The sequence below is a fragment of the Artibeus jamaicensis genome, unplaced genomic scaffold (genome assembly GCF_021234435.1).
Source record: "Artibeus jamaicensis isolate MK-2021 breed Jamaican fruit bat unplaced genomic scaffold, CSHL_Jam_final contig_354, whole genome shotgun sequence".
Lineage (NCBI taxonomy): Eukaryota > Metazoa > Chordata > Mammalia > Chiroptera > Phyllostomidae > Artibeus > Artibeus jamaicensis.
Genome location: NW_026521803.1, coordinates 28,081,201 through 28,153,141, shown reverse-complemented (window position 1 = coordinate 28,153,141; position 71,941 = coordinate 28,081,201). Strand labels below are relative to the sequence as shown.

Below are 71,941 nucleotides of genomic sequence, written 5' to 3'. Positions count from 1 at the left end.
ATTTGAAAGAATTCTTCCATGTCATATAGATGTATATACATGTATGGTTGTAAGATAAGGAGAACATTTCTTAGAACAAATGTTCCTCAATATAAGATGCATATTCATCATCCAGGATGTCCCTTTGACAGTTGAGACCAGGGATTCACAATGGGATTTGAGAAAGGGGATGGTCAGAGCCTTTGCAACTTAAGCCCACCCCTCCCTCCACCAAATCCTGATCCCTGCTGCCCCATACTAATCTTTGTGTCTGTTGATGCTACTGTTACACTGAGCATTTGGGGGCTTCCTTTCTTGGTAACCTCTGGCTTCCAGCTGGCCACACAGCAAAATCAGTCACATTATCTTCTCTTTAGCCAAACATGCCCATGTCCAGCTTAATCACTCATTTATCCACCAGATTGGGTTCCAGGCAAGTTTTAACTGTTTCTGACCGAGTTCCTCCACTTTGAGAATATGCCAAAGAAGGCCCTACCAGCCCTGAATATACTTACTAAGAAAAATAGACACTTCACTTTATAGTAAAATTCACGTGTGACTTCTTTAACATTTTAACAGCCGGAGTTCTCAGGACCGAAGTGTGCCCCTTCCCTGATTCATATGTGGAAACTCTAATCCGCATTGTGACAGAGGTGGGGCCTTTGGAAAGCGATTAGGGCTAAATGAGACCGTGAGGGCAGGGCCCTCGTTGTGGGATTGATGCCCTTATAAAAAGAGGAAAAGACAGGACCCCTTTCTCCCCACCCCCATCTGAGGTACAGGCACCAAGAAAGGCCATGTGAGATCAGGACAAGTAGACAGCTATCTGCAAACCAGGGACAGAGTCCTCGCCAGACACTGAATTTGCCAATGCCTTGATCTTGGACTTCTCAGCCTCCATAATTATGTAAAATAAATGTCTACCGTTTAAGTCATCAAGTCCATTGTATTTTGTTATAGGAGCCTGAACTAAGACATAGTTTTCAGTGACTAAATCTGTCCAATAGATAAGAAGTAACTGACCTGATGGGAAGGCTAGGTTTGATTCGTGTGTTCTCTGGATCAGAGTTGCGGGCTCCTGCAGAGATGGTTTAAGTTTATTAATTAACAGCTGTCCTCCTTTTTCCTCTTACATATGGGTGGCAGGTTTCTAAGAGCATTTGAGAGATTTATTTTTATCCTTCACATGGATAAAAGACATTAATGAAACCATTTGAGACTTCAGGGACTGGGCTCCACCCACAGAAACCAAAAGGAGGCAGGCATGAGTGACCGTTGATTATTAAATGCCCTCTTAGCAAAGGAGCATCACCAGACTGGGCTGTTGGGCATTAAAGTGTTTGAAAAGTAGGAGGAGTGCCATACGCGCATTACATATAAAAAAGGCACCCCAGCTTTCTTACACAAGACAATTAATGAAATCACTCTGCGAAAATGTAGACCTCTCCCTCCCCCGCTCAACTACCAGCTGGTCCAGCCCCCGAACATATATCGCTACATTATGACGGCTCTGACAATGTGGGTCAACACAATGTTTAAACTCCTAAGTGGAACCGCTAATCTCCAGTAATCTGACTGTAAAGATGAGACATAATGCTTAATACAAAAGCGCAAGAGTTGGTAATGCGTGTTCCTCTGAAAGGCTGCCTTAATACATACCAACTCCTGGCCAAAGGGCAGGGTCTTTGGGATGGCATCTGACAGTTCAAAATCCATTCCCGAACCTTCCTGGAAACCTCTCGTGCAGGAGGACATGTCCTCCCCAAGGGAAGTGTCCACTGTGAGGCCCACAGAGGCAACCATTCTGTGGGACCTCTGGCACCCCAGGCCTCTACCCACTGCCATCCCCTCTTTCAAATGGTCAGCACAACAGTGAATGGGTGCCGAGTCTGGGGCTTGACAGAGCTGTGACCCTGTCACTGGCCAAGTAGATGCTTCACACTTGGGTGACAGCTTGGTGGGCACACGGGGGAAACACGCTGGAGTTCTCTTCCTGCCAAGGGCACGTCACAACTTTGGGAAATCCCAGCTACAGAGTAACGGCTGCCGGCGTTCTCGTCCCTGCCTTTCTGGCTCAGTGTTTCTCAAACCATAGTCTGTGAGACCACCCGCAGGAGGGTCACTGAAGATGTGGTTTTTAGAGTGGGCGGTCCAGGGCCTCTCGCCCAGACCTATGTGCCACAGCCTCTCAGGAGGAGACTGAGGAGGACTATTGGGAATAGAACCTGTATTTCTTACATCCTAATCCAAGTGTTTTCAGTGAGCCATGCTGGACCCGACTACATTGGGCTGATTAAACAAGCAGCAAAAAAAAAAAAGTTATAAAATAAGAGATTTTTGTAGAAGAGGCATAATGTCATAATCCAAAGTTGTGTTCTATGAAATAAATGTTGCAATGTCCAACATCTGGTGTCAGTTTGATGACTTAACAGGACATATACAACCCTTCCTTGTACTTCCTGTAACCAACAACCAGCTTTTCACCAGGAAACCACGTCCAGCCCAGCTGGGGTTTGAAATATCATCTGTGTTTTGCCTTTGTACCTGATGCTGTAGTTATTATCAGTAACAACTGTCAAAATGCATTTATTCTAACTGTGAAAGGAAATTATTTCTCAAATTAGTTGCTTTACCAACAGCATCTACCAGCTATATATCCAGATGAAAGAGACAAGTGGAGTTTTGTTTTATTTTGTTTTTTAAAATCAATAGATTGGCTCTTATGGAAGTCATTCATGCAAACTGTTTAGCAAGAGAGGCTAACTTTTCATTCCTGGTTGGCATTCCATAAATAAGCACATTGCACTGATTCTCTGAGCCAATCTGTGATTGAGAATCATACCCACGCTGCCTGTAGAAGGTCCCCTAGCCCTCTGCCTAGAAAGGCAGGCATGTGCGTGGCTCTCAGGAGCAGCTAAACCTGGCTGTGCAGAGGCGCGTCCATCTGGGCTAGAACCAGGTAGAGTAGAAGCCGCCTCCGATGACTGAGCCAGGGCATAAGGTGATGAGTGGTATTTGCAAAAAGCTCAGCCTGGCCCTGCATTCAGTCTTTTGACATGGCCCCAAAGTTTAATTGCCACCTAGAGGAAGAATATCTCAGGGACAGGGATACTTGTCGTCCATCTTTGTGTCAACGCTCCCTGCCCAGCCCCTAATTGGGTGGCTTATGCACAGGAAGGACTTCACAGAAACATGTGAAATGCAGGCAGCAAGAGGTGGGGTCTGGGAAGGGTTTTATGAGAGATGCTGAAGATTCTTTGCCCTGATCTACCATTATAGTGGCACAGTGGGGGTTTTCTAGATTGTAAAAAAGAACAGATTTTTTATAGATTTCTGATGTTATGCATAAGAGGTAGGTAACCTTGGACTCATTTCTAAATGGAACATGTCAACCAAAAATCCCAGCTGGCATTTACGGGGAGGAAGCAGTTTTGAATTTCTGAATCAGTCTCGGATACTGAGACTGGGGTTCCCCACCAGACACCGTGCAGGGTTCTCCGAGCTCTACCTGGTTCTGGTAGCACAGGTCCTGCCACACTTAAGACGAACTGGCCTGGGGGCTCTTGTGAAGTGGCCAGTGGGATGTTCTCTGACTCTCCCCGCGCAGATCTCATCACGCAGCAGTGGGACTGGGCTAGGAGTCAGGGTCCCCGGGGTCCAGTCCTGACCCCGCCACTTCCTCAGTCTGTGGTCCTGGACAAGTTGTTTCGCCTCTCCGTCCCTCAGTTCGTTTACCTCACAGGAGCAGGGAACAGGCAGGAGGCAGTCTCCAAGGGCCATTCGAGAAGTTTAACAGTGCAGGCCATTTACCAGTTAAAGAGCACTCTTCCCGCATATTTTCAATGGGGATTCTATATCGGATGTTACAGAGAGAAGTGAACGAAAGATGCCGCTCCAGGAATTAAAACGCACATGCAGAAAGGGGAGTCGGGGGGAGGGGCAACTCCCAGAAGCCCCTGAGCCACAGACCACCTGCTTTGTCTGCATTTACCCCAGGCCTGAAGGCAGTGAGCTCAGGTACAGAAGAGGAAACTGGGAGGGTCCCCCCAGGGAGCTCCTGTGAGGAGGAGAGTCCGGGTGCTTCCCTCATGGCCCTGCCAAGGCTGAGTTAAGAATTCTCCAGGTAGGGAGTGCTCTGGAGATTCCCTGTTTAAGTTTTTAGAAAGTTTCCCCTGTGGGAAATAAATTGCCAGATCTGTGGAGAGCGATGGGGTGGAGTCGGGGTTGTTCAGTTAACTATATCTGAAAAGACATAATTTGCCCTATGCCTGACAGCCCTCCAGCCTCCATTACCACCCCCCGAGTCCCACTATCATCCCTATGTGGACACTCCCCTTAGAACAGGGGTCCCTGAAGAAGAGGGGCCCCATTTTTTAAAAAAAGAAAAGAAAAAAAACCCCATTCCCTTGGCCATTAATCATGCCTGTAAGAGCGTTTATTAATGTCCTGTCAATTGTGCAGAGTGAAGGCAGCCTGTCAGCTGTCCTCTCTCCCGTTAGCTGTGTGCAAACACTGGTGATTAAGCGCCAGATTTAACATCCTCATGAATATTTAAGAGGCTGTTTTTGAAAGTTTCCTGTCCTTTTACACTAATAGCCCCATTAAAACCTGTTTACAAGCCAGTCAAGAGAGTAACTGCATGCACTTAAAACATGAGAGTGCTCCCCCAAGAGGGGCACATGACCATGTGAGGATCAATAGGCTGCTTAAAGTAAGACTGTCTGCCTGCCCCCAGTGGAGCCCAGCCCCAGGAGAGCCAAGAGCCGAGGGCCAGGTCAAGGAGCTGGAAAGGACCCAACTTGTTAATTAGGCCGGTGGGTGGGGGTGGAGGAGGGAGCAAGCCCTGGCTGCTGGGCTCCTTGTTGCCCATTGCCAAGGTGGGGTGACCCCAGCTCCAGAGACTCAGTACAAGCTGCCCAAGTGATGTCAACAGTAGCCAAGGTGGGGCCAGCACAGGAAAGGAAGTTTGAACAGGCTCATCGCCCTTGCCTTACATAGGCCACCCTCAGCCCTGGATCCTGCTTCTGTTTCAGGGCCCCTCAAATAAGTCTCCTGCAAGAAGTTAGTAAGGGCTTACGGAAAGGAAGTATAATGAAGGAGAGGCCCTTGAGAATTCCCAAAGGCTTTCTGGGCCCAAAGTGAGGAGAGGGGACTCTGTGAGGGAGATGGCGGGAAGGGGGCGGGTGCCCCGCTCCTGCACCTCAGAGGCTGATTGCTCTATCAGCACCTGAGGCTGCCTTTCCTGTAGTTACGGAAGCAGGTCAAAGTGTGGATGACCACTTCCTCTTTGAAACCAGGGGGATGGCTATCTAATGTGTCTTTCTCACATATCAGCAGATGAGTGGGTACACTGGTGAAAGGGGCAGGGGGCTCTGCTGAAGGGCAGTGCCAGCTAGCTGGGTACAGTCTGCTTCCCTTCCCAGCCCCAGCATGCACCACTGCCAGGGATGGGCGGGTGTGTGCAGGGACCTCCCCTACTCCAGGCAGGGAAACTCAAACGCTAGATCCGCTTCCCCATCATAGCCTGAGCCTGTGCTGGAAGAGGCCAAGAGTCCCCTTTAGAGCAAGAAGACGTGCCCCAAACTTCACCATTTGAAGTCTTACTCTTTGTAGCACAGTTCAGCCTCCTATTTCAATAGCATTGTGGGGTCTCTCAAGCTACAGGCCAGGGCTGCCCTACTTTGTAGCTGACATATGGCCTGGCCCAGAGATGTTCCTTTCTTCTACAATGGAGCCCATGCATGGTGATACAGTACACACCTATGTATAGTAATGATGTAACTGCAGCAACAGTCCCAGATCTGGAACAGAGTAATCTGGGAATACCACCCCACCAGAGATTCTACAAAAACCAAAAGTTAAGCCAAAAGGCTTCTCAACAGCCAAAATAAATATTGCAAGATGCACGCACTAAAATTTATGTGTTTTACACATCAGGCCTGTATTCCAACTGCTTAATGACATTTTTAATACGACACTGATCAGTTTGGCTCTCTGTATCTCTAGTCAGTTGAAAACAGGAGAGAGAAGCTAGAGACACACACTGACAAGAGGAAGAAAACACTGAGAAATAAATACTCAGAAAGTGAGCACCAACAACACAGCAGTCCGGGGCTGCATATTCCAGGGGCAAAATATCTTTCCCCATCTCCACATGCCCCGCTGTCAATACAAAGCATGCTACACTGTATCACTATAAGGCTTCACGTGCAAAGAAGTGGGGAAGGGGCCAGCATGGCCCTGTTAGAAGCGTGGCGTCTGTCAGGGTTAAAACTTTCATAGTTAGGGAGCTTAAAAAGCCAAGCCTTCAGCTATCCAGAACATTTATCTCCAGAATAAATGTTCATTTATCCTCTGCCTTTTTTTCTTTCACTATATTCATGTCATGTTTCCACCAAAGAGTATTCAAAGGAGCCAGACAAATTTGTAAACTAGGAAGAGAGGTTGCCACCGCGAGCGGCTGCTTCCTTAGTTTGAAGCCGAAAGTCTGCTGGTGTTGGGTCACGTGGGCTCAGGTGGGCTCAGTGTTCCGCTTTTAGGAATTTTGTAGGAATTTAGTGTCAGCAACAGCCATTGTTAGACGTTAAATTACATAAACTTACAATCGAATAAACTACACTAAAAACAAAGGTAATAAATACTCCAAGCACATCACTTTTTCATCATTTTTACCAGATTTTACTATTACCTCCACTCTTGTCGTTGTTCGCGTCTGTCGTGACCACCTGGCGAAAAGGCCTCGCTATGGTCTGCGGTGGCCCTTGTCGCCCAGCTCCACACTCAGCGGCATCATTTGGCAGCTTGACAAGCCCGTGGTGGGAATGTTTATGCTACAGAAATTGGCAAACCTGACAAATAGGGTTTGTTTTGTTTCCCCCAAAAAAGATGGTTGTTAAACCACCATTTGCCACTGTTCGTCACACACACCTCACAGGTCATTGAGACTGACAGTGTGGATTCCTGAACAGGAAGGGGAAAGTTGTGTGCAGGCAAATGGAAAGGAAGGCGGGCTGGTTTTCAGGTGGCCTCTAGCTCTGTGACCTCTGGCCCATGGTTTCCTCTCCCCAGGCCTCCCTTTCCCTTTCTTTAAAATGATGATCACTATCTAATACTATGATTTCTCATTTATTTTTAAGCCACACAAGCCAGCAGGCACACCATTCTGGGGCTTGGCAGGTAGGTGAGAGGGCAGGAGTTTAGATATACAGCACTTTCTCTTGCTTTTCAAATAATGCCTGAAAAAATGTAGTAGCATGTAGTAAGGTGGCCTAAACAACCCAGACCAGGTTGAATCAGGTAACAGGACATGAGGTATCCATCTACTTTCACCATCTCTTCTGCCTGTACCTTGCCATGAACACCAGCAGAACCATGTCTGAAATTCAATAATGACTCAAATTCAAGTCTTCTCTAAATAATAAAAGCTTCAAGAAATCTTGTAAGTGTTCAATATTATGATCCAGAGACTTACACAGTGATGCCCTGGAAAATGAAAAGGCTCTGGAATCAGAAGACCTGGCTTTGGGTTCTTAAAATCCCCACTCACTTTTTTAAAGTATATATTTATTGATTATGCTATTGCAGTTTTCCCAATTTTTCCCCTTTTATCCCCCCTCTGCCCTACACCCCCAATCCTCCACCGATCCTCCCCTTAGTTCATGTCCATGGGTTGTTCATATAAGTTCTTTGAGTTCTCTGTTTCCTACACCCTATTTGACCTCTCCCTGTCTATTTTGCGCCTACCAATTATGCTTCTTCCCTGTACTTTTTCACCCCTCTTCCCCCCTTCCCACTGAAATCCCTCCATGTGATGTCCATTTCTCTGATTCTGTTCCTGTTCTAGTTGTTTGCTTAGATTTTGTTTTTGTTGTTTTTCTTTCTTTTTTTAGGTTCATTTGTTGATAGTTGTGAGTGTGTTGTCATTTTACTGTTCATATTTTTTATCTTCTTTTTCTTAGATAAGTTCCTTTACCATTTCATATAATAAGGGCTGGGTGATGATGAAACTCCTTTAATTTGACTTTATCTGGGAAGCACTTTATCTGCCCTTCGATTCTAAATGATAGCTTTGCTGGATAGAGTCATCTTGAATGTAGGTCCTTGCCTATCATGACTTTAAATACTTCTTTCCAGCCCCTTCTTGCCTGTAAGATTTCTTTTGAGCAATCAGCTGATAGTCTTATAGGAACTCCTTTGTAGGCAACTCTCTCCTCTTGCTGCTTTTGAGATTCTCTCTTTGTCTTTTATCTTGGGTAATTTAATGATGATGTACCTTGATGTGTTCCTCCTTGGGTCCAACCTCTTTGGGACTCTCTAGCCTTCCTGGACTTCCTAGAAGTCTATTTTCCTCAGCAGATTGGAGAAGTTTTTCTTCATTATTTGTTCAAATAAGTTTTCAATTTCTTGCTGCTGTTTTTCTCCTTCTGGCACCCCTATAATTTATATATTGGAATGTTTCAAGTTGTCCCAAAGGTTCCTAAGTCTCTCTTCATTTTTTTGAATTCTTGTTTCTTCACTCTGTTCCAGTTGGATGTTTATTTCTTCCTTTGGTTCCAAATTGTTGATTTGAGTCCTGGTTTCCTTCCTGTCACTGTTGGTTCCCTGAATATTTTGCTTTATTTCATTGGGTGTCTTTCATTTGTTCTTTCATTTTTAGACCAAGCTCAGTCAGTTCTGTGAGCATGTTGGTTACCAGGGCTTTAAATCCTTCATCACACAGGTTGGCTATCTCTTCAATGCTTAGCTCTCTTTCTGAAGTTTTGCTCTGTTCTTTCATTTTGACCCTATTTCTTTGCTGGGGCCCCTTATAAGTTGTAAGAGGGTGGGCCTTAGGTATTCACCAGGGCAGGGCAACCCTGCTTGCTGTGCTGCCCCGCTGTCCATGGAAGGGGGGGGGGCAGAGAGGGAACAGTGCAGCTCACCTGCCTGCTCTTCTCTGGCGCACTTTCCAATGACCCCTCTTGTGAGACTGGGAGCTTCTCCCACCGTAGTCCACAGCCAGCTCTGTCTCAGTTTCCCGTTCTATCAGCCCCACCCACACAATCCACCACCTTGCCAGGGGTTCTCTCCATCTGCCACCCTACCAGTCTGGTTGTTCTGGTTGATTCTTTAATTCTGTGATTGTCGGAATTCCATGCAATTTGATTTTCTGGCACTTCTGGTTGTTTATTGATTTTAGATTGGTTGTTATCCTGCTTTTGGTTGTGTGAGGAAGGGAAGGGTTTCTGCCTATGCCTTCTCATTTCCCAACTCACTTTTATTCCTTGTGCAAGCTTGAACAAGTTAAGCATCCTCAAGAGCCGGTTTCCAGTTGAATGTGAACAATTCCTGGCAGTATAAACTAGTGCACCCTTTCGGGAGAGACTTTTTGATGGTACTTATTCAAAGTGTCTATCTGATGACTTAGCAACCTTTCTCTTGAGTTTGTGCCCTAGAGAAATTCCCACCCTCACCCTTCAGCAGTGGTGAAAATGTCTGTGTGTGCAGTTGGAGACCCTCAAGTTTTCCACTAGGGGGCAAAGATGAGTGGTAAAGCAGGATGGACCCACCCATGGAATATTATGCAGCTTTTAGAGGCAAGGAAGTAGCTACACAGAGCAACATGGATCGCTCTTGAGAAGATCGTGTGAAAAAAAAAAGGAAAAATTCTTGTTCTTAAAAATTCTTGTAATATTCTATGGAATATTACCAGTTACATAAATCAAAATTGCATATACATTAAACAAAATATGTATTTTACATGTACACATATACATATCAAGGTAAACATCACCGAATTAAATGAGTTGCCTTTGACATTATCCAAGTTGACCCCTCAGTTCTTGAGACTCAGAGTGGGAAAATGATTTTGCCTGTGATCCTGCTTCACATTAGTGACAGCCAAGACCAGAACCATCAGAGTTTCAAGAACTGGCCCCTCCGCTCACAGGTAGATTGGTGGAAGTATTATTTAGCATTGCTAAAGAACTTCATATTTGCAAAGTGCTTTATGCTTATCTATTATTCATGCACTAATGAGAATACTTAGATTGTGCCTTTTCTCCAAGGAGCTCAAAGCACTTTGTAAATGTTAACTCGTTCACCCCCTACGTCCCAATGGGGCAGACAGAAATCCTCACCCCTTGGCTCTGCACTTGGTAAAGAGTAAGCCCAGCAGAGGCAGCAGGCATGATGGGAAGTAAGCTCAGAACCAGGGACTTCCAAGTTCCTGTCCTGTACTTTCTTCTAAGTGGTGTTCCTGGCACTGAAATAAAAGCCCTAGAGTCCAATGAGCTATTTCTCTGAGGCTGAACGGCATGTGTGATAGCTAAAGAAAGGGGCTTAAGTTCTGGGGAGGTGGGGAAGAAGGGAAGCAAAATTAGAAAGAGGATTTCCTAGCCATATTATGACAGCCAGCATTTACTGAGCATTTGTCAAGCACGAGACTGTCATCTCCTGAGTCATCTTATTGAATCCCCCTCTTACTCCTAGGATTGGATAACAATTACCCCCCTTTCATCATCATGAGGTACTGTTTGCCCTCCTGGAATTTACATTCCACTTGGAGGCATGCTGATAACACAGAAGAGGCCATTGGTGAATGGCACAAGATAAATTTGCAGGCAAACAGGTTTAGACTAGAGAGCTTTGGGGTGTTGGGAACTGGAGAAGGCTTCGTGGAGAAACTGCTATCTGAGCAAGACCTAAGAAAGTGGTCAAGCGTGGCTAGGAAGAAAAAAAGGCATTCCCACTGAAAAAACATCTGGAGCCAGGACAGGGCAGTGAGTGTGGGTTGGAGGCAGGAAAGGAGGGAGACCAGCCTGCTGGGAGCAGCTGGGGTGTATTACATCAGTATTTCTTTGCCAATCCAAAAAGTCCCCTCAACTAGCCCTTGAAAACTAGCCCTTGGCATGGAATGTGCCGCCAGCCATTCAACAGTAACTCCAGCTCCGAGGAATCATTTCTCTGCCCCTGTGTTTACTAACAAAGGAGAAGGGGTTTAAACTTGGGTGTCCTCTTGTAATGAATACTAACTCACTGAGATTCACCACTTGAGTTGGAAAACCTGGGAATCAATAAAGAAATAATGCATTCTAAACAATATTAAAACTTCCTGGTACTGCAGTAATTAGAACTTCAAACACTAATAAAATACTGTACGGTTAATTAGCAATAGTCATAAAAGTCTAAGAACAAATATCCTACGTATTAAATACAACAGCTAATGTAATTGCCACAAAGAGATGGAAAACTAAACAGGGAGATGGTTAGAAAAGGAAAGTCTTGCCACAGTAATGTCAGCTGAAACACTGTTTTCTGGGTCTGTGTGGACACAATTGCTTTTTATAATAATATTACTATCACACAGTCTTTACTGTCCATATAAGAATGGTTTATTTCTCACCAGGAGGTTCCATTTCCTTGAGAAGCCAGAAAACGGAGGATACCCTGGTTAAGTTACAATCTAAACTCCACATCTCTCTCTCATCCTGGAAAGCAAACTCATACAACATGTTGACACAGACGCACACACCCACTGGCCGCTGGTTTTAGGCATAGGTAAACTCAATAGCCACCTATCAAGCAAGAGTGTAAGACCTTCAGAGCATCCCCCCTCCCCATATCACTGAAAAGGATTGCCCACACTAACTTTACAATGCTTCATCTTCAAGACTCCTTGATGAAAAGGATTCTGGAGGAGCACAAAACCCCCCTGAAGTCTTCTTTCAAAAAAAAAAAAAGGAATCAGTTTGATCTGATCACACCTCTAGATTTCAAGACCAAATTATAGGAAATGTATCAGACAGAGGAAACACATCAAGTAACACCACAGGGCTCCAGTTCAAAAATCCCAAACTGAAAGTTCTATAGGACTAACAACCTGGTTTCTTCAGCAAATTTTAAGAATACAAAGAGAGAGAAGGGGAATCTGTAGATGAAAAGGTAAAAAATAACCAGCAATCACATTTCTTCATATTTACCCAAAGGGGTTGAAAATGTAATGTTCACACAAAAACCTGCACACCATGTTTATAGCAGCTCTGTTTATAATTGTCAAAACCTGGAAACAGCCAAGATGCCCTTCGGTATGGGAACAAGTGAATAAACAGTGGGACAGCTGAACAATGGAATATTATTCAGCACTGAAAAATGTGTTGCTGAGCAATGTATAGACATGGAGGAAACTTAAATGAATATCACTGAGTAAAGAAGCCAGTCTTAAAAGGCTGCATATTATGATTCTAACTACATGACATCTGCAAAAGGCAAAACTATGGAGACAATAACAAGATATTGATTGTCAGTGGGTAGGAGGAGAAAAGAACGAAGAAGTAAAGGACAGAATTTTAGGACAGTGGAACTACTTTGTACCATATTGTAAGGAGGGATACACGTCATTATACACTTGTCCAAACCCACAGAATGTACACGACCAAGAGTACACCCAACTATAAACTGCGGTCTTTGAGTGATTATGATGCATCAATGCAACTTCATCAGTTGTAACAAACGTACCACTCTGTTGGGGAGAAGTTGACAATGGGGGTGGCTCTGCATGTGTGGGGTCAGGGGATTTGTGGGAAATTACTGTATCTTCCCGTCAACTTTGCTGTGAACCTAAAACTGCTCTAAAATATAAAATCTATTTTATAAAAAAAAGTTAAAAGACAAACAAATCCAATACAGCATATGGATATTGATTTTGACCAAATATATGTGTTTACAAATATGTAAAAATACCTACATACCAAGGAAAGTTGAACACTGGCTGAATATTTGATGATATTAAAGAATTGTTATTCAGTTTTTTTAGGTATAGTAATGCTTTCTCTTAAAAGTTCTTATATTTTGGAGATAGTTCCTGAAATAATTTTAGACAAAATGTTACAATGTCTGTATTGCTTCAAAAAGCCAGGGCGGGGGGCACTAGAGGCACAGATAAAAATAAGACTGGCCTTGAGCCGGTAAATCTTGGAGCTAGGCAAGAAATACGCAGATCCATTACACTGCTTTCTCTACTTCTGTAAACATATGAATTTCACATAATAGAACACATACGTACTCTCTCTTCTCTGTTCGTCTATGCTTTGGTGTCTTGAATCTTAGTGCTTATTTTTTCCTAACTTTTGTGTTTCCTGTGTTAATTCTAGACTAGACTAGACTGACAGGCAGTGGACTTCCTTTTCTTACTTCTTCTGGATCTCCACGGACCATAGCTTCACAGTAGCCACAAAACTGACACATCAACAGTACCACTGTCCACCCAACTGCTCGAGCCAGAGATGGGCTTGATCTCTAAAGCCAGTCTCCCCAATATCTTCTTATGTCTTCCTGAGTCTCACTCACAGTCACTCTCCCATGGTCTCCCTACCCTCATGCCACTACCTTAACTCAGGCCACGGTCAATATTGCCTAAGTAGTCTCCCCACCCCTGACTTGCCCCCCTCCAATCTACCCTGCACAGAGCACCAGGGCGGTTTTTCTAAGATGTAACTAGGGTCATGTCACTCCTCTGCTTAAAGTACCTGGGTGACTCTTTACTGTCCTCCAGATAATATCCAGTTTCTTTATATGCCTTATAAAGGCCCCTGGTGATGTGGGCCCCGCCTGCCTCTCCAGCCTCATCCGTTCAACCTCATTCTAAGCTTCAGCTGGACTGAACCTCTTTCAGTCCCTTTCAGTGGTCCATGCTCTCTCTCCTGCCAGCCTTCCAATAAGCCCTTCTTTTTGCCTGGAACCCTTGCCCTACCCACCTCTCCTAATTTAACTTTGGGTCTCAGCTTACAAGTCACTTGTAACCAGAACCCCAGGCTGAGTTCCATACCCCTCCTCTGCATTTTCAGAGCACTCAGCATTGCCCCCTTTGGTCTACATTGTACTTTCCTGCTCCTCTGTTTGCTCTTCTTCACAGACCGTATGCTCTGTGAGGGCAGGAACTATGATACCCTGAGATATCTCCTATACCTAGCACAATGCCTGCTGCACAACTCAGTACTCAGTAAGTGTTTGCAAATGAATAGAAGAAAAATGGAATCACATGATGATCTGCCAACCTAAGAAAATGTGACTCAAGGTAATTTGAAAAAAAAACAAACAACTGAAAAACAGGAACGTTGACTTCATGTCCTGCCTGGTAGAAAAAAGGGAAGTCGGTGACTTCTCAAGCTGCAACCCTGACACAAAGGATGCTTGGTCAAACATGGGACTTACAGGGTGCCCGGGATGGTATGCTGCGGGACCTGGGGGAGCTCCAGCTTGCAGACCAGGACTGCTGACTTCTAGTCTAGTTTCTGTGAGCATTAGGCTGCATGACCTGAGCCTCCATTTTCTCTTCCAAGAAATACACCCCTGGAGCAGGACCAGTCTACACCCCCGCTTTAACACGCTTTGAATCTATGGCCAAATCAGTAGGACAAACAACACTATGTCACAAAGAATTCTCAGTTAACAGAAGCATTTACCCTGGATCTTGGTTAGATTTCCCTAGAAATGACTCCAGGATAAGGATTTGAGCACAAATGCTTTATTTGGGAGATGGTCCCAGGGAACCCCAGAGGGAAATAGGAAAGCAAGACTGGGGAGAGAAGGAAGGAGACAAAGGGTGTGTCATCGATGAACCAGGTGATTACTGTGAGCCAGCTCAGTCACGCTGACCCAGAGTGTAGAACATGCTACCTGAGGGGCAGGTAGAGCAGGATAGACACCTATTTCCATCAGTCTTTCTCTGGGGAGCAACTCCCAAAGACAGGAAATCCCAACGCTTCCAACCTGCAAGGAGAGTCACAGATGCCTGCAGTTGGGAGCTGAGGGCACATACTAGAAAACCAAATGCCAAAGAGAGACAGGCAGGGCATCTACTGCATGAATGGCAACCTGGGGACATCACTGGGTACATCTCTACCTCTTGCTTTTTGTCCTATATTATTAACAAGGGAGTCAAGTGCAAACAAAATCAGGTCTCGAGATTTGGCAAGAGCTGAAATTATTCATTGTGATTTTCATTGCTGCACCTTCATCCATTCGTGCCTTTCTTCTGTCTATCCGACAGAAGAGAGTGCTGACTCGGCACTGCCTGGGTGGTGTGGCCTTGAACGCTGCTGCTGGAATCTCCTTCGAGTGCTCAGAGCAGCAGTTTCAAATTCTCGCCGCCTGCAGAGCACTTCATCATGTTTCCAGCCCAGCTTTTTCTTTTACAGCTTCAGGGAAGAACTCGAATTCCATCCAATTAGATGTGTACAACTTCAGCTATTTGAATCTACCTACATGCAGACCAAATGAGACCCTAAGGAGAAGGTCTTTAAGATAAAGAAAGGGATGGGGATACTGTCTTGGATTTTTTAAACCTATGCAAACATCCTTTTTAATAGCAAATAATCAAATTTTCCCTGCAAGTATTCTTTAAAAAAATCATCATCATCATCATCAATAAAACAAAATTCTCCCATTTCTTTTTTTCCCTCTTTTTTAACTATTGGATTTGGTCCAGCAGCTGGTGTTTTGTGTTGTGCTTCCTCCTGCGGTTGCGATTGTTTGTCTCCATGACTCGGATGACCGTCCTGGCCGGGTTTTGCTCCTCTTCAGCACAGCGTTTGGCACTGTGCAGACGCAGCTCAAGGCGATTTGGAGGCAGTAGCTGGTAACTGCACCGGGCACCAATCTGAAGATTCTGTCTGGGGCTTGTCCCAATTTCAAATGCAGGTGACTAAATGACACCTACCTGCCTCTTCCTCTTCCATCACTAACACACACACACACACACACCGTGTGCTTCAGCCAACTCCATACAGTGCAGGGCTCCAGAGAAACTCATCAGAACGCTTGGAAATGGCAGCACAAACACCAGGAGCTGGTTACTAATGGTATTTTCAATCACTGAGGACTTCCCTCTAAGCCATGCTTGTCTGTTTATTTTTTTTCAAATTGCTGGAAAGGACATTAATAACATTATCCTTCCCCCAAAATCAGGCAAGAAATTCACTGTGGAGGGGTTGATAAACTGGATTGACACTCTGGGCTCCTCCTTCCCTCTCCTCCAGTTAAAGGGTTGAACCAGCCAGCCAGCTCTAACCTGCTGAGAAGCCAGAAATTTCCCTTCAAAATGATTCATATTGTTTAAAAACAGAAGCATTGAGCAGTCGTTTTTCATTCATTTGTTTGTTTTTCTCAGCTGCTACTCTCACATAAGAAGGGGCAATGGAGACTGAGAAATCAAAGATAAAGAAAATTCACACTGTCTCTGAAAACTTTACCTCTAGTCAATGAATGCACCAATGCAACACTTCCCATTCCATTTTCCTTCGTTACCAACAAGGGGCAGAGTGGGTGGTGGCATGGGTGCTGTCCCAGAGGGTCTGTGGGTCTGGCTCAAGTTCAACCTTCAGGGAAATTGGGCAAGGCACCTCACCTCTCCAGGCCTCAGTTTCTCTAATTTCTGACATTCCCACTCCGATTTTCAGTATGATGAATAGTAAGCAGGTCCAAGACCTTGGAAATTCTCATGCATTTTGAGAAATGACTGCTTTTACTGACTCCCCACACCGCAAAAGGGCAAAGGGGTAGCCAAGGTATATACGGGGAAGTCATATGAAGGTGTGACTGAAGACTACTGCTGAAAGTAATGGACCCACAAATGAAACTCCCTGTGACACTCCAGAGGGAAGTGAGGACAGAGAGGAAACAGCAGGCAGGGATTGGGGTGGCCTTCTGCTCCGAATGTCAACAGCTCCCCCTCACCACCCACCTATCTAAGACCCAAACAGCTGAGCAAGTGATCTCTTTCTGGCAGTGTGGCAGATGAAATATTCCAAAGGTCCCTTTCCACGAAAACATCTAAAATACGAGATAACATATAAAAATTACATTTTTAAACTCACTGCTGAACTGGCACCACTGTAAGAAACACAAAGCTATCCAAGATAAAATGACGGCGAGAATCCCAGGGGCTCAGTGAGCACTGCAGCTGGCCTTGCCCTGGGTCTCTCCTGCAACCCGAAGACACTGAGTGTCCTCTTTGATGTCTGCGTGGATATAAGGAAGGCAGTCTAGATAGGGACCCTGACATAAACGTGAGATCACATTCTGTGAAAGGACAAAGGATAAATAAATCTGCTGCTCAAAAACACTCAAGAAAACTCGTCTAGTTCAGCCGTAGCATCAGATGGGGGGAACGATTCTTATCAGAATCTAAATCTCTAAGTTGGCCCTCATAATGGGGTCTTGCTCTGAACTCATGCTACTTATGTTGTCCAATAAATTTCAAGATTAAATGTTTCTTTTCAATGATCCTAGGAACATGGATGAATCTCAAAAATGTGAATGCACAGTGAGAAAGGCCAGCTACAAAATACCGTATATTATGTGATCCCATCTATAAGAAACATCCAGAAAAGGCAAACTTACAGAAGAAGAAAGCAGACTAGCGAAGGCCTGGGGCTGGGAAAGCTGAATAACTAACTACAAATTAGCAAAAGGGTCCTTGGGGAGTTATGGGGAAGTTTTAAAACCAGAACACGGTGATGGTTGCGCAATACTATAAACGTATGAAAACTCATTAAATTTTATGCTTAAAATGGGTGAATGTTGTAGGATGTACGTGAAACCTCAACAAAGTTTTCTCAGTCATGAAACATACACATTGTAGAGCCTTCCATGTTTCTAACCCAGGCTGGTTCCAAAATATTTTCAGTGTCATGGCAAAGGGGAGCAAGACCATGGTGGACAGCATAGGCTCTCAGACAGCAGCGATCCTTACTCATGTTTCCAAATATGTGATTGGCCAAAGCAAATCACATGGCCTTGCCCATGTTCAAGTTCCCTGGCACTCTGAGGGTGCTTTAAAAGGGACCATTATTAGAAATGCTATTGAAGTGTGAACCAGTTGGGAGGGAATCTGTTGAGTTCCAGTTTTGCCAGTGCCCATGTGCAAATGCCAAATCTTACTATAATATAGTTATAAAAGATAAAGCAATGACCACCCACCCTCTTCCTCTAGCTAATGTGGTCCGATCAGCTTCTTAAAGTCTGACCAATGAGATTAGCATTCCTCTTCCTTAAGAAGAAGGTAGGAGTGTAAGGCTAAACAGCTGAGTGGTAACTCGCAGCTGGGCCACACGGCGCTAAGTACAATCACAGTCATAAGAGGTTTCCACTGAGAGATGAGAGCCAGGGCTGGCAGCAGAAGGTCTCTGCCTCTGTTGGTTCTGGAGGGCAGGTGCAGTAAAGGCTAATGCTGACGGTCTGCTTGTATGCTGCTCTTCTCCACTTTCTTTGTCGTTTCTTTCTATCCCACTGTGGGAAGACTCATTTATTTCTTCAGAGATTTCTGTGACAAGAAATGAGAATTCAGAAAATGTTTGCTTGGTTTGGGGTTTTGGTGCTTTGTTGGCACCCCAAACGTCTCCCAAGTCTATGACCCAGACTCACACCACGAAGAAGAGGACTTGTCTTTTCCATGCCCCTGGCTTGTTTCTATTCTGAATCACCCTAGTGAGCCCTGCTTGTATGCTGCCCCGCCTGGTCCTCTGTAACAGTGATGTTAATCTTATCTCCCCAAGTGGAATATGGGGCTTGCACGGCACGGTACTTGGAGGCTCACAGAACCTCACCCAGTTCTGGGCAGTACTGACCCTTGGAGAAACTGTGAAGTGAGCGGCTCTTCTTCCAGGGCCTCTTCTCTTGCTCTTTTTTCCAGGTGGATTGTTCCTTTTCCTTTCTAGTCCCAGGTACCTGGCACCTTCACACTTTTACACCTTCAGGCTAATCAAAATATATAATCTTGGGGGAAACGTGATAAACAAAGTCTTCCTAATTTATGAATGGTTGCTTGAGTTTAAAGAAATGTCTGAAGAACCAAATCACCATTGGTAGAATTTCAAGGATTAGTAAGGCGGCAGGGGAATTATTCGGAGGCACAGAGGGCCTTGCTGGAGCCTCTGATTCCAGAGCTTCCACTGGGTCCTGCCCCCGACATGGTGGGCTGACAGAAAGTCCTATGAACTCTTCCACTTCCTCCTTCCTCCTTCTAGCCAGCTTTCAAAAATGATCTGGGGTATTTATTGTCTTTTGGGGCAAGAAAAAAAGAGACAGAAACTATATCAGCTCCCCCACCTCCTTCAAATGCCTTATTGCCATGGAATAGCTCAGCTCTCAAATAAGTTCATCCTGTATGATATAACAATGGGAGAGTGCTGGAAAAGTGGCATTTTCATCACATTAAATACATTTCTGTGGCTGGGCAGATGCAGAATGTGTGCCTGCCATAGGGCAGGGCAGACAAGGACTCCATGTAGAGTTTAAAATGTGCTGTTAAAATTACATGTGTCAAATTCTTTCCTGTATAATGCTAACATATGGATATCACAGTTATCACAGTGCTCTGCTCTAAATGTTTATTTCCACCCAAAATTTATAGGTTGAAATCCTAACCCCCATCAGTGATGTATTAGTAGGTGGGGCCTCTGGGAGGTAGAATCCTCATGAATGGTGTTTGCACTTTATAAAAGAGGCTCCAGTGAGATCCCTAGCCCCTTCTACCACAGGAGGACACAGCAAAAAAGAGCCAGCTATGAACTAGGAAGAGGACGCTCACCTGACCATGCTGGCGGCCTGATCTTGGACTTCCCAGCTGCAGAACCATGAGAGAGAAATTTCTGTTGTTTATAAGCTACCCGGTCTGTGGCGCTTTGTTATAGCAGCCTGAACAGACAAAGACAGTCCTGAAATGCCAAAGGGCCAAGCCAGATTATGGGTCTAAAATGTTTTGGTTTCTGCCATAATCTCACAGGAATGAATTGGCAGGTAGAAATCTCCCACTGTCTGACTTGACATTTTTCAAAGGTTAAGAGAGTCATTTGGTTTCATCTTGGTGACAAACATTTGCATGAGCCTAAAAACAGAAATTAAGCAGGGGAATTGCTCCTGAAGACTTCTGTTAAAATGTTCACAGAATTCAGTGTGACAGAAGAAGACAAGGGCCACCAACCAACAGAATTATTGGTGCCCAGTGGAGCCAGAGCCTGTCTGACTGCATGCATGTAGCTCTGGGTGTGTTTCAGGCCTCACACACACCGAGGGGGAAATTCAACACCTTTCAGGATGGCCCAGGTCAGATGTGTATTTCTATAGCCCATGATATGGAGTTTCTCTTAAATCGTATGTGTCGGTTCCATCCAGATGTTTGTCCTTGTTGACTGTTTTCCACCCTCATCCAAGCCACACCCTTGTGGATGGAGAAAGACAAGTTCTGTGGTTTGTTTCTCTCTGAGTCCCAGTAATAGGGCAGTGTGGCTCCTTGAAGTGCCTGAGTCTGCCTGTCTTGGAGGGCTGGATGTGTATGATCTCAAGGAATTTCAGGACACCGACTTCCATGAGTCCTAGGCTGGTAGCTTCTGGGAGGTCAAGAAGAGGTGCAACCTGCTGCCATAGCTACAGCCTTCCTTCCCCACCCCACCCCAGCCTGTGGGTCCTAACTGTGGATTTTAATAAAGAAGCCATCACCTTCCACTGAGACTTTGATGGAAAAGAAAGGAGAACAGGGGTCTGCTACTAGTTAGGCCCACTCCGAATGACCTTGAGCAAGTTACCAACCACTATGGCAGTGTTTCTCAAAACATACCCCCAGAGCATCAGATTCAGAATTACCTGCTGCAGAGCTGGGCGCCGTTCCAGACTGGCTGACAGTGCAGCCGCTAGGAGTGGGCCACACTCACACCTGAGGACCATGGTCCAAGGATTCCGGGCTTGTTATCCGTCAAATGGGACTAATGCACACATAATGAGATTCTTAAAAGGATCAAAGTGGGGTGGCATATGAAAAAAAAGAGCACATCTGGGATTCAAAGAGATCTGGTTTGGCACTTACTGCCTGTGGGCCTTGAGAAAAGGTATCCTCTCTGAGCCTCAGTTTTCATCATCTGTAAAATGTGGATAATAATACCTAGTGCATGAGAATCACATGAGGGCTAAATAGAAACATGTATGTACAATTCTTCACATGTGCCTGACACATGGAAAGTATTTTAACCAGGGACACATTTTTCCTTCCCCTCAACAAATATCTCAAACATGAGCCAGAGTGCCCTTCCTGTGTTACTGCCACAGTGAGTATTGTGATGCTTTCCGGAAGAAATTTCCAGCTCGGTCTCAAGTGTTGCCTTTTGTAAGCAAGTGTCCAGACTCTCTTAATAGGTCCAGTTAAGATGGACTTGTAAACCGTCAGTAGCCTGCTTAGTTGAGACTAATAAATGGGTATCTTTGCTTTCCGTGCAGTTCCAAGAATGGAACTCTTCTGTTTCCTCCCGCTCCACATCTCTCGACTGGCTGTATCAGACAGAGCCAATTGAGAAGAGATGGGGGAGCAGTCCTGCCACCGTAGTCACTTTGTCCACATACTCAAGAAAGCTAAAAATATCTTTAGCATACTAACAGTATGTAAGGGTAAATCTTCCCTGGTGATATGGAAGTTTGCAAAAGAAGTAAAAGGGCCCTGGCTGGTGTGGCTCAGTGGACTGAGCACCAGCCTGCAAACCAAAAGGTGGCTGGTTCAATTCCCCAGTCAGGGCACATGCCTGGGTTACTGGCCAGGTCCCCAGCAGGGGGCGCCTGCGTGGCAAACACACATTGATATTTCTCTCCCTTTCCTTCTCTTAAAATAAATCAGATAAAAACCCCACATTCCTTTATTTAAAAATAATAAATAAATTTTAAAAGAAGTAGAAGGAAGGCAAATTGCATGAAACTAAAAGGTGGAGGTAAGCTGACCAGGCAAATCCCTAGCTGTGCCCCCTAAAATGGCCTCCCCCAGTCTTTTTCTCGGTATCTGGGGTCAGGATGAAAAAGAGAGGCGGAGCTTAGATGAAAGCACTTGACAACCAAGGTCACCTTGTCCCAGAGCCAGTTCCAAAGTCTCCATCTGACGCTGTAGAGAAGCGATCTCCGCCCCCCAGCAGTCAATTCTTAGTAATCCAAAAATGTACTTATTTATCCCTCTGTCAACAGGAATAAATTATATCCTACTTCCCCGTCCTTGAGTCGGGGAAAGAAAAACTGAAGGGAGGTAATCTATTTCAGCTGTGATCAACATGGGGCACAAGGGACCTCTCCGAAACGTTTGCCCCGGCAACTTTTTTCCCCAGAGCGGACGAAAACGCCCCCATCTTGGAGCGCTCGGACCGCGCTCCGCACGGGAAAGCCCGAGAAAGGGCCGGTGTCCCGCGTCTGGCAGCGAGCACGCATTTCTGATCCCTGTCGACGCCCTCCTTCATTTTAGGCGCCCAGGTTTCCTGCGGTAGCGATTAGATTTTAATATTTTCACTGGGCTGGAGAGAGACCCTTCTCCAGGCAGGTTCCACGCGGCGAGTCCTCGGGGCTCGAGAGCCGCTGTTGCCCCAGAGACCAGCTGGGGAGAAGGGTGAGACCAGCGTGGCGCCGTGAAAATCAACCACAAGCAACACCCACGAAACTCTCGTGGGAGCCTTGGATCCAGGAGCCGGCTCCGCACAACTTGCGTCGTACCCGCCAGGAAGCTACCACCCCGCCCCCGCCCCCCTCGGACAGACCCACTGCCAATTACTAAAGGAGGGAGGGCCGGGCTGGGCCGCGGTGCCTCCCCAGCCGATTCTGGGGAGCGCAGGTAGTCTGGTGTGACCCACGTCCTCGGTGTACCCAATCTGACACCGCGGCATTTCCAGCCTCCAGGCTGGGGGAGGGGGGACGGGGCAGGGGGGAGAGATGGGGACAGACTGAAATGTAAGGACATCCCCCTCACCCCTCCTAAGCGCTCAAAGACAAATTAGAGAAGCCCCGCAGCATGCTCTGCGCGCCTTGGGGCAACCGGGTTGGGCTGCGCGGGATCCAATACCCTCAGCAGAGAGGAAATCCTGTCCATTCACTGGCTTCCAGGAGGAGTTGCTGCTTGCAAGAGGGAAGGGAGAGGCTTGGATCTGCAGAGGCGACTGACTACTCTGAGAAGGCGCTTCAGGAGGAAGTGCCGGCAAACGCCCTCCGGCATTTCCCCGAGGTCCAGGGGGTGGGGTCGCAGGGTCCACACTACAGGGCCGGGCAGTCCCCAACCGTCTTTCGGAGGCGGAGCCCGGCCAGCCACTGCCCAGCGCAAGATGTTTTGTACCTAGGGGGCGCAGTGCGCCGTGGTGCGGGGCCCAAGGCTTCCTCTTAGCAAAAGAATGAGCCCAGAGCTGGAGGAGCTCGAAGGGAGTGAAAGGTCCTTTCCTTAACCAAAGCCTCACCCGTGAACACTGGTCCTTCCCTTCTCTTTGGAAACTCGGCGCTGAAGCCTGGGGACCCACGAGTTTCCTCCCATTTAAGCTGTGGGACGCTCAGAACACACGCAAGGGCGTTCTTCCCAGAACCCGCCGAATAGGGACTGAAAGAAAGGAAACAACTCGGGCTGAACGGCTTGCACTCTCTTCCCCGATTATTAAAGGGAAAGACCGTCACAGTTCTCGTTGCCTGTGCGTGATTCAATCTGCAACTCTGTCTCCATTCCTTTTCCATAAAGACGGTTGGTGTCAACTGACAGAGTTACAAATGTGCCCACGTAGTGGAGTAGAGATCCAAAGAGGAAAAAGACGAGGTCTGATTCCCGTTCAAATCACCACTTCTCTAGCCAACAGTCTTTTTCTCCCGCCCACTCCCAAACTCCCAACTCCCCACCCCGAAAAAAAATCACGGTCTGATTTATATCGAAGCTTCTCCAGAGCAGAAGTCCCCGAAGCGTGCAGCGGGTAGTCGGAGCTGGGCGCTAAGTCTGGACCTAGATTTGTCTCCAGAAACTAGTCCAAAGGGACACGTGGAGGGAGAAAGCGCCGAACCGGGGAACTAGAATTGGCCCTGAGGGTGAAAGGCGAGTTAAATTCGGGAACTTTCTCCCCAACTGTGGCCCAGACCCGCAACGTCATCACCGCACAACAGGTTTTGCAAATGCTGTTTCAAGCCCGAGGAACTCCAGCCAGGAAAAGTCGCTGCCCGGGCCGGACTGGCCAAGCCCCGCGCATCTTGGCAGAAGGGACTCTAGTATTCTTAGGTGCTGAGGGCACTGGGCGGCAAACCTGCCTCACTCACAGGCAACGCTTAGGGCTGGCGGCGGCTTGCCAGTGTGGGGACTCCGCAGATTCCAGTCGGTCTGCTTTGCCTTCCACCCGCCAGCACGGGGCTGTTCTCTTAATGAATTACTAATGAGTTAAAATTGGGCAGCAGGCTTAATTAAAGCGTAGAGGCAATGTGTTTACCACATTGTAATTGAACTCATTAGGGCTATGGCTTTTTGTTTTTTAAGCAGCCGCCGTCCTTCTCTGCGACGAATAATCTATGAGAAGCATTTATTAGAGAAGGAGGGGGTAGGAGAGGGACAGTCCATCAATTCCTTCAATGAAAAAGACAGGGTGGGAGTGGAGAGGGGATACAACCTCCACTCCGCTGATGTCTTGGTGGAGCAGGGGCTAGAACCAGGCTTCCCAAGAAGTTCCGAGGGTACAGTGATCAGTGAGCGCTGCCGGTACTTGAGAAGAGGCTGAGAGAGGGACCAGGCCGGAGCCCGAAAGGCTGCCTTTTGTAACACCACGCAGACTCCCAGACTCCGCTAGTATCCCCTTCCATGCCCGCCCAGAGCGCTGCACTCCCACTGGAACCCCTGGCCGCGCTTGCCCCTCCGTGCGTCCGACACTTCTTAATGAGATGGATTAGGCTAACTTTTCTTTTAAGCAGCATTTGAGTTTAACCCTAAAGCTTTCCTCTCTGGTGGTGTTGAGAGCAAACCTCTCACCCCGGACCCGGTTTTGGAGACGCACAATGGGTGCTCAGGACCAACGCTGCCCTAAGGACTTCTTCCTCCGGACCCGACCTGACCTCCAATAGTCTATCCCTAGGGGACTGAAGTAAGGGTGCTGGTTCTCAGTCTAGTGCCCGAGGGCTGCACCTGAGAGGTGCACCTGCGCGCCCTGGGATAACCCTACTATTGGCAGGGAGCCCGACCTGCCACGTAGGGCTGCACGCCCCCAGGGCAAACTGCTCCCTCTTGTCCTGGCCCCATTCTAATTATTAGGTCTCACACCCTGGCCTCCATTCTCTCCCGTTTGGACCGCTGGGTGTGGAAGGGTGAACGGTGAGGGGCTGAAGCTGGCGCTGCGCTCCTCGCCCTGCCCTGCCCTGCCTGACCAACAGGCGGCGTCAGAGACCTAGGTCCGGGCTTGGGTTGGGGGGGGGCGGGGTGCGGATCCGAGCGAGCTAAGCCTGGAAGCTAGTCGCGAGGAGAGCGACCCTCGCCCCAAACTTGAGAACTTGCCCGGGAGGGCAGTGGGACGAGCTGGGAGGCTGCGGGGGACGGCCGAGAAGGGAAGAGGCGAGGCGGGACAGAGTCTTGGCCGCAGACCCGACCGTGCGCAGGAGTGCGGAGGACCGCGGGCGGCGGCGCTGGCGGGCGCCGCGGGAGGCGGAGAAAGGCGGCGAAGCCGCCCGGCGCGAGGCCGGCGGGGAGCGCTGGGCGCGGAGGGTCAGAGACCGCCAGGGCGGCGCAGGCAGGTAAGTGGCCTTGTCCTCCGCCCTCGGCCTCCCCTTCCGCGGAGAGAACTGGGTGGAAAGGGGCTGCAGCAACTTCCGGCTGCCGGCGCGGCCCCGCCGCTGACCTTCACCTCCGCCTCCCCCTCCCCGACGCCCTCCACCCACCCCCACCCATTCTCGAGTCCCCACCCCGCACCGTTTGTGTGTTTTGTCAAAGTCTCCAACCCTGCTCATCCCCCGCCCCATCCCACCTCCTCCGACCCGAGAGGTTGAGGTAAATTGTCTAATTTGTTGCTAAAAGATTAATTGCAGAGGGTGGGTCTATTTGATTAAGGCAATTAATCTTTGGTTACAGCGTTCTAGTGTCACTTGTGTGTGGTGGTTGGAGGGGGGCGGTATAAAAAGAGAGAGCGAGAGAAGCAAATGAGACTTTTCGGAGAAGCTGCGGGAAGAGGCTACCCTGGCTGGGACTGCGAGCCCACACCCCCGCAGCCCGCGGCCGCAGAGCCCACGCGGCGGCTTCAGCACCTCCAGGCGCGGACAGCGACTCCGGCGCGCGCACCTGGTAACTTCAGGGTCCCAGAAGTTTACACCGGGCTTGCAGAAGCAAGATGGGACTAGGACGCGGGGTGCACACACACGCGCAGCCCCGACCCCTCACCGCGCTCTGACCCCAGCCTGGCCAACCTGTGGGCCCCCTTTCTCCACTTCAAATCAGTATCCAGCCAAACAGAGTCTCAGAAAGTCGCCAATACTCAAACCCACCTGGAGGCGGGAAAGAAACCCACAAACACTCCTAGAAAAGTTCCCAAAGCTGGAGTTTTCTCTGTTCGTGAATAATTAACGCTGGTCATAAATAACTGATGGAGGCAGTGGAGAAAGGAAGAGGGAGGAGGCTGGCAAGAGCCAGAGCGGCCAAAGAGAGATCGAAGAGTTTGTTAAAGGACCATTAAGGAAGCCTTGCTGGGAACGGCATCCCTCCATAGACCATGAGCGGTTCCACCTAGGTGCGGGGTAACAACGGGGAAGCTGGGCGCCCAGTGGAGTGGGAGTCGTGCTGGCCTACACCAGAGCACTCACTCCGGACCCAGTCTCAGCACTTTTCCCCTCCCCTCCACCCAGAATTCATCTTCCCAGAGCCCTCCCAACTCCCAGTCATCTTCTAGTTGTCCATCATCCCCTCACCTGCGCCCAAAGTGCTGATGTTCTAGGCTTAATAGCAGAGGCCCAGGATGACCCTGCACTTTGAGCTCAGTCAGTGGTGCCCAGGCCTGTGGCAAGTCCTGTTCAACCTCAACTAATTTGCAAAACCCTCCCCAAGCCATCCCCCCATTCCAGGCCATACCATTGCATTCTTTTCGAACTAGTCCAAAGTTTCGAGACTCCAGCTTTCACTTGGTTCTTCCCTAACTTACCAAAACCTTAAAAGAACAGGGTGTTTACACACACACACACACACACACACTGCTCCATGCTCTTCCACTGCCTCTCCATCATCTCCAATTCTTAAGAATCTCCACCATGCTAACCCCTGGCATCTTGTGTCCATCCCAGCTCTGAACTGAGACTCTAAATCAGGGGATCTCAGAACCTGGAAGAAATCCCAAGAGGAAAGCCTTGCTTCTAGGTTGGAAGCCTAGGCCAGGGCCTTTTTCCCTCTAAGAAACATTGGCCTCTTACAAGATAACCAGCCTCACATGGCCAGTGCATATTTTTGTATTGAAACTTCTGAGGGCCCCTCAGCCAAACAGCAAGCACAATCCTTCACAAGGGCAAACAAACCCATACCTTTTCCTTGTGCAACTTGGTGTGGGCCCCGAGAAGAAGGGCCCTCACCAACAATGATTGGCAGTGAGACTGGGTTCTGTTTAGACAGCAGCCTCTTTCTGAGCCTTTCCAAGCTGTTAACCAACAGCTTCCACCACAACCACTTCCCTAATGACCACCTCCCAACCTCTGGATATGCCAAGGTTAGCCTGGCTTTGCTGGGCTGGGAGCTGAGAGTTGCTCCCAAAGAGGAAAGTTGGTGACCGAGCCTCAAGGAGCCTGGATTTTTATGAAAACTCGTCGTGTGATGTAAAGGGAAACACTAAAACCAGATTTATTCTCTTGCCCACCTTGTCCCCACCCCAACACTCTCCAAACCCCAAGCTCTTGTCTTTTTAAGAACTGGAAAGTTCTGAATGGGAGAAAGAAATGGAAAGAGAGTATGGTTCTAGGGAATTGTCTTTCTGCCTCAGTAGGGACATAACAACCAAGGGGAACTGTGAAACTAGACAAAGGGGTGGGAGGAAATCAGATCTAGGGGGTTGGAGAAGGCAAGCCCTGGAGCCATGGGTTGTTTACTTCTCATATAAAATATAACTCCCCAAGCAGGAAGTTACTGCAAACAAGTATCAATAATGAATGAATGTCCTGTAATAAAATACTTGCATAATTAGCACAAGTCAAGTGGTTGCATTATGTTAACCTTTTGCAACTCTGAGCTGGAAAATTTTGTTCCAGATTTCCCCAGAATGCCATTTTCGTTCTCAAGAGAGGGTGAGAACCACCCGCTCAACTAGCCTTCCACTCTGTTATAATTTGGTTTCCCATTTCTGAACCAGAATGTAAGTAGTTCTGAAATATAACAGAAAACTCTCTTTGGTGAATTCAGAACAGTCATTAACATTCAGTTTTAAGTGAATGTTAACAGTAAATAAAGAAATCTCTTGATTGTAATAGTAGTAACAAAGCAATAATTACCCAGTAGGTGGTCATCAGTAATGATAAATGTATCATTATTACTGTGTGAGTCTGGGAACTCGGTTTTGGAAACTACTTCAGACTTTTTAGTAGCATGGCTGGTTACAAAGCATTTCTTAGCCTGCAAAAGCCATATAATTTTATACACAATTTAGGTGAAAATAAATTTAAATCTGTATATTACATTTTTAATTTCAAGTTAGTAATTAAAGTTGGTTCATTATATCTCCTCTGAAACCCTCAGTGCTCATCTCTGCGGTTTGTTTGTACAATTTGTTTCTAAGACACCCAAGGTTACCCAGTTCTAAAAGATGGAAAATTTAATTATTTGCCAACATTAAGAGTTTGTCAATGATATCATAATGCATCTTGGAAAAGTTTGGGACTGGTATTGCCTTTGGTCTGGTTATGTTTTCACTTTGAATCCCTAATACCATGGGGAAAAGTCTTTTTTTATTTAAAAAAATACTATTAAATACACCAAAAAGAAAAAAAAAGAAAAATTCCTCTGAATATTCAGTGGTTGCTATTTTTTCAGGGAAAAAAAAAATCAGCGACTCAGATTTTTATTCCCCTCTTCCCTGAGATTTATTTTGCTAATATCTAATTTCACCTTTTGCTACCACTGAGTTAATGACTGTAGTTGGGAGGAAAGCTGAAGGCATGATGTTCATTGGGTAGCCAGAGAGCACATGATAGTTTAACAGTGTATTACCTGATAGGATCAAGCTTGATGGCAAAGTAGAAAATTTTCACATGGGGAAAGGGTGGGAGAGAAGAGAACAGGAAAGGAAAAAAATGACTTTATTTCCCCAGGAAATAAAACCAATGTTTCTTCCTCCAGTGTTAACTAGGGAGATGTTAAACATATATCTATGTCATTTTCTCTCGAGACATGTCAAATGACAAATCTACACCCTCATCCCCTTACTCCCATTCCTTTGCCTCCCCTTCCCAAGCTTTAAGTCCTGCTCCACACCCTTTCTGAATCCAGCCTCAGTTGCTTCTTAAATTGGTTCCTGGAAACAAAAGACCCAGGGTTTTTTTAAGCCTCCAAATCACATTTCTTACTCTTGGTGGTAGTTGGAGTCTTCATGCAAGTAAAAGCTCTTTTGCATAAACCCACAGAAATACTTGCTTTGGCTTTCTCTTTCACAATCGTATTTCTTGCTTTACTTTCTCCCTCTCCTTTTCTCCCTTCTCCTCTTCTTCCTTCTTTAGGAGTGGCAATCAAAAGGCAAGCATCTTGCCTCATTATTCATTATTATAGCAGCAGCATCTTTGAGATGCATCTTTGCCAATGAAAACTCCATGTAGATGCCTATCCTTTTGTTGTAGCAGCCTAGGTTATTCAGGAGCAGAGACAAAAGCCTGAAGTGATGTGATCTAAATGAGCTCTGGGGTTTTCCAGCTGGGACCACCTCCATTTCAAAGGACCCCTCCTTCCCAATATGGGGAGGAGGGAAATAGAGGGCACATATGTGTGTGCAAGCACAGAAAGAGAGAAAGGAGACAAGAGCGAAGGGAGAGAGCCTGTTCCTTGTGCCAGTGTCCCTTTCCAATGTACATTCGTGTGTTCAGGGAGCCTGCATCCATGGGTTTAGGTGCATCCTCCAGAATTTTGTGTGCTTTTGAATTTTACCACCAGGCATACCAAGTTCATGTTCCATTCTGGATTTTATTATTTCATGCAAGCTATGTACACATGTATGTGCCTTGTTGTGTTTACAAGTTTGTGAGGACATATGAGGAAGTGTGAATTTTTGTGTGTATATATACACACACACACACACACACACACACACACACACACATTTAAGAGCAAGTGTTTCCCTTAGTCCTGGCCTCTGTGAACTGGTGGGGTAACAGTCTACTCTGCCACTCACCCAAGGGCACGTTTTCTCATAAGAGTGGCTTCCTCTGACTAAGGGTAATTAAGTCTTGGTTCTTTCTTCCACCATCATTATTTTTTACAAAGGTGGTGTTCGTTTCAAGGGTAAGAAGGATTCTCACTGATTCCCACAGTCATTGGTGAATGAGGACCTCAAGGAATCACCGGGGCAAGGCTATAGATCCTGCAAAATGTGTTCATTTTCCTGGTTCAGATTTTTTAGTTTTCTGTTCTCATTGTACTGTTCTGGCCCAGGGGAAAAAGTTCCTTGTTTATAGACAATATTTTTGAGAAGGCTCAAAGACTATGAACCACCCTCGGAAGACTCGGAGGCCTTTCTCATTTGTTCTGTGACTTCTTCCATCATAAGTAAGTCTTTGGTTTGTGCCTGATCCTTGGTTTGCTTTATGTGACTCCAGCTAGAGCACCAGAGAAAAACCTAGGGAGTCTGAGGTGGCCACACCAGGCTTCAGAAAACTCTCTGGGGTTGAAAGGAAGACCTGAGGGCTATCAGCCATCATTATCTTAATGACCATTACATTTGCTATTTTCATTATTAACATATTTAAAATGGATTAAGCAAACACTAGCTGAGGTTCTAGCCACCTATATACACCACTCTGCTCACTACTAAGCTAAAATGCCTTTGATGTCATTTATTCTAGAGCTATTGAAGACATCTAAAGTACCTTCCTTACAAGAGTGCAGGTCTCACACTTCTCCCCATTCTCAGAGGAAGATGCTTTTGGAGCTGCCATGTATTAAATGACTACTGTGTGCCAAGCACTTGACATATGCTATCTTATTTAATATTTAATAAAACCCCTTATTAAATAAGGAGTCTTCTTACAAGACCCCTGATGACTATGAATCAGTTGCCTCCTTTTTGGAGATGAAGAAACACAGTGTGGGGGCTAGTTATCAAAGCAAGCTTCTACACCCAGTAAGTGATTGAGGAGAAATGGGCACCCAGATTCATCTGGCTGAATCTCCTGTACTTTCTAACATACCCAACTTCTCTTGTCCCTGCTAGTTCTGCCAATCATCCAGTTTCTCTCTGGGCCATGCAGGTCTCCTTTGTCAGAACTGGAACTAACATGGAAACCATTTCCTTGCCCTGCCTGATACACAAATACCAATGTCAGGGCCACCTCTGGCAGGGGTGCAGAAGCAGTAATCAATACTTCTGCCTAAGGCTGAGACTAGGGTAAGAGGGGATGAGTGAGAGGGACAGAGGCTGTTTCTTTGACCCGTAACCGTCATGGATTCTCCAATACCCAGGCTAGGAGTGGGAGGAGAGAGAATATCTGGTGTTTCTGATTGTAAAGACTTGATGTTAAAGCCTTTAGGGTCCATGACAGACAGATGTGGGAGTGGGGAGGGGCTCGGTACTTGCAAATAGGGCAGGCAAGGGAGGTGTATTTGTGTCGCCCCCCGCCTGCCTCTGCAAGGCCACGGTGGAGCCAGGAGTCGACTCCAGGGCTCCCCCGGTTACAGGCTGGGAAGGAAGACTTTCCGGGAGTCCCTGAACGCAGTGGGAGCAAAGGATTCGCTGCGGCACCACGGACAGCTCCTGCCTCTGCTTAGGCGTCGGGCAGGAACCCGCTGGGTCGGTCCGCCGCCGTTGCTCCGAAACGGATTGCTTCCCAAGTGCTTGGACGCCCAGGCTAGGTGTGGGTTCGCTTCAACCAGTTGTTAAAAGCTACAGCTGGAAACCTCCACCCAAGCTGCCACGTCGGCCGCGTGCGCCTGCATCCAGGCGTCGCCTCTCCAGTTCCAAGGGGGCCAGTTCGGTTTGTGGTTTTCCTTTGGGTCCCGTGTCTGGGCTCCTTTACCTGTCCCTGGCCTGGGTGAACCGCAGCCGCCCGGAATGGAGATGAGTGGAAATGCTCTCCTCTGTGCGGTGATAGATCATGCAAACGGGTGACACCAGTTTAACCAATAAAACAATTTGAATCAATTAGCCGGCTGAGGAGAGTCCCGACGTGTAAAATGCATGTCAGCTCGAATAGGAAAGCATTGATTAACTCTGCCCGGACGCGCCGCCTCCACCTCCGCCACCGCCACCGCCGGCTCCTCCCTGAGCTTGCCAGGGTAAGTGGGCGCCAGGACAGAGACTGACAAGGACCAGGAGCCCCTGGTCCCAGAGAGGAAAATGGAAGGGCCATAGAGGACCATCAGGAGACTTGTTCAAAGTGAAGAGAAAGTGAAGGGTCAAAGAGCTAGTGAGTGACAGGAAGTTGCTCACGGACTCAGAACACATAAGAAGGCTGTAATTCTGCAGTCTGGCTCCAGAAGTCAAGGTGAGCATTCTCTGGAGCACAGAGTCTGGCTTTGAGCAATTGTTCTCCACCTGCATCTTCCAAAAATAGAACTGCTCTGTTGGCTCAGGCACCTGTGTGTGTGTGGGGGGGGGGGGTAGTTCTGTGCTACTTTTACAGTTATTTGTGTGAAAGTACTTCACCTAACATCACACATTTCTCTTTCCAGTGAAACTTTTTGCATTAAAGTCACAGGTTTGTGTGGCAGTAAGACCCCGAAGTAGTGTATAAATGTTAATGTTGAAAGACCAGGTGAGCAGGTAGCTACAGGTACAGCCAGGTGCAGGTTCACGGATTCACTCCTCAAGTAACCTGGGTTGGGAGGAAAGGCAAAGACTGGTTCTGTTTCTCTCTTCACAGAAAGATGTGGTTGAAGACCGTTTAAAAAGAAAAACAAAAAGGTACAGATCTCTAAGGGGAAGAGGAGACTTTGGAGGGCAAAGATGAGATGAGAACACACAGATAAAAAGTGAAGACACCCTGGCATTTCCTCCACAGCAGCAAACAGGCACTTCCCTGTGGCACATTATACTACAGGGCTGGGACTTCCATTCCTTCCCCCTTCAGTCTTAAAATCAGCCCCATCTCCAGGCTTTCTTTCCTGGAGGACCAGGCTTTCGTTCTAGCAGCCTGGACTCCATTAACAGTGAGCAAGTGAGGACCTGGCTCTGTGCGAGCCCCAAGCCAAAGAGGAGGCGGGGCAGGTGGGAAAAACAGGCCTGGCCCCGGAAGCTTCCAAAGAGTGTGAGGCCTTCCCGGGAAAGGATTTGTGAATGACAGTGATACTCTGCTGGGAAATGGGCTGGGCAGGCAAAAAGCTTAAGTTTTCTTTCTTTTTTTGGATGGGAAGCTTGGAGGACACTGGGAGGGAGCACTGGGTTGCTTTCAGCCCCTCAGAACAGAGTCTATTTTGTGCTGCTAATGCCTTTAGGAACTAGGAGATGAATGAAAAATCATTTCTCTGCCATTTGAAAACTTATGTCCAAACAAATGCTACAATTTACATGGCTCTGAAACTGTTTTGGGCATATTAATGTAAAACAGCCACAAATCCTGTATTCCTCACTTTTCTGTTTGATTGACTCTCCTTGGTCTTGCTGACCTTTGATGAAGTGTTAAGATTTTGTACTTTGCCTCTCTGCTCAGTTAGTGATGGTTTGTTGTTAATGCTGCTGCAGTGGTGGCTGGTTGGGTTTCCAGGTTACAGGAGGTCGTTTGATTGGTTCAGTGGCGCGGCTGCCCAGCCTCAAGCCTGTGTGTTTCAACAGGCAGCAACGGAAAATTCAGCTTTGATTGTAGAGGGAAAAATTAAAGGATCCCCAAATCTCACCCCCTGTATGTATCTATCTTAGAATGTCTTCCGAATAGACAGCTTATTCCCTTTCTGATTACCCAGGAATGGTCATTCTGACTCCCAACAGCTGATCAATTAGGAGGCAATATACCGACACTCCCCATTACATCCTGGGGAGCGCCTCGCCTTGGGAAAGCCATTGCGGGGTGGTTCTTGCTCATCCTAGTTTTCCCTTTTGGGGAGGGGGAGGCTGCTCCTACATAGTTCCTTGAGAAATTTACTTTTCTGGGGAAACCAGCGACTTGCTGAAGGGCTGGTCGGGACTCGAGGCTTTGGTGCTTTCCAGTCTCACCTTTCCCTGGTGCTGAGGCGGCTTGCATGGGTCTCATACCATGAGTTGGGGAACTGCTCAGAATGCAGTTAACGGACCTGCGCACACACGCGCTCCTGTGAGGTCCTCGCTTGGTCGTACGCTTTCTAAAATGGCGAGCGCTGCACTGATTCTCGGCGTCCTGACCTAAAAAGGAACTCTGTTCCAAAGTAAGGACACTCTCCATGCTTCCTTCCAAGTTTGCAGACTGGGCGCCCTGCGCAGAACTTCTCCCTCTTTCTCATTTTACAGTGTTGCAAAACGAGGCGCTGAAGCTCTTCTATTCTCCGCCTGACTGTAGTTTCTATGTCTCCGAAACACAAGTGAGGCTACTGGCGTGCACCGTGTACCAGAGGGATCACTCCTGGAGCAGGGCGACGCCCGGGATTGAGGGAAGGGAACAAAAAAAACGGGCAGGGAGAGCCACATTTAGAGGCGCTTTCTGGAATCTGGGCCCTCCAGGATCCGGGTCCCCCGGATGCACGCAGACTATTCGGCTTTCCATTCCCAGATCAGACACGCCGCTCTGGCACCTGGCTGCGTTTTGCTCCGGGGCCGGGGAGGTTGTTGTCAATTGAGGGTTGTCTAGGTGTTAGCTTTCGTGCCTGCTCAGAATGTATCTAGATACTACGCTCTCTCTCTCTCTCTCTTTCGCTTTCCCCCTCCTTCCCCGTAACATGCCAGCCCTTTAATGTGGAGTGTCAGGGAGACGGTGACGTCACCTTGCCCGCTGGGTGGCGTCCCCTCCGTCCGACACGAGTTCAGAGACAGAGAAAGGCGCTGTCAGACTGCGCTCCATCTGGGGCTCGCCTGCCGCGGGTTTCCGCGCGCCCACACTTTCTGCGGTCCAGGGGACGCCCCGCCGCAAATCGGGCTGTCATTCTCCCCTGGCCGGGGCTCGAGCGCCATTAAGCGCCAACAAGCATCGGGATCTTCACGCAGAGTCCTGCCATCTGGATTCGAGGACCCGCTTGGATGCTTCGCTTCCGAGAGCCCTCGAAAGATGGGCCGGCAGCCACGCGCGTAAAGACACCGAGGGGTCACCAGGTACTGCCGGAACGGGCCGACCCTAGCTCGCCACACAGCTCGCGCGGTTCACTATTTGAGATCCCCACCGGTGGGATTCTCTGGGTTAGGAAAGGCGCAGCGGCAGGTTTTCCTGGCGATCGGTTTTGGAGACGGGGGAGTTAAGTTGGGGTCATTGGCTGGTGAGTAGGATAAGGAACTTCTCCAGCTTCCTTTTCCAGTTGAACTAACTTTTAATTGTCTCTTCTCCCCTCGCTCTCTTTAAACGCCCCCCCCCCATCCTAAACCCTCTTATTTGTGTCTCTGCTATGACAGGAGTTTCTGGGAGGGCTTGGGGTGAGAGTGCAGGCACTTCCGCTCAGTCTGTAGCCGCTAAGGGTGCGGCTTTGTAACGCAAAACCAGCCCTCCGCCAGGGCCCGGCCGCAGCGCTCCATTGCCCCAAAGCGAGTGTTCCCGTTATCTCGAGGTCTTATTAAGGTAACAAGAATCTTGTTTGGGAGGAAAACGAGCATCGAAGGACCATTTGGAGAAGTTAGAGCTGGTTGTGTGGGGCCCAGCATCACTGTGCCTTGACCTGCCATTTATCGCCCTGTCCCCTAGAAATACTGTCTCTGGTCCATCCTAAGTGACAAAGCAGGCTCTCCTTTGGGTTGATCGCGTCGAGGTTTGGTCAGCCTTCCTGGAGGCCGCGCGAGGTAATGAGAGCTGAGAATCCAGAGGGCAGAAGGGCAAAGACAACGGGATAGATGTCACAGGGGCCCAGAGGTCACCAGCATGTGACGATTTGGGTGAACGAGTAAGATAATGTGTCCTCTGGAATCGCTGTAACGACAGACCCCAGTGCACTGGTCCACGAGTGCCTGCTACCGCGTCAGTGACTTTCCAGGGTGAAGGACAGTCGCGCCCGCCCCACACCGTAGTGGGGCTGCGGGGAGAAAGGTCACTGTCTGCTCTCCAGGGAATAAGCCACTTTGTTTGTTGTGACTTTGCACGGTTGACAAAAAGGTTTCTTTCCATTGATGCTTCTGTATTTTCAATTTACTGGATATTTTTTCTCATTACGTGTCTCAGCGATGTTAGGAATTTTACGGCAGGCCCAAGCCAGGGCTTCCACTTTCAGTGTGTCCACAGAGTACCCAGTGCCCAGGTTATCTACACCTCGGGGCACATCTGCCCTGAAGTTACAGAGATACCTACACAGCCACATCTCAGAAAGTGGTTCACCTCACACCTAAATGTGCCATTTAAGCCCACCAATAATGATTCCCACAAAATTATTAGTTTCTTTGCGCTGTTCTAAACTTAACACACTCGCCAATATTTATTTGTTCCTTGTCATGGAAATGACAAAAAAAACCACAGTTTTTAAAGGTATTAGTCAATAACTTCATCTGTTTAAGCTACTTCTCTGGAACCAGACCTTCAGTTCAGCAAGCAAGCTTTTTGGAAAATTGAAAGCGCGACACCCTATTTTGGTGATATCGTGCATCTGGCTTTGCGAATTTCCCCCACCTTCCCCCCAAATATCGAATTACAGTGTGAAAGTATCTAATGACAAAGACGAGGAGGGAGGGGCTTCGCTTTGCTTTTAACAGTATGTGTCTCAGCCAGTAGCGAATTTCCCACAAGGAAACCTCAGGCACCACAAAAATCACTTTTTAAAAGGTTTGGATTTATTTTTTTAATCAAAATCAATTCCCACACAAATGGTCTCTTTTTAAATTGGGGTTTCAATGGCCAAGCCCCAGTTTTTCACAACTTTGGTAATCTGCACTAGTTACAGCTGTTGTCATTACTTTCTAATTTCTATCGGGCATGCCGTTTATTCTAACAGCTTCTATAAATCAGGGATAGCTAATTTACTTCGGATGTTTAGAACAGGGGAAAAAGAAGTTCCTCCAAGTCCCTGCATTTCGGAAGGGTGACCTGGAAGAAAATTAAGAGAGATGACTTCCTTGTGTCTGAAATTTGGTCAACTGTGCCAGGTGACTATCACATATCCGTCAAAGCAAGGAAGTTATTATAATTCTTCAGTTAGGGACTCAAACCACTCTCTGTTTTATGTTGAAAAGGCTCTTGACAGCGCTTTCTCCTTTCCCTTCCAGTCTCCAAGGCAGACCCCGAGGGCTTGGCCCGGGCTTCCCGCCGGAGGAGATGGCTTCCAGCCCGCTGCCGGGGCCCAACGACATCCTGCTGGCATCGCCCTCGAGCGCCTTCCAGCCCGACGCGCTGAGCCAGCAGCGCACGAGCCACGCCAACCTCAAACCCAACCAGGTGGGCCAGGTGATCCTCTACGGCATTCCCATCGTGTCCTTGGTGATCGACGGGCAGGAGCGTCTGTGCCTGGCGCAGATCTCCAACACCCTCCTCAAGAACTTCAGCTACAACGAGATCCACAACCGCCGCGTAGCACTTGGCATCACGTGCGTGCAGTGCACGCCCGTGCAGCTGGAGATCTTGCGGCGTGCAGGGGCCATGCCCATCTCATCGCGCCGCTGCGGCATGATCACTAAACGTGAGGCCGAGCGCTTGTGCAAGTCGTTCCTAGGCGAAAACAGGCCGCCCAAGCTGCCGGACAACTTCGCCTTCGACGTGTCTCACGAATGCGCCTGGGGCTGCCGCGGTAGCTTCATCCCCGCGCGCTACAATAGCTCGCGCGCCAAGTGCATCAAATGCAGCTACTGCAACATGTACTTCTCGCCCAACAAGTTCATCTTCCACTCCCACCGTACGCCCGACGCCAAGTACACACAGCCTGACGCAGCCAACTTCAACTCGTGGCGTCGTCATCTGAAGCTCACAGACAAGAGCCCCCAGGACGAGCTAGTCTTCGCCTGGGAGGACGTCAAGGCCATGTTCAACGGCGGTAGCCGCAAGCGCGCGCTGCCTCAGCCAGGCGCGCACCCCGCCTGCCATCCGCTCAGCTCGGTCAAGGCAGCGGCGGTGGCGGCGGCTGCTGCGGTGGCTGGAGGCGGGGGATTGCTGGGCCCACACCTGCTGGGGGCGCCACCGCCGCCGCCTCCACCACCCCCCCTGGCGGAGCTGGCAGGTGCGCCGCACCCCCACCACAAGCGGCCGCGCTTCGACGACGAGGACGACTCGCTGCAGGAGGCGGCTGTCGTGGCTGCAGCCAGTCTTTCCGCCGCTGCCGCCAGCCTCTCGGTGGCTGCGGCCTCTGGCGGCGCTGGAGCGGGAGGGGGCGGCGCCGGGGGTGCCTGCGTTACCGGCGTAGGCGCTGGAGCGGGCGCGGCAGCTGGCTCCAAAGGCCCACGCAGCTATCCCGTCATACCGGTTCCCAGCAAGGGCTCATTTGGGGGCGTGCTGCAGAAGTTCCCGGGCTGCGGGGGGCTCTTTCCGCACCCTTACACCTTCCCGGCCGCAGCCGCTGCCTTTGGCTTGTGCCACAAGAAGGAGGACACGGGGGCTGCAGCCGAGGCCCTGGGGGGCGCGGGCAGCGCCGGCACGGGGCCGAAGGCGGGCCTGTCGGGCCTCTTCTGGCCCGCGGGCCGCAAGGACGCCTTCTACCCGCCCTTTTGCATGTTCTGGCCTCCGCGGACCCCAGGTGGGCTTCCTGTGCCCACCTACCTACAGCCCCCGCCGCAGCCGCCTTCAGCACTCGGCTGCGCGCTTGGGGAAAGTCCGGCCCTGCTGCGCCAGGCCTTCCTGGACCTGTCGGAGCCCGGCGGCGCCGGTGGGAACGCTGATGCTGCGCCCCCGCCGGGTCAGCCCCCTCCAGTCGTGGCCAATGGCCCTCAGCCTCCGGCGGGGACTGCGGCCGTTCGCGAAGCGCTCTTTGAGTCGCCCCCGGGCGGCAGCGGTGGGGACTGCAGCGCGGGCTCCACGCCACCCGCAGACCCCGGCGGTGTGTCCGGCGCAGGGGCCGCGCCGGCTGGAGCAGGACCTGCGGGCTCCCGAGTGCCCGCGCCCCACCATCCTCACCTCCTGGAGGGGCGCAAGGCGGGCGGAGGCAGCTACCATCATTCCAGCGCCTTCCGGCCGGTGGGTGGCAAGGACGACGCAGAGAGCCTGGCCAAGCTGCACGGGGCTTCGGCGGGCGCGCCACACTCGGCCCAAGCGCATCACCACCATCACCATCACCATCCGCACCATCACCACCATCATCATACCCCGCAGCCTCCGTCACCTCTGCTGCTGCTGCCTCCGCAGCCCGACGAGCAAGGTTCTGAGCGCCACCACCCAGCCCCGCCGCCGCCTCCACCCCCGCCACCCCCTCTGGCCCCGCAGCCGCACCACCGAGGCCTTCTGTCCCCCGGGGGCACCAGCTGCAGCTATCCCAGCGAGGACAGCTCCGAGGACGAGGAGGACGAGGAAGAAGAGCAGGAGGTGGACGTGGAGAGCCACAAACCCCCGGAAGGCGAGGAGGAGGAGGAGGAAAGTCGAGACCCCGATGACGAGGAGGAGGAAGACGAGGAGACAGGGGTCCTGCTAGGGGACCCCTTAGTCGGAGGCGCCCGGTTTCTCCAGGGCCGAGGGCTGTCTGAGAAGGGGAGCAACCGGGACCGCGCGCCGGCCGCCGCAGGCGCTTTCCCACTGGCCCTGAACTCGTCCAGGCTGCTGCCGGAGGACGGGAAACTGGGTGACCCGGGTGGCTCGGACTTGCCCCCGCCCCCGCCCCCGCCCCTGGCCTCGCAGAAAGCGAGCGGTGGCGGCGGCAGCAGTCCAGGCAGCCCGGTCCGCCATCCATCACTGGAGGAGCAGCCCTCCTGCAAAGATGTAAATATCCCCTTTAGGCTCCTTCAAGCTAATTATTATTATTTAAATGTACCTTTAGGCTGAATTGGTTACATATGCGCAGGCAAGATGAATCACCAGATTTCCCCACAGAAATGAAATATTCAATGTGTTTGCGAGGGCTTCTTTTCTGCCAGTGGTTCCCCATAAAAATGCAGTTTCTGGTTTCTTTCTTACAAAGTCTTCCCAGCGCTTTGAGGCCTCCATGCCCTCCTCTAGTCAAGTTAGCTGGTGCAGAAGGTGAAAAAGACCAAGTCCTCCCTCTAACCCACCAATCTCTATCGCCTCCCCACCCCAGGGAAACACAAGGGGTCACACAACTGGAGCAGCCCGAATAATTCTGTCTCTACTCTGCTCCAGAGGTCACGCCCCCCACCATGACTCAAAAGTAAAAATAAAAATAAAAATACATTGACTTTGAAAGTTGAATTCGGTTTTATTTGACTGCTTTTATCAGCCCCAGAGCTCTCTAACCAGAATGGACACATCTGTAAAATACTGTGTCCAGTAAAACAGAAGATAGACTTCTCAGCAAGACTGGCTTTTCCCAAACCAACCTCCACCCACGGGAACATGATGCCTGGAACCCCTAAAGACAAAAGTTAAGTTTAAATGGCTCAGCATCCACTCAAGTGTGCATAGAAAACACTCCTGAGGACTTCAGAGTGGCATGTCTTTGTCCCTCGTGTAGTGTGGATTTGGTAAATAACATAGCATGTTTACTTACAGAGCATGTAGTAGGTGTGTATTTAATTAGCACTCTACTTTTTAAAGGACAACATAGGTACGTGTAGTTCTATACATGTATTTAAGCACAACAACCATTCAAGAAGATAATCATCCAAAATGAAGCCTCTGGAGGCCTCATGGAGTCGCTTTTACTGATGCTTCTCCCTGCTGACTGTTGACATTGGTGTATGGTTTGATCCAGGCATTGATTTGTGTGTCTAATTCTTCTCCACACAGAATCAGAAGACTAAGGAAAACAACCAAGTTATTTTATCGACAAAAGATGACAACTTTTCAGGTAAAAGAAAAATAAACCACCAGTTATCTTTCCTGCATTTGACCATTGCTGTGGGACTTACACACAGCTTCTTCTGCCCCCACCACCATTCTGTGGGTTTTCATCCATTGAATTTAATGGGTTTGGGGGAGGGGGAGGAATATTCCAGTTTGTATTGTAAAGGGTAGCATTTTTATAGTTTCCAAGCACTGGCAGTTTTCCAAATAACAGTGCCGTTGCCCTAATATCCACATACTTCTGTGCATCTAAGTGATGCCAACACTCTAAACACACGCAAATACATAAACACGTGTTAAAACTATCGCATGTCTTTGTTGCCCACTTATCAGTATGATCACTTGTAGATTTTCTGTTTTGTTTGATTCTAGATAAGAGCAAGGAACATAGCTTTTTCATCACAGACTCTGACGCTCCTGGAGGAGATTTTTGGAGAGAAAGATCAGGTAGGCCGGGACGAACAGGAGGAAGGAGGGTCAGATGACAGAAAGAGGGGCTGAAATTCATAATCAAAAGAGTGAATATTTAGTACAAGGGTAAAGATGAGAAACAATTCCTAGTAGATATAACTAAGAAAAGCACAAATGGGAAAGCAGTGACATTAATAGCAATAAGATTATTAATTGCTGGGCATATTTCAGAAGAAAATTCAGAAATATATCAGGTTACACAATGAAACAGGCTGGAAAAAGCATAAAATGACAATAATTGAAATGTTCTCTTAGAAACCTTCCATTAAAAAGGATCACAGCTTATTGCTTTTAATATCTGTCAGAAAGACATTAAAGGTGTTTTATGACATCTATGCCAACATTTATATTATCTCCATGATAATGATCTCTACACAAAATGTATAATACATTTACAAAAATTACATTATACAAATTAAATGAAACCACCTTTTACTGATTGCTAAATGTCTCCAAGGGGTTTGGGAAAGACGTGATTAGAAGTTTTGATACTAAGTTGTCTATTGCAGTGTCTTAAGGAGAGGGTTTTGTTTCTTGGGAAAAAGGAATCTAATTTTCCATTTATGTAATGCAAACTGCCTTGGCTTTGACTATTCACGGTTAATTGACTGTCAAACGAGGTTGTTATCCTGCGGCAATGTCTGCAAATTTGCCTGTCAAATGAGACAGAGAGAGCAGGCTAGGAAGTGAGGGAGAGGGGGAAGGAGTGGTGTGGGGAGCAGAAAGAAAGAAAATAGGATCTGAAAGGGATCTTATATAACAGCAAAGTACAATGGAAAAGATCTCCGAACCTTCGTTTTTATTTGCCCATGGAGGAGACATCTCAGCATCTTAAATGGCAAAAGGCAAACATCTGTTCTGATAGGGAAAAATAGCTTCATGTCATGGGAAGGAAGCTTTGTACGTTGTCACATATTTTCAAATTATTCCATGGATGTATTCAATAAATACTGATCAACATCCAGTTTAAGTGGACAACGCTGAGTTGCCAAGAATAAGAGTAACGTGGGGCACTGGGCAGTGGCCACGCCGAGTCTACGTAAAATGCACGCGTTGACTTTCTGTGCATTCTGGCTTCACCTGTGTGTTAGGACGTTTTAAATGTTATTATCATCACTTCCACACATTAAAGCTTTATGCCCCTTTGACAATGCATGAAATTACCTTTCACGAATTTGGTCTAAGTGTCTAACATGGTAAGATTGTTAAATGCGATTTTTCTGTTACAATCTAAAGTGTACAATGTGAAGTGGCAAAGGCAGTGATATTTGCCCCAAACTTCCACCTCCCTACTGTGATAGTTCACAAAATTGAGGCCTGAGATGGAAAGGATCACCACCAAGGAATTTCTAATTCCTGGAGTGTGAAGGGCTTGCACACATTCACAGGCACACAAGGTTTCTGATTCTGTTTGATTGGTTCCATAATATCTAGCTATTTCCCAGACATTTCTAGATTGTCAGTTGCTTTTGTTTGTTTGATATGTGTAGAAAGTAAGAGCACATTCATGAATATGAAAACATAATCTTAGGAATATTCCCCAGCCCTGGATCCAATGCTGTTTGGTGGCTCTTGTAGCTAAAAGTACGTACAAAAGTAGCCCACTTTCTCCCATGCGTAGAAACCACAGATGGGGGTTCCTGTGCGCTCCGATAAATGCAAAGCAACACTGGCTGTTTCACCAGCTGAAGAGGATGGGGACTCTGCTAGGGCTGTGTCGTACAGCCAATGAGCGTGGAGCACATCCTCACCCCTCTCCACCGGTACAAACAAAGCTCAGAGAGCTCGAAAGCAAAGCAACGTCTCTTCCCAGCGTCACTGTCAGTAACGTGCTGTCGGGGAAATTTCTGTTTGGTGGTTCCCTTTTCAGGAGGCCCCATGAAGCTCCAAGTCCAACAGCGTAAGAAAACCTGCATGTGGCAGTGGCCATGTATTTCTGACACAGTGCAACCCACATAGAGGCAGGAGGTGGGCCCCGCTTTTCATCCACCAATCTTACGACTGGTTTTAATTTAATGTTGCTTGTTCAAATGAGTACTTTGTAATGCATATGCACTAATTTTAGGTTCTTTCTGACTGCCTAAATTCAGAGGTTTTTATTTGGAAGTTGGCCGTTGGTGATATTGAAGTTCACGTTATAGCGTACATGTATTTAATATAAAATACACATTTAGAGAATAATTGGCACCAGACCTTACACTTCATTTTAGCTAAATCAGAAATCACCATAACTCTTATGCTATTTGGTGCCAATTTTGAAAGAAATAAAGATAAAAATTTGTAACGTAGTCTATAAAACATGTAAAATATACATAGCTTTTCAAGAACAAGCAATGATTCATACAAAACTGGGATAATTTGATGTTTAAATTGTTAAAAGTTTTCATAGAGTTCATGAGAAAATCCAAATTCCACAGTCTGAAATCATCTCTTTTTAGGAACTTTAATTTTCTACATTGCAGTAACAGCTAACATTTACAATTCTTATAAAATGTTTAAGTTAACATTTCAACAACTGTGCCTATCCATTAGAAATCTAAATGTATTAGAATATACTGATTCCTTCACAGAGTTACGGTCTTTTCAAGTTGTGTTTATTAATAGTCTCTGTAGATTTGTTAGAAAGGGAATTTCCATTCTTCCTTGGCTTCCCATTTGGATGGCTTGGCTGGTTTCACTTGAAAACCAGTTTCTTCTGGCCTTGGAAGGACGTGGTTTCCCCACACATAGTGACTGCAGTAAACCCTGAAAAGCCATCAGAACCCCGAGGAAGATAGCCAGCGGGGAGAAAAACCATCGGGGATAAAAACCATCCTTGTCTGATATTCAGACCAAAATACAAATGCCAAAAAGAAGGAAGTAAAAGTATAGTCAGACGTGCTCTTCGCATAAAATTCCCACAGTGCCTGAAGCTCAGGGCGAAGCAGTCAATAGTGACGTTGGCCATGACACCCAGTCGTGCTATTGATGTGTTATGAGTCCCTTCCTCATAATAATTTATCTCATACAAATTCCCAGTGACACGTGTTCCATATTGATTTTCCACATTACAAGTTCATTCTCACATTGTTCAGAGAGATATGTAGGTAGTGGGTTATATTGTATTATTATCCTGTATTAAATGGGAAATAGGTGGGGTGTGGAAGAGCTGAAAACATCATAGAAATGAATAAATGCTCAAGTGGAAGATATATTTTGTTAAATTTGTCTTGAAATCTTGAGTCACAAGAACTTCATCCCATGGTTTCTTTGCTGAGCATGCAGAAATGATGTTGTAAATGTCCAAACTGTTAAGGAGTCCTGGCTGCTGTGGCTCAGTTGGCTGGAGCATCACTACATAGCTGAAGGGTTGCGGGCTCTATTCCTGGTCAGGGCATGTTCCTAGGCTGTGGGTTCGATCCCCCGTCCAGACACATGCAGGAGGCAGGGGTTGGTGTTTCATGCACATTGATGTTTCTCTCTTTCCCTCCTCCCCAACCTTCCTCTCTTTCTAAAAACAATGGAAAAATGTTCTTGAGAAGATTTTTAAAAAGCGTTAAGGAGTTTGGGTTGCAGTGTGACTTGTGTGCCTTCAGCTGCCCTTGCTGGTAGGAAATATTAGCCGATGGCCTTCAGTTGGATGCACACTGGAGAAAACCCCAGAGTGGGCACCCAGCTGGCCTGTGTTTGGATGTGAATGAATTTACTTGTGGTCAGACTCCAAAAATCCATTTGTTTAGCAAAGCGTCAAAAATCCAGATGAGCCAAAGATATTATGAAAGCTGTGGTTAGCTGCTTCACTGGGTGGTAGCAGTGGAATGCATTACCCAGAACAGCCTGCTTATGAATGGAGTTATTTCTCCCCGTGTAGCCACTGTCAGCTTCTGCAGGTATGTGACAGCATTCATGTGCTTATTTACTCAGTTACTCCCCAAATACTACAGAGTGCTTACCGTGTGTGAGGGACTCTGCTGGGCTCCGGGGTTCAGAGATGGAATCAACACCAGTCCCTGCTCTCAAGTTGCTTTCAGTCAAAAGGAGAGGACAGATCAGCTGGGATGCAGCATCTATACTGTAATCCTGGTCCAAACAGAATATCCAATAAGGTGTATATGGCCAAGGGTCCTGTAGCCAATGTTTAACTCAACCACTGTTATTGGAAAATATCAGTATTTTACCTTGGCACATATGCAGTATAACATAAAAGAATGAAATGTCTTTTCAAACTACCTAATAAGTCAGCATGCAGTTTTTGATTTTTCTATAAATTTTCCCTCCCTTGACAATCATAAATGTGGTTTATGAAGAAATTCCTACAACCTTTCTCTAAACGAGTGAGGTTATAGACAGATCTTTAAATGATAGGTACTTGCTTTTATCAATCCCTACTATAAAGTTGGTTTAGCAACCACACTTAGTTCCAGCTGACGTTTTTTTTAGTTCATCATCTTAATTAAGTTTAGCCTCCCTTCACCCTTTCAGCCTTATTGGTAACTGTTACTTTTCAGCAATTTTGAAGAGATTACACTTAAATGATTTTTTAAAAACCTCCCTGTTAATGGTTATTAACCTTACGTACAGCAAATATTGTGCTTCTGCATAATTAAAGGGATCAACCAGGAAGTTTTTTCTGCATCCCAGAGTCCCCAGAAGCCAGTTGAACTTTTATCTGTAGGTCTTCTTAAAATTAGACCCATTGCTTACAGCCCAGTAATATGGATTAGGCAGATGGTAATGTGGTCAAAATATCACCTCCTCAAACATATAAATGGCAGCGTTTTCTTGCAATCCCAGGGTAGGTTTGCCTATCTGTTTTGAATCGCTTTAGTAAAGTTAAGTGATTTGGAATTGAATGCAGGCAGGTAGGCTGGCGAGACAGCTCAAAGCTATTGCAGGTCAAGGAAAACAGGAAAATGCAGTCATCCCCCATTTGAATCCCCTTTATTGTAGAAACGCCAGCACCGTTAGACTCTGGGCATTGCCGCATCTTGTTCTATGTATAGAAGTTTTAAAATCAATTTGATTTTCACTGGTATGATTCTCTAGTGTACTTAATATGCTATGGATGGATTTCTGAGAAGAGTAAGAAGCAGTTACATTTCTCATGAATATATAGCGGATGAGGCACTCTGATTTATTATTCCATTCTATTTTATAACATGCTTATGATTTTTTAAAAAAATAAAGGTAAAGAACAAGAAAAATCCTAAAAAGCACAGACTAGTGGATCTCTAAGTTTTAATCCTCTCACGAGATGACTTTGGGTAAGCCATTTAACTGTGTTGTGCCTGAGTTTATTCACCTATAAAACTCGATAATACCATTAAATTACTATTGATATTTTTATGAACGATGAAATTCGAAGTCTTGCAATATATGTATTTGGAATTAAATTATCTCTACATTTCAAATATCGGTTTCTTTTATTTATGAAAAATGTCCCTTCTTACTTTTGATTTTAAAATTTCTATATGAAACTCAAGGAAATGAAAGAGGATGAAAAACTCTCCAAAAAATAAAAATTAGATAGCGTGGATTGACATCAGAAGTTCTAAAACTCAAGAAAATTCTAAATGAACTCAAGATTCACTAATCAAAGGTATTTGTATACTTAGTCAGGAAGCAATGCATACGCAACTAACATTAAATTTTGGTCATGAACTACAAAGTTGGCTGTAATTTTTAGTTTACTGTAACCCCACCAGTACTAATTTGGCTTTCATTCCATTTTTGTTTTTGGCCAACAGAGTTAATATTTAGTTACTTCATTCTCCAGCACACCCTCTCCAGTGGTATTGATTTTTTTTCTCTTCTGTTCTGTGACCTCACTAAAGTGCCAGATGTCACAGGGGAAGAGTTTAATGTACAACTTAACACCAAGGAATTAGCAGAAGTCCAAGTCCCACTGATAGAGGAGAAAATGGTTTAACCTGGTTTTCTGTGTAATTGATTTTTTTAATGTCTTAATGCAAAGTGTTCTTAAAAATCTCTCAACCATGGGCTGTGCCGACTTTTGGTCGTTGTGAAATGTCCTAGTTATACTAACCGTAGATTAACTTTGACCCCATCCAAATTTAAGATAGACTATTAGGGAAAGAGAAAGTAAAAATTCCAGAAAGTCTAAATGAAGGCCAGATCATACAACAAGGTTTCATTATTAAAATTCAGAGTTTATTTAGGAATTCAATGTTATAAAGTGAATCTCGGTTCAACAGAGGCCAGGCCCTGGGCAGAAGCTGTTGGGAGGGGAGAAGGCAGGACAGCGCGTTGGGAATTATGGGTAGAGACTGTAGAACGACTGGCAGGTCATACATGTCCTTTCAGTGTCTGCTCATCTCCACCGGCTATATTAGGTAGCATGTGAGTGCCCCCCACCATTCTATGGAAACATCTGGACCTTTGACTGAAAGTTGTTGTTCTTTGTCTCAATGTTAGAGTACATGTGTATCTATCTCATATACAGACACAGCTCCAAACCAAAGCCGTTCCAATGACTAAATTTATCCTTGAGTGTGCACTTAAATAGCATGCTTTCTTTCTGTAAATGGAAATGTTTCCATCAAGTGTTGTGAACAGCAGTGCTGGGGGGACACAGAGGACCTTCCCGTGATAAGCAGTTTGCTAGCCCCTGGGACTGCTGTGTGGGCAGGGCCTCTGAGTGCTGGTTGCAAGCTCAAGGGGGAGCTTAATGGGACAACAGCAAAGACAAGGAGCAGGAGACCAAGTGGAGATGAAAGGAGGAGGAGAGAGAATGTATTTCCATAGAAAGGGTGGATGGATGCCAAAGTTTTTATTCTTCATCCATATTTCATACTGTATGGTATATACATAGTATATCCTATACACATCCAGGTACAATATTTAAATGATCTTATGTATTGAATTCACATTTAGCTTGAGAACAGTAATATCCATTTCATCAGCTTTTCCTCCTGCCCCATGACCACCAACAGAACAGGTCATCTGGCCTACTCGTTTGGCTCTTAAAGTTAAATGAGCTCTGAAAATGTCAGGCATTTTTTCTGTCGGAGACGATAGCAGGCATATTCATTAATATGTCTTGGTTAAAACTCAGTTCTATGGTTTTGTCTATCTCTGAAGAAATTTAAGAATGTCAGAGAAGAATAAAAATGGAAACATCACACACTTCCCCAGTAAACCGAAAATATAGAGTAAGCCTTAGAATACTCAAATGGGTGAAAGTGTGCCTTTTCATTCATTGGAATGACTTAATGGTTAAAGCCCCCTTATAACAATGGAGGATTTACAGTAGCATTAGTGTGCATTTCTTTCACAAAGCAGATTGAATTAAGTGCAAGTGCTCATATTTGTGGAAAGTATCTGTGCTCCTCCTGGGGTAGAGGTGCCAGGGGTTTCCTGCAGGTCAGGACTAGACTGGCATTTGTCAAGACCCCAGGCTCTCAGGCACAGCACAAAGTGGCAGAGTAGAGACAATCAGCACCTAGAACTTCAGCTCAGGAAAAAGTGAATTTGCAGAAGTTGGGAAAGGCTTTACAGAAGTGAAAAGACTGGAGTGGCGTTCTGATTTTGGATGGAGGGAGAGCAGAGGGCACCTTAGGCAAGAGAAACAACGTAAGCTAGAGCAAGCAGATATGAGAAATAAAGTCCCAGGTAGAGTAAAGGGCTTGCGTTTGGTGATAGACAGAGAAAGTTTGTTTCGGCCAATGGGAAAAGATTCTAAGAGAAGCTGGAGGCCCGGGCGGGGGGTGGGGGGGTGGGGAGGCAAGGAATGTAGAGCGGATTCTATGGTGCAGACCACAGGAGCCAGTACTGGTTCTTGAGCAGAGGTGTGCCTTGATATCTAAGAGAAAGTCATTACCTTCATGCTTCGAAAAGTGGTGCTAGTGAATCTATTGTCCTTTTTTTGGAGGGAGGGCCCTCCCCACTTTGGATACTCTAGTTTCCTCATCTGATATTTACTGCTCATGTCTGCTTCAGTTGGCATATTATCACATTCATCCCTCTTGTACTGCCGGCTTCTGATGGCTGTGTCAGGGCGGAAACGGAGGTGTGGTAGAACATTCGCCTGGAAAATGGGACCACCTGGTGCTGGAGGACCCCCGGAGGGACCAGGAAAGCAGGAACCACGGGACTCCTGGTTCTCTGGCCTCTACCACAGAGTCCAGAGATGCAGTTTCTCTGGTGTGACGTGTTGCTGCCTCTCCCCTCCAGGGTGAGCAGGACTGGGGGGCAATGAGACAGGTCCCATTGAACTGGACCCGAGAACCTGCACTTGTGGGGCGCAGATGCAGACGCAGCCCTGAGCAGCCGCTTCTGGTCACTGCAGTCCACAGGATGCATTTTAGGCTATGATTATCCATTACTCTCCAACTGTAAGCCACCCAATTGTCTTCCTTTACAGTCTGGCTTAAGATATATTTTCAACCAGACTTCCAAGAAACCTGTGCCATCCAAGTTATAATTTTCTCTCCTATAACTCTTCACAATTAAGATCACTGTGCCCTCCACCCTACCTCTTTGAAACTTTTTTTAAAGGGGCAATGTAGTGAGAAGAAAACTAAACATTTAAATTTCTAGATGTCTCCAAAGCCATTCTTTAATTTTAAAAAAGTAAAATGCATTTGACCCGATGAAATTTTTATAAAAATTGGAAGCTCATTGTCAATGAAATCTCATTTATTTAATCTAGTATTAGACTCCCTTTTTTGTTAACCAGATGGAAAACATTAGCAGTAATAGTGAACAAACATGCCTGGGCTCCCAGAGGTCATTTTTAACCACCATCCACAATCTGGGTTTTACAGATTAGTAATATACAAAAGGCAACGGTCCAGATACTCAAAAGGCAGCAGAAGCGTCTGCGCTTCTTGTTTACCTAACATGTAACTATTTTTAAAAACCTTCTGCATGTGAAACATCCAGATCTAAGCCAAAAATTGGCAGATTTTACCCAGGAGTTGGAGTAAAATGTCTCTTTGAATAGATGCTGATGTAAAATATTAATAAAACCTCCACGAGCCGATGAAAGAAAAGCTTATTATTAATGTCATCAGTAGATCTGCCTGTGGTCAATGCAGTCTCCATTTCCTAACCATTTGTTTAATGGTTTCGTACCTCTGTAAGCCTTCTCATTGTGGAGCAGAAAAGAAATGCGTTTGAACATATTGTAGTTTAACTTTTAGATTTAATTATCTAATTGAAATGTAATATAAGATAAACAGTCCACAAAATACACCAGTGCAACAAACAGAGTCTGGTCTAAAATGTGAAAAGGACCTGCCTTCTAAAGTTGTGCCTATTCAGAAACCAACTATCTCATTTAGTTTGAGCTTTGAGTGGTGGGGGAAGTAGCAGAAGAATAAACTTTTATTATGGCCTGTAATTGGATGTGGAGGGATGTGCATTCTTGTTTCCTCTCCTGTTCAGACTCAGTATTGTACGAGCATGAAACGCCTACCCATTTAACTGGTTACCTGAGACTAGAGCAAACATAGTCAATACTGCGGATAATATGCCTTTATCTTCATTTCAAAATACCATTCTTTCTGGTTTGCATATTTATGGTTTGTTATCCACCTTCATGTTACTCTTCTTTTGGATACTAGTATTTTATAGAAATTACATTGAGGTCTATATTCACAATGGTTCACAGATATTTTCTCATTATTTTTTTATTTCTAGAGAGAGGGGAAGGGAGGGAAAAAGAGAGGGAGAAAAAGATCAATGTGTGGTTGCCTCTCATGTGTCCCCTACTGGGGACCTGGCCAGCAACCCAGGCGTGTGCCCTGACTAGGAATCGAACTGATGACCCTTTGATTCACAGGCTGGCACTCAATCCACTGAGCCACACCAGCCAGGGCTCGTTATTTTATTAGATGGAGAAGAAAGCCAAAGTATGAATGTTCAAAAGCCTATAGAGGGAGGCCGTATCCAGGATGAGAATGGGAATGGGTCTGTGTAAATATGATCTTGGTAGTAGAGAAAACACCTGCCTTTAAGGACCTTGTGGACACCAAAGACATTCTTGTCCTAATGGTGGGGAACAGTGAAGCACCTTCTTAAAGCTATGCACATGTGTAGGAATACTTGCCTATATTGTATTTACATGTGTGTATTTATGTACACACACCTATACATGCACACACACATACCTGAACACACATATTCCCAACAGCATTCGGGTGGAATGCAGAATCACAATTTATAATATTATGCTACGAATTCTCCTGTCTGTCCTTGATACCATCCTGTCTCCCTACTGCTTTGGGGAGAAATTCTGTCGCCCTCTTTGCAGGACTTTTTACCTTGACAGTGATATCTCCCAGTATTCCTCTAAGTGCCCGGGGCCATTACATTCTATTTCTTGCTGAGGAAAGAAAATGAATAATTATCGAGGAAAGAATTGAAATGATCCATTCAGGCCTGTGCTATAATTTAGGGTTTAAAACTTCCTGGGGTTCCTTTTTGTGACAACGGAAAACACTTTATTCGATACCTGTTATGGGTGCAGCACTGTGCTAGGCACCTCCGTGCAAAAAAGCCAGAGCCCTACCACCAAGTGGTGCACTACCAAGTGGGTGAGGTAGGCAAGTAAGCAAACAGCTCCAGGGACACAGAGAGAGCTAACTTGGGGGGGTGGGGCACAGTTAGAATCAATGAAACCTCAGAGCACTTTTGTCTGTACTGCCACACAGCTTTGGAAAGCTTATTACATTGCATGGATAGTTGTGGATGGCAAACTGAAATTCGAAAACAATTCTGGCTGGCTGAATGATTGGATTTCTTTGGTTAATTTATGTTTTCGGGATTATGTAGACTGACTTTATGAGTGTAGATAAATCCATTTTGTTAGCCTGCCATGATTGTGGTTAGCACATAAGCAAAATAGGTAAGAAAAACAATCTGACCTTTGCCCACAGTATAGTTTTTATTGGTTAAAGCCAAGTAGTTAAGAAAGTATCATCAAGTATGTGAATATCACAAAGTAATATAACTATTTCACATCTCTGTTTTAGGTTGTTTTAAAAAACAAACAAGCTACCACTTATTAGGAAATTGCTCCAGGCTTGGAAATTCTCTCCCAGGGACAACTAAAGCCTCCTCGCACTTCTGTTTCACTGTCCCAAATTTGGGCAGCTCAGGATGGCGGCAGGCTTCTGCTTCCACTGTCCTGAGGGCCTTCCCCTCAGAAGTTCTCAGTAGACTTCTTTACTTCTGAAAGAAGAGGGACCCTGATCGAATTTCTTCCAGAAATGTTGACTGCTCAACCTCCTCTCTTGCCCACTCTAGCAATTACCTTTGTTGTAAAGGAGGGACAGTGGTGGGGGCTGGGAGGGGAGCTAACTTCAGGAATCTGCTGTCCCAGGCTCCACAGACGGTGCCCTCCTTCTCTCTAGCTCTCACCACGCTTCTGAGGAATTGTACAGGAGCAGACAAGGACATTTGGTTCTGAGGACTTCCACTTTTTCGTTATCGTAAATAATGGCTCTTTTGTAGGTATTAAAAGAAAGCGAAGAGAAAAACCTTCACAAAATAGCCTACACAAGACTAACGCTTTTTTCTCCTTTCTTTCTTTTTTAAGGTGAACACACTCAAGAAACAAATTCACCTCATTCACTCAAAAAGGACGTAGAAAATATGGGGAAAGGTAAGAAAAGTTTTAACTCTGCAGAACTTAGCTTTAAAAGGCTGCAGAGATAATAGGAGGATATTTTTGTTCTACACCATATTTTAAGCTTGACAAGCAACATATGAATAATATATGGACCATTGGGTGGATATAATTGAGATTAATGCATACTTATCAATCAATACATGACACTGTAATATAATACTTTAAAATAATATATTACATTGATTTATATTCATGGATTTCTGCACAAAATCTATCCTATGTCCATGCAACACTTTTTAAACTGGTAAAATATTTCGTCTTATAATAATAAATTGCCATATATAACAGTTCTCTGGAGAGTTATTTGTAAAGATTAGTCAAATGACTCTTCTTTCTTCCTTTTATTAGAAGAACTTCAGAAGGTTTTATTTGAGCAAATAGATTTACGAAGACGACTGGAACAAGAATTCCAAGTGTTAAAAGGAAATACATCTTTCCCAGTGTTCAGTAAGAAATCACTTTTATCTCATCATATTATGATAGTTGCTGACATTTCCATTATTAGTCTGAATAATATGCTTCTGAGTATTAAGTGACTGTGTAAAGTACCACTCTGTCTTCCTGTGGTCTCTGTCCAAATATCAGGGAATTTGACTCTGTTATTTATTGTTGGAATCAACTCACAGATGAAATTTCTTAGAAGAATGTTTGGTAATTGTTCTACTGGTGTCTGTGTATCTGTGTGTGTGTTGTGTATATACATAAGTAGTCAGAAGTATTTAGATTGTATATATTTTTAAATATTTTATTATTTATTTTTAGAGAGAGGGGAAAGGAAGGAGAAAGAGTGGGAGAGAAACATCAATGTGTGGTTGCCTCTCATGTGTCCCCTACCGGGGACCTGACCTGCAACCCAGGCATGTGTCCTGACTGGGAATCGAACCAGTGACCCTTTGCTTCACAGGCCTGTGCTCAATCCACTGAGCTACACCAGCCAGGGTAGATTATATATTTTTAAAAAAGAACTACTCAGGTATTTTTATTTTCTAAGATAGAAAACAAAAGAACAATTAAGTGTTAATCTCAGATTGTGTTGGCTGGAGAGCTGCTTGGTACTCACAATATGTATAAATATGAAGATTTAACTTTTAACAATTCACTGTACACATATTTGTTTTGATTGAAATTAGTATATTTTTAGTAGTTTTGGATTCTCCTTCCATATTTAATATTAAAATTCCATTCCAACTCTGATGGCAGGAGATATTGCAGCATAGAAACTCTTGGCTGTACTGCTGGAATCCTGGAATTCCAGGCTCGGTGTGGGTGTCCAGATTTCTAACATTCACCAGCCCTGGTCTGGGTCACATTTGAACACATATGTCAAGAGTAGTGTTTTTTCAACCTTGGTCATAGTTCTCTCTCCATAGGAACTGGGAAACAACATAGTATATAAACTTATATTTTAAATTATATTAGTTTAATATTATTTTTTCTGGGATGCTTTTTTAGAATGTCAACATGCCCCTTGTTTATTAATCTGGACATCACAGAACACACGCTGGCAATTCTTGTGCCAGAGCCATAGACCAGCATCTGGAAAAAAGGTTTTTCAGTAATTGTGACAATTTTAATAATGTCAGCATGAAGGTCTGCCTTCCCCAGGGCTTCTCCAATGTCATCATCAGCACAACTGAAAGCTGCGTCCCCTCAAGTAGCATTTTTGAACAGCACCAGGTCCCTGGTAACATGTCAAATTGACTTTCACTAGAACATGTAGGCAGCAGAAGCAAAGAGGTTGCATGATAGAAAGACCTCAGACTGCAAGAAGTATTGGGGTCTGCCAAGTTTATGATCTCTTAGTACCCTGGAGGGAAGTTTGGAGCTCACGGTGGGTGCTTTGGTGCTTCGGTATTTTGAATTCGCAGAATGCCTGCTAGGGCTTAGAAGAAGATCGAATGGAGGAGCGTGCCCAACGGCTTTTGATAGTGTATTAGGGACATATGACCTTTGGAGCTTTGAGAAAAAGAGAAACTTTTAAAATATCTTTGAAACCTTCAAAAGCAAATGCTTCCAAAGGGTCCAGGGTTCTCCAGCTTCTAAAACTGTATCTCAAGAAAGACTCCACCATTCCCTGCAGGACTGAGCAAACACTGAATGATTAGTTTCCTCTGTAAACTGATGTTCATCTGATGGTCAAGTTTGCAAGTCTCTGCTATTAGATCCAGCAGAGCAGGTTGAAGTCCCACTGAAGCCCCAACGTGCCCATTACCTTCCATGAAGCCAGTGTAGCCCTCATCTATCCCACTAAATAAAAGCGAACTAATTATTCGGACAAATTAACTTATAATAATTTATACACTTTCCTCATTAACTTCTCTGTTATATACAACATGTACATGTTTCTGGTTGTTTTTTGTAAAGTTAGAATGTTAATAGTTTTGATTCAGGTGTGTCATTCAGCCTTTTGATATGAATTTAAATGAATCCACATACACGAAACACTTTAATTAAACAACAACAAAAATTTTTCCTTTTTTATCTGCAGCGTACTCCACTGACCAAGGAAGTGGTATGTGTGTGCCCAAGTTTGAATAATGCATGGTTTAGACACACCACAAAGAGGCAGTTAGTTTCACACCAATGAAACAGCAAATGCACATCACAGGCTGGTTAACTAAACGTGAGAGGCTGTGAAGACGGCAGGCAGACTTAAATTTGCTCAGACAGAAAGGGGGAAACGGAACTGAGTACAAATGCATGGGAAGAAAGCAGAGAGGAATCCCGGCCAGAGTTTTGTCGAGCTTTGTACTAGGAGATGGACACACACTCACAGCCACAGCACCTGCAGTCCAGTTCACGCAGGACACTGGGGACCTGGACCAAGCTACTGCACAAGACAATTAGGAATCCAGGCTCAAAAATCATTCGGCTACACTGGTTTCAGGAAGGGGCTCTGCAACATCCTGGTTGCAGGACCTTGGAAGCTATAAAATGGGCCAGATAATTCCTGTCCCACAGGAAGTCGAGAGGGTAAACGGGAGGATCTGCATGAAGGGCTTCGCTCATCCCTAGTGCAGATAAGTGCACAGTTCTGTCAACTGCCATGGTGATGGGGACAACTAAGCAGGAGGAGGAAGAGCTTATTGGCACTGAACTCTAGAGAGCATTCCTAAAATAAGTCCAGGTTTCTAAGTTCCTCTTGGGATTCTTGTGGTTCTGAGGGTTAATGAGGACCACAGAGATACATAAATGTGAGGATAAAGATTACAGGAAGGAGGAGGAGAAAGAGCAGGAGGAAGGAGGAGGAGGAGGAGGAGAAAGCAAATCTGTATATTTGCAGGGAGCAGAAATTGAGAGGAGGAGCAAGAACAACCAGTCTCTCTATTTGCTGGGACGGAAGTTTCCAGAGCTGCTCTCTATAAATACTCTGCAAAATCCCGGTGGGGAAATGCAGGGAAGAGAACAGAAGGGCAGGAACTAAAACAGCAGGGCCAGGCAAGCATTTCCCAATAGGGCCGAGTCGGAGAAGCTCAATGGTTAGTAGCAGCAAGGGCTCCAGATTTGGACACGGGCCCCTCTGAAGGAGCGCTAACCTTAGGCTCCGGTGCTGCTCTAAAACAATGCTGCTGCCTACCTGGTGGGGTTGAGAGAGGACTGCAGGAGTGAAATGTATACAGGGTTTATTTAGCTCAGTGAGTGCTCCGTAGTAGTGAGGGCTGTTGCTACCATATAAAGTTTGGTACTTAGAATGCTGCAGGGACTTTATGGTAAACCAGCTGATACCAGAAGCCAGAACTTCTGGAGATTTACTGGGCTGTAGTTAGTGAGGCTGGAGCAGGTGGTGGAACTTGGTCGGATACCAGACAATGCGTTTAATTGGCAAACTCGGTAGGACCTGAGCCGAGAGGTCAGGAGGGCATTGTAAGAAAACGGCCTGTCGTACGGGAGAAACATAATCTTGGGTGGAACTACGGAAATAAGTGTTTGAAGAAAATGGAAGAGGAAGAGGTCACCCTTACCGAGGTCAGTTTCTGATGACAGTAGGAAAGTTGGTCACATGTCCTGCAGTGATAGTCACATTCAGATGGACAGGAGTGAGTGATTAGAGACCCTGCCTCCAACAGGCCACCATGCCAACTGCTTCACAGTGAGTGGCTGGTTGGATCATGTTCCCAGCTGTAAATACAGAAGTCATTTTGCCACCACACTGTGCCCTCCTCCCCCTAGCGAATCTGTCTCCACAACACCCTTCCTGTGTGTAGTATTTTCCCTTTGCTGTAGTTTTTAGTCATTTCATCCTCTTTCCACCAGTTTTCATCATAACCCTGGAGTCTAGCCCTGAACCTGGGACCTGCCAAAGGGTTGCTGGATGAGGTTCTGAATGGGGAAGGCCCTTACTCCTCTTCCCCTGTGTCTCTGCAGTGAGTGCCCTGGGTCTTCACCTCCCTCCCCAACTTCAGCCCTTTCTGCTCTCTACCATTAGCCCAGTGTTCCTGAAACTCTGCCTTTGGCTCCAAGTCTTCCATTCAAGAAGCTATAGTGATTCCCTACTGCTGATGATACTCTATCTAATTCAACTCCTGACTTTCAAAAGCCTCCACCATTGGCCCACCCTGACCGCCCAGTCTTATCTCCACTTCTCCTCCTGCCCCACTCCAGTTAGCCTGCAGCCTGCACTCTCCCCTCGCTTTCCACCCAGGCTCACTGGGACGCTCTAGTCCGGCATACCTCCCCTTGTCTAGGTACGCTTCCTCATCCGGGACACAGTTCACGTTCCGCCACATGCAGGGGCCTTGCCCCGTCTGCAGCAGGCACTCTTTGCTGAAGTCCTCTTTGTTTACCTTTAGTTCCACGGGCATTTTATGTTGCCTCCTCTCTGATTGTCTCACACATGCTACCTTCCTGCACCCCACAGCCATGTAAATAGGTTCAGGAACGGTGTTCTTTTGCTGCCCACACAGTGCCCGGCATATTGTGGGTATGTAACACACTCTTAGTAAATGGTTGATAGAAATTTTGGCATCATATTCAAAGAGATTAAAACTGACAACGAAGGATGAGCTTGGATCACTGAAATCTGTTGTATAAGGAGATTAGTGAGGGCTTGAGGATTTAGTCCTGGATTTGCAGGTTTGATGACAAATTCGTGGCACTGGAGCACACTGAGCAGAAAGGACAGTCGGTCATCACAGGGATGGCCTAATGACCTGAGCTTCAGGAAACACTTAAGTGGTAGACTTTGACAATGATACCATCATAGATTCTTATAAAGAGTTACTCTTCCAAGTTTCTGATGAGGTTACTTCATATTAAAAACAAACTACATTTCATCTACTTGAATATACTTACCCCATCTTTCACCTGTGGCTACTCCTGGATTCATTCTGTCTTCATTGGTTTCCATCCTTCCTCTCTCCTTCTGTACGCAGCCTCTGGAGGAGGGAAGATGGGGGAGTTTCAAAAACTGCACAGGTCACAAGTCTCAGTAGTTGTATGAAAGCAGGGCCAACAAAACGAAGACAATGTAAACAAAAGGAGCCCCAAAGCCTATGGCTTCACGGGCAGGATCCACTGGGTAAACCAGATGTACTGTATAGGTTTTCTTATGTCTGGTCCCAGGAATGTAGGCTGGGTGCTTTTTAGTGTTGTTTGGAAAACCCTTTGGCTTTTCAAGCTCTGCACGTCAACAGGGCGCAGCCCTTGCCCTGTGCTCGCTGACGGACTGTGCCATGGCGCTTTCTCTCTGCTCCCTCCTTTTCTGCTAGTGGTTTCTAAAAATAGTTGGGTTTTAAGTGATTCCCATTAGAGAAATTGGCTTAATGATTTTTTTCATCTCCAGTTAAATAGTGCCTTCATCAACCTTTACAACATGGCAAAAATTTTAGTTTCCTTCCATTTGAAAATGAATAATCTTTGTCACTCAAAAATACACCCATGCTCGTTGCAGGAGATCTGAACTCTACAGAAACACAAAGGAAAGGGAAAAATCACCCATAGTCTTATCACCCAGAGATAACCAGTGTTAACACTGGGTGCTTCAGCCTTTTTACTGCATGTTCCATTTTTTTCTTTAACAAAATGAAGTATGTTACACACCAGTTTTTGACCCTCTTGTTTTCACCTAATGTGAGCCTCTTGCATTATTACGCAGCAGCCAGACATGGACTGTTATGTTGGACATTAAACACCGTCTAAGGTTAGATGACCGACAATGTAACTAAATCTTCACTCACATCCATGTGTGTCTCCTTAAGATGAACTAAAAACAACTGCAGTGTCAAAGAAGATGAGCCTTTTAAAGCTCTTGATACATGATGTCAAGTTGCTTTCCAGAAAGGCTGTACTAGTTTATACTCCTGTCCTTGGAATACCACATAACTCTTAATTTTTTATTAAATGGAAAAAAATGGTATCTCATATTAGTTCCTTTTCTTTCATTGGTAGGGATTCAGAGCACTTTGCACATGTCTATCATCCATTTGTATTTCTTATGAAAGCTCATTATATTCTCTCCTTGTGTTCTTTTTTTAAAGATTTTGTCTATTAATTTTTTAGAGAGAGGGGAAGGAAGGGAGAAAGAGAGGGAGAGAAACATCAATATGTGGTTGCCTCTCACATGTCCCCAACTGGGGACCTGGCCTGCAACCCAGGCATGTGCCCTGACTGGGAATTGAACCAGCAATCCTTTGGTTTGCAGCCCGAGCTCAATCCACTGAACTACACCAGCCAGGCTCCTTATGTTCATTTTGATGTGTTCATTCTCCTATTGATTTATATGAACTCTTTATGTACTGAAACATGAATTCCTTGTCATGTGGTGAATATTCGTTTGTTTTAAATTTTGACTGTGCTGTTTTGTGTTTTGAGAGTTTAATTTGTAGTTTATTGTCATACCAAGTTTTACATATTTTTTAAATCAATTATATCAATCTTTCCCTTTCTGGTTTTTGTCCTTAATGCCCTTCCCCACCCCAGTCTTATAAAATATTCACCATTTTTTTCTAATACTTTAGTGGCTTCATTTTTTTTCATTTTAAATCCAATAATTATATTAAGTGCGCCCTCATAAAGCAAGAGCATGAATTAAATGAGGATCAGTTATCACCATTCCACTCTGAATCACCCTAATCCTCTTCTGGATTCCAGGGAGGAATCCAGTCAGCTTCAGGTGGCCCCTCGTTCCTCATTCAACCCAGCTTACTGCCGTGTTCAGAGGCACCTCAGAACCCTGGAGGGACACAGGAACCTAACCCATGGAGGCTCAGAGGACAGGTCTCCCCTTCACAGAGGAAGACCTGCTTTGGGATGTGCTCTGGTGTCTGGAAAACACACTGACCTTGCTGGGAGCACTTGGGCCCGGGGAACGGGGCCAACGGCGTCTGAACCAGGGCAGTTTGCAGAGGACTGGTTCCCTGTTGCCTTGTGCCCGACCCACGACAGCATCCTGAGTGGTGGGGTGGGTGCCAGCCCCTCACAGAGTGCCTCACCCTTGTCCGGTGTCAGTGTAAGTGGCAGTCACCCACTCCCGAATGCCCAGACCAGGAAAGACAGAACTGGGTGCTTAGAGCCCCACCCAGCAGCTTACCTTGTCTCCAAATCTTTCAGCACTGGAGCCAGAAAGGACCTAAGGAGCACATGGTTCCACAGCCTTGTCTGTCCACATAAAGGCCTGCACCCCCCAGTGGGGTAGTTACATGGCAGAACCCAGGCCTTCTAGGGCTACTTCAGTGCTCTCTTCACCCCTCGTTCATTAACTAGCCCCTGCCATGTGCTGAGCACTGTGCTAGGCTTTGGAATCTTTACGTGTCTCAAAGTTACCTTACTGCCCCGCAAGAATTCAGTGGTTAGCTGGGAGACTGATGTAGAATGACTAATCCCGGTATATATTATGGATGTATTAACAGAGGTATGTGCAGAGTATTAGAGGAGTACAGAGAAGGATGACTAATTCTGGCAGGAGGGAGCAGAGGAGTCAGAATTTTCTGGAAGTGATGACATTTAAGCTGGACTTTACAGGAAAGGGAGCTGTTTGCTGTAAGGGTGAGACCACAGCAGTGCCAAACAGAAAGAGGCTAGAAGAACAGGCATAGGGGGACTGGAGAGTGGTTGGAGGGCAGGAGGCTGCAGGAGTTCCCGCTGCCCCCTTTGCTGCAGGCAGCCCAACCCCCTGTCCCCGCCTCCTCCTCCCATTTCATCGTGTGGAAGGCCGTTCTCCACATCTCTGCTCAAGCATTTCCACCCCTTAATGCCCAAGGGACTGCGGGCTTCTCCCTTAACCAGTGCATTCAACCACAGACTCAGCCATAAAACAGTACCTCTCACATTGAATTCAGAGGTAAAAGGGGGCATTGGGTCTTTTTTAAAAAATAAATTACAAAAGAACCGTGGAGATGATAAAAAAAATATCAAAGGTGGCCAAGAGTGGGGTGGAGAAAAGGGGGGAGTAGGAAGCACACAGAGGATTTCAGGGCAGTGAAACTCTCTCTCCGACACCACAGTGCTGGCCACCTGCCATTCTGCATCTGTCCAAACCCATCGAGGGTACGGCACCCAAAACAAACCTTAACAGAGACTCTGGACTTCAGGTGATTGTGATGTGACAATGTAGGGTCATCCCTGACACCACACGTGCCAGTCTGGTGGGTGGTGTTGGTCACTGGGGAGACTGTGTGAGGGGGGACAGGAGAAGATGGGAAATTTCTGTACCTGGCCCCTAATTTTGTTGTGAACCTAAAACTGCTCTTTTTAAAGTCTTTAAAAATAAATAAATAGTAGATAGACAGATAGTGCGTTTGAGGCTGGGGGAAGGAATGCAAATAGTATAGAAAGGTAGAAGTCAATAACATTAAAAAAAAACAATGTTTTTAATGTCTAAGTACCAGCGTCTCGCAAGTAGTAAAGGATTTATTATCTGGAAAGCCATCACTGATTTTCAAGCAGGAGAATGAGAGGGATTTAGAGAAGGAAGGATGGCAGGCCAGATGGTCAACTGGGAGACTCTTGCTTTGGAGCGGATGGAGGTAGAAGTTGTCTGAAGGGGCAGGGAAAAGCTGAGGACAGTGTTTCTGCTTTTTTAAACTGCTGACCTGACTGTCCACTATAGATTCAGTGGGAAATGGTGTTAATGTCTCATTTAAAGCAGAAAGAGCCAGTTAGCCAAGGCCACCCTTCTTAAAAGATCACATCTAGAGGATGCAAAAACATGATAGATACATCGGGAAGAAATTTCTTTTATAAATGCAGCACGATCATTTGCATAATAATATCTCTTCACCACAGCCCCCCATCCTGCCCTTCCGATGCAGAGGAAAGGTCTGTAGAGCTGTACCAGGCTGAAGAGAAACCATAAATTAAAGCTGATACAGGGAGAGAAAGGGTGCTGGTTGGTGGTCAGGCCAGAGTAGGATGATCACTCTTTTAGGAGCGAGGTGAGCTGTGGTGACACCGGCAGCCACACCTAACTGGGCACCCACTTTGTCACCCAGAAGGCACTCTATGTACACGGGCTCACATTTCCTATGACATGAGGTGCCCCCCTTTACCCCCTCTGGACTTCTGAAGACAGGGGAAGTTCTCAATACCTGTGACTTGCTCAAGGGTGCAAGTGTCAGAAACCATGGCTGCACCAGACATTCCTGAGAGTGAGGATATGCAAGGGACTGTACTACACAGGCTGTGAGATACTGTGAAATATTAGATGTAGACCTCTCGGTGTTAACTGTCTATTCTGATTAAATTAAAGAGTTGAAAACACCCTTTCAAACAACCATATTATTTACTTTAAAAAACAGCAGGGGAGGGGTTTTCTATGGGACTATCAGTAATATTTTTACTAAATATGCTAGAAGTAGATTTTGCATCTAAGTCATTTCTCTCTCTCTCTCTCTCCTACTAGATAATTTTCAGGATCAGATGAAAAGGGAACTGGCCTACCGAGAAGAAATGGTGCAACAGTTACAAATTGTAAGATGCATTTCTATTTCAAAATAAATGCAACTGGACTGGCTTGTTTTGACACTGTTCGTGTTTTTGCTGTGAAAGCGTTTGGTCCACCTACCTCTCAGCTAGTTTAGATGCTAATTACAAAGAGATTTACTTAGACACAGGATAAGCAGATGTGTCAGTACGTTTCCTCTGAATGTAACTACCTACCATGTGTTAATAGACAGATGTGTGAATTGCCTCTGTGGGCGAACCAGAGGTACCTGCATCGTCTTGCACTGTGCATGCTTCCCCACCATGCTGGGATGCACCAAAAACACAGGAAGGGCGATTGTCTCCCAGCTTCCCTCTCCTTTCACCACCCAGACCTGAGCCAGGCTCTCCACTGTCAAAAGAAACTAAGTGTAAACACAATGAATCAATTAAATGCATGTGAAGGTTGATGAAAAGAATTATTTCCAAATGAAGTATGTTACTCTATCCTAGTCACATCTAAGAAGTGGACACTAAGATCTATTCCTACAGAAACAGGGAACAGAAAGATGTCTGATAAATAAATGTAGTACCTTTTCTTTTTGTTTTACTTTTTGTTTTTCTGAATTCTTGACCTTTGTCCCCCTGAAAATGCATATGGTATTATCACTGATGCTTTTAAAGCAGTCTCCCAGCTTCCTCCTTTTCGTGAGTACGATGGGAAAATGATCTGTGCCCAGTATTTGTCAGATATTTGTAATCACCTGGGTAAAGTCATGCACTGGTCCTCGGTGTTACTCACAGCATGATTATTGTCACTTGGGGGAGAGCTGGGCCATGTTATCCTTATACCATTAGGCATGTACCTTTTCATACCCACTTGTCTTGTCCAAAGAGGCAGGTAGCTAGCTCTCCGTCAGGACTATTTAACAAAGATGGTTATTAATCTTTTCTTTCTGCATGTAAGAAACCATGCTTATGTGTGTTAATGGAGATTGCTGAGGGTCATCTTTAAAGTGACCTTGGATTGCATGTTTCTCCCCATTTTGGGCTCTGTTAAAAGTGCTGCTTGTTACTCTTAACACACTCCAACCCTGAGGTTTTTCTTGATCTCAAGTGCTGGTACACAGCTCTCAGTTCCAAAAACCACCTCAGCATAAAATGCCTCTCCAATGGGATCTTTCTACTTGTCCTGTTTTATTTTTTGTTTTGATTTTTTTGTACCTAAATTCACTAGGAACAAAAGAATTTTCTTAATTGATGGGCAACTTAACTGCTAATATAGTACACCTAGTATTCTTAGCTTTTGACAATAAGATCCAGTAATTACTTACCGTCAATATACCTTTGTTTTCTTTGTCCAAAGGAAGAATTTAAATATAGACTTGTAGGTAAAATGATATAAAATTTTAAGGCTTTACTGATTTTATTCAGGACATTGTTTTCAGTCTCTTAAAATAAAAATTGTCACACATGAAACCCAAAATTTGTGATTTCAGGGTGGTGATAAGTCTAACAAAATGGGCATTAAGAAAAAAACTAAATATTTATTTCAGAGCCCCTGTTTAAGGCTAATTATGTAACTTAAATGTCTTAATTTTCTTTGACATTTGGTTTCTTTAGCATAAGAAGAAATGATATTGTACCCATGTAGCAGTTCGCAATACCAATAGAAGAAAAAATGTCTCATCTTTTAAGATAGTTCATACATGGAAGATACAGATTAGCATTACTTAACATTTTTACTATTCTATATTGAAAAATTCTATATTTTATCATAGCTATTTATTTATATAGACAAGTGTTATTAATTCACATTCCTCTAGATAGTAAATCACTTCTTGTTGCAAATTAAATTATTTGGGAGAAGCTGTAATTTTTTTCCCCTAGTCTTGTAGGCATAAGCCCCGAAATTCTCAAAGGTACATCCAGGCTAACGACATAAAAATTGGTGAACTAGATGTGATTTGTCCCTCCTGCTCCTTTCCCTTCTTTAGTGTCCCCTTGTCACTGCCTGCAGCACCCAGCACTGTGGGACAGCATGAATGGGTATCAGGAAACGTTTGTTGAATGGACCACCACCCACGGATGCCCTCTGCCCCAACCCTGCTATTCTCATGGAGCGGTCCTCTTCATTCTTTTCCAGATTTCCCTGGTTTGGTCCTGAGTTCCTCAGATGTATTCTTTTGTGCTAAATTACTACCTCCAAGATTACTAAAGGAAGGCATATTGTTGAATTATAGGAAGCTTGAGTATTACTGTATTGTCCTTGTATCTTACAGACACAAACTTTAAGGTCTACAAACTTGAGTTCAAGACTCACCCTCTGTAGTTCATTAAGTGCCAGTTCTGCAACCCAAGGGACCTGTTGTAAGGTCTAACCTGGTGCCCTGATAGGGATATAGTAACGTGTAAGCGTGCAATAAACATGAAATGCCCATGCAAGCCATAAAGTGCTATGCCAATATGAGTGATGTTCCTTCTCAAAGTAGCACTTTAATGCTGGAACTATGTAAGCTTTGGTGGCTTGAGATATTTTTGTGCAGGAAGGACGTGTGTTCGCTTTATGCCATCTGCTTTAGAATGGAGGCACCAGCCTCAAGTTTACTTGAACAGAAACATATCTAATCCCTTATTCAGCTTGTTTCATTTGCTAAAGTTCCTGGGGGAAATGCCTTTAGAAAATCATTCTAAAGATTAGCAAGAAGTTGCTAGGTGCCATAATTATTAACTTTCTCAATATTTTTAGTTGAATGATCTAATTCATCTGTAAATATGCTTATATACTTTTCTCCCTGAGAACCCAACAATTCACTCAAAATTATTTTACTATTTTATACTTAAAGTTTACAGAACATATATTACAGATTAGTCATTTGCCTACAGAATAGACATTTTTTCCTTTAGATGAAATAAAAACCCACTCTACCCTGCAGTAATGGAGAATTGAAATATATTAAAATTATCATATTTTGTAATGATTCCCATAGACCCACAATGCATTTATATGCTGTTACAGTGTTCTTATTCAAAAAATTATATCAAAACATCTTGGGTATCATTGCTGTAGAAAGAAAACTTATGAATTTCTTCGACTCCTGCATTTTTGGATTCTCTACTGACTATAATTTCTGCACTGTTGCTTCCTTTTCCAGTGTTTTAAATGCAGAGTTATGATGGCTGTACAGTCAAATGACTCATACCCTTTGTGCATGTACCTTAATGTCAGATTTAAAGCATATATATATTTAATATTTATACATGCTCACAAGCTAACTTTAAAAATAGCTTAACATTAGAGTTTGATGGTATATAACACAGTTTGTGTTAAAGTCCCCCACCCCTGCCCTAAGTTTTCAAATGCTTAAAATGTTTTATCACTAAATCAGATTTATTTATACAAGTAAAGAAATATAGTCCTCGCGCTGTGAACCAAATACAAAAGTTACAGAAGTTAGTGTGTTCATGAAGACTTTACTGTTTAGTCTCATATAGAAACATAGACTTCTCATTCCTGAGTCGTGATTTTATGAAAAATGTGTTCCACTCTAAACCAAAATTAATCAGCCCTTATGATTAAGAGGAGAGTGAAGAAACTTCATAAACATACACATTGTTATGTGTCCAGTATATCTCAACTTTTTTAAAAGGTAAAGATATTTTATTCTGCATAACCTTTTGATTAAGTTTTTTCCAAGAACTAGAATATAATACAATTTACAATATGAGCTGAGACCATTACAGCATGATGCCTTGATAAACTATTTTTTCATCGCTAATTTGGCAACAGTTTTTTAAAGCAAGTGCATTTATGTACAATATGAGCTACTACTGGTGGTTTGTTGAAGACATGCTGTTTTCCAGTCGTAGTTCTTGAAGGACATGCTGCACCCGAGAGCACATGATAAATGGCTAGACCCAGATTCGCATCCTTTGAATCTGCAGATCGCTACCAAGAGGCAAGCAGAGGGAGCAAATGTACCAGTCTTGAAGTGCCCTCTGCTGTTTTTCCAGAACGCTGCAGTCACACACAGCTGGGGAAAGGGTCTTGAAGTTCCCATTAAAAGCCTCAAGTAACTGTACCACAGTGGGTTTTTTTTATTATTCCATTCATCAGCTGATGGGCAGTTGCATTGCTTCCAAATCTTGGCTATTGTAAATGAACATCGGGGAACATATATTCTTTTGAAGTAATGTTTTGGGTTTCTTTGGATATAATCCCAGAAGTGAAATCGCTGGGTCATAAGGCAGTTCCATTTCTAATTTTTTGAGGAAATTCCATACTATTTCCCACAGTGGCTGCCCCAGTCTGCATTCCCACCAGCAGTGCACAAGGGTTCCCTTTTCTCCACATCCTCACCAGTATTGGTTGTTGATTTACAATGAGAGCCGTTCTGACAGGCAGGAGGTGACCTGGGCAGAACGATGCTCAGAGAAATAAACCAGTCGGAGAAAGACAAATACCTTCGATTTCACTTGTTTGTGGAATCTAATGAACAAAACACTAACAAATAAAATAGAAGCAGACTCATAGATACAGAGAACAGACTGACAGCTGTCAGAGGGGAGGGGAGCTGGGTAAAAAAGGTGAAGGGATTAAGGAAAAAAAAAACCACCTCATAGACAACAGTACGTAATGACCAGAGGGAAAAGCAGGGGGTGGGGGAGAGTTGGAAAAGGGCAGAGGGACGATAAATGGTGATGGGAGAAGATCTGACGTGGGGTGGTGAACGCACAATACGATATACAGATGATGTATTATAGTGGCAATTTTCAACCACCTTGCCACAGAATTTTTAAACCTGCAGTACCCTGACTATTTAGTCAGGGACACTGACCTCTTTTCGTTTAGACCAGGGGTGTCAAACTCATTTTCACCAGGGGCCACATCAGCCTCGAGGTTGCTTTCAAAGGGCCGAAATAATTTTAGGACTGTATAAATGACTACTCCTTAATGGTTAAGGAATTGAAATTATATTCAGCCCTTTGAAGGCGACAGCGAGACTGATGTGGCCCCCAGTGAAAATGAGTTTGATACCCCCGGTGTAGACTGTCAAATTCAAAAACAACAACAGCCAACACAACAGAAGCTGTCTGGTATGAACGAATCAAAATTATACCTGTTTTTTAGTCAGATTAGCAAACACACCTATTTTTGGTGTGCCACAGAATTTCAGTAATTAGTTTGTATGTACTATGAGATAAAAACGGTTGAAGATCACTGTTATAGAATTGTACACTTGGAACCTATATAATTTTATTAACCAATGTTACCTCCATAAATTCAATAAAAATACAAAATAAAAATTTTTTTAAGTTTCCAGTAAAACAGTGTTCCATCATCAGATTTTGGGCTAATGTTTTGTCCATGTGGACTTGCGAAACAGCAGTTTACAACTTCCTGGTGGTGGGAGTACCAGGCTTCCTTGCGGAGACAGGAGCAAGCACTAGGTCTCAGTGGCTGCTGGCAGAACCCACCCCTCTTGGGTTGCCAGTGGAACCTGACCCTCTGGCAAGGGCATAGATCTTCAGTGACTGGTCCTTCCTCGGAGAATCTCCCGTGTTCATCAGGATGGAAATGGCCCAGATTTCTATTGTCTCAGCTTGGAATTTTTAAAATATGTTTTACATGTTTTAAAAGTAGGTAGAATAGTTACTTTTTTGCCCTCTATTTTTAGAAAAAGATTTCCCAGCCACTAGAGGATTTTGGCTTTGTGGACATAATGTAAGTCTGAGCTTCCATGGAGTCTGCCTTAAGATTCTCCAGGAGTCGACAGACTTGGGCTACTGTGGGACCTTTTCCAATTATTGATCAATTGCTATGCATCTTGACAATGCAATTACCTGCTCTGTAGTTCTGTGGCCTTTTCTCATCTTCCTACTTCGGGGATGTTGACTCACCTGAATGTCCGAGCTCAGGCTAACTCTCTCTTGGCACAAACTAAGAAGTTACCAATTTTGGTAACACGGCAATACTTTCGACAGGCTAGAGTCAACTGGGTATTTTAGAAGTAACATAGTAACTTTAAAGGAATTTTGTTTTGTTTTGGTTTTTTGCCCATGCCAGTCTTGGTGATTTTTAAGCTGGTCAAAGTGAAAAGAAAGCTTTTGTAAGTTCTATTATAGGAATTTTATGTGGAATAACTAGCTTAAGTGGTACTCCCAGGATCCTGAGCCCCCATACCGGGGAATATTTACTGAGGTCTCTGTAAGCAATATTGCATTTCATGGAATCTTAAGTATTGTATTGTAAGAGGCAACCTCACTTGATGGATCACAAGAAAAGAAGCTTCCAACTATGGCATGGGGATGTCACCAACTGTAACACCCAATTTCAGAGATAGTAAAATGTGAGAGAAAAAGTACATCCTAGAATCGAGGAAATAGGGTAGCTCTCATTAAAGTTGGGCCATGTTCTAATATATTGTTTATTTATCATTCATGATTTAGGACTTAGAATTAAAAATACATGATTTTGAGATTGCAGGCTTTGCTGCTTATCTTTTTTTTTTTGGCCTTTATTCCATTTTGTTTTAATGAAAGAAAGGCAATAGTCAATATTTGAGTGGGGATAATTCTTGGCACAGGTTTAATTCCAATCTGGAGATTTGGGATCAAATATGCTTATTTTGGGATCAAATATGCTTATTTTTTCCCGAGTCCTTTTTTCCTTCGTAGCTTCCCATCTTAATGAAATGCTCCATTGTTGTTTCAGAAAAAAAATAAGAGGAAGGAAGAAAGAGAGGGATGAAGGGACGGAGGGAAGAAGGAAGGGAGGAAGAGAGGAAGGAAGGAAGGCATTCTGACTTAGGTCTGAAAGCAGACCCCTCAGGCAGTTTTCATTGGGTTAGGATGAGGTGCTTACTGGCTGTGATGAGCTGGCCCATGGTGATGTTGACTGACCTATGCAAATAGTGCCTGGCCCAGAGCAGACCCTAAACATTTAACAGCATCTAATCTTGATGTTGAGGGCTCTTTCTAAATGTAAGGGTGGCACAAATACATTCTATCAGATAATTCTTTTTACCCCAATGTTTGTATCCTTTCTACTTGTTATCCTAAATAACAGAATTCTTTTCAAGTCTCTGTTACATCATGTGTCTGAAGGGAGAGGTGATGGTGTGTTTTGGCTGACTGCAGCGTGCACCATCATGGAAAATCAAGACTTGTGTGTCTGTGTTGGCAGCAGGTGTAGCATGACCTAGACTGAAAAGAAGAGGTAACTAGAGTAGGTCCCCATGTAACTGCTCTGGTCATGGTTATCTAGCTGATCGAAAATATGAGATTAGGGCACTGAACTTTTTGTGGTGCAATATAAATCATTAATTTCCGTGCCCTTTACCAGCTATACACCCATCAGGCACATCCAGGGTGTGGTTGTGCATAAAACAGTGAGATGGCTATTTCAATCTTGTCCCTTGTTTTCCGTTAAAAAGACTGTTTGATTCAACTAACCAGTTATTACAGCAAAATGGTCCTGCTAATCTTAGTCACAAGTGTCATTGTAGCTTTGTAACTCCTTCTGGTTAATAAAGGTTTTTATTTATAGACTGGTAAATCAGGAGAGCAAAACATAAATATGCCAGGAATGAGGGGAACATATATAGCAGTATTCAAAAGCATTGCCTAATTGAATGACAATAATTTTATTTCCCTTGTTGCTTTTACGTAACAGCCACATTTCATGTTACATCGCAGAAGGCTGAATAGTTATTTCTTTAAATGCAAAATAGATTTGAATCTTTAAAGTTCTGCTTTAAGCTTCGTGATGATGAAAGTAAGCAGTATAATGGAAAACCTTAACTGAGGTTAGTGCAGAGGCAAATCTAAATAATGTATGTCGTCCAATTTCAACCGTTTGAATTTTCTAATGAAAAGTAGCATATCAAATGTTATAGGCTCTCATTCAGTGCCCCAGTAGTGAAAAGTACTTTCAAGTTTATCCAGGTAGAATTCTCGAGGGTCATATTTTCCAGTCAGTGCAATTATTTCTGATGCTTCTTAGTAGTTATTGGGATATTACCCAGAGTAATAGTTTGTGTTTAGTTAGTTCATCTTACTTGCGATTTATAATGATAGCATATTTCATCACTCTAATTAGATGAAAGATTACATTGACCTAGTTGGTAATCACATTCTTGTTTTGTGACCTTGGACATGCATGATAACATCATAACTTAGCTTTCATACCTAAGTAAAAAAATAAGAATACCATATTATTAAATGCAAAATTTCGAAAACCTTTTTAGGTGAAATGTCACACAGTGACTGCAGAGACTAGCTATAGCAATAATCAGTGTGATCTCCTGTCCTGTCTTCGATGTGCTTTTTAACAGGCCTTAGGAATAAACACGACATCCCAGACGCTCCCTGCCGCTAAGCAGATGGAGACCTTTTCTCCTCAGGGAGGGTCCACCGGTATTCAATTGTTAGGCACGATGAATGATCTCCATTATACAGCTGTCTATAAACTTAGCTTAACCTGGAGGGCGTTGCTTGTTTGTATCTTACAGATCCCCTATGCAGCAAGCCTGATCAGGAAAGAAAAGCTTGGGGCCCATCTCAGCAAAAGCTAAAAGGTGAGTCTGCCAGAGGAAAGAGATTTTTCTGAACTCTCTGAACTATAATTGCTTGGCCATGTTCTTTATTGATGTATTTGAAATAGCCCAATGGACTGGTCAAGTGGTATTCTGTGTTTAAGCCAGTCTGCTAATGAACTTCATTATATCTGGGCCTTCCTAAATGAACAGCTAAGCGGGTCTTATGAATTCTATGGAAAATTTCTAAAACTAAGGAAATTCTCTAGACATTCTGTGGAAACGATCTTCATTCTGTTTTGAGGTTTTCTGCTCTTCTGGTTCTACCTGACCCCCTGATTACTGCCCCTCCGAAGTAAATCGAAGTGTCAGGAGTCATTCCTAGTGTGTTTCATTGTCTCAGTCTCCCCTTTGCTTCCCAAAAGTCTTCCTGAAATCTGACTTGAAATGAGTTCGTGAGAAGTGGTGATGTGAACAATTAGGGGCACTGTAGACTTTTGAGAGCTTCTGCTATAGCAATAGTAATTCATTCTTTCTCTAAACCAAT

At 45.3% G+C, this 71,941-nt stretch overlaps 1 protein-coding gene across 1 annotated transcript; it reads left to right on the top strand.

The window, feature by feature from the left end:
• Positions 1 to 37,272: 37,272 nt before the first annotated feature.
• SKOR2 (SKI family transcriptional corepressor 2) lies at positions 37,273 to 71,433 on the top strand. The gene is made up of 7 exons (XM_037165053.2): positions 37,273 to 39,852; positions 40,837 to 40,897; positions 41,266 to 41,340; positions 52,907 to 52,972; positions 53,348 to 53,446; positions 62,838 to 62,905; positions 71,371 to 71,433. Exons 1-7 carry the CDS (start codon positions 37,273 to 37,275, stop codon positions 71,431 to 71,433), a joined length of 3,012 nt encoding a protein of 1,003 aa, XP_037020948.2.
• The last annotated feature ends 508 nt before the right edge of the window (positions 71,434 to 71,941 follow it).

Bases quoted from the DNA above. Each gene is read 5' to 3' on its own strand.
- SKOR2 (XM_037165053.2), top strand. From the start codon at position 37,273: ATGGCTTCCAGCCCGCTGCCGGGGCCCAACGACATCCTGCTGGCATCG. The intron at 52,973-53,347 runs GTAAGAAAAGTT...TCCTTTTATTAG, and splicing joins CGTAGAAAATATGGGGAAAG to AAGAACTTCAGAAGGTTTTA. The intron at 62,906-71,370 runs GTAAGATGCATT...TGTATCTTACAG, and splicing joins TGGTGCAACAGTTACAAATT to ATCCCCTATGCAGCAAGCCT.